General features: G+C 42.1%; 6 protein-coding genes across 6 annotated transcripts; 2 read left to right on the top strand and 4 right to left on the bottom strand.

Moving 5' to 3' along the window:
- Positions 1-1,258: 1,258 nt before the first annotated feature.
- Positions 1,259-3,126, bottom strand: tnni1c (troponin I, skeletal, slow c). The gene is made up of 6 exons (XM_070907473.1): positions 3,103-3,126; positions 2,266-2,307; positions 2,008-2,139; positions 1,749-1,838; positions 1,448-1,630; positions 1,259-1,363 (listed from the first exon to the last, which is right to left on the bottom strand). The coding sequence occupies exons 1-6, from the start codon at positions 3,124-3,126 to the stop codon at positions 1,277-1,279; spliced, it is 558 nt and encodes a 185-aa protein (XP_070763574.1). The 3' UTR covers positions 1,259-1,276.
- Positions 3,127-6,973: 3,847 nt separating this feature from the next.
- On the top strand, positions 6,974-29,704 carry c2cd5 (C2 calcium dependent domain containing 5). Its single transcript, XM_070907472.1, has 30 exons — positions 6,974-7,002; positions 7,494-7,602; positions 7,735-7,821; positions 8,012-8,183; positions 8,284-8,379; positions 8,753-8,908; positions 9,021-9,258; positions 12,036-12,196; positions 13,044-13,045; positions 13,719-13,932; positions 14,351-14,439; positions 16,441-16,549; positions 20,022-20,136; positions 20,300-20,398; positions 20,515-20,626; positions 20,768-20,847; positions 21,151-21,337; positions 21,417-21,581; positions 22,632-22,772; positions 22,858-22,921; positions 23,079-23,140; positions 23,442-23,540; positions 23,688-23,777; positions 23,888-23,966; positions 24,500-24,592; positions 25,259-25,291; positions 25,618-25,719; positions 27,247-27,440; positions 27,530-27,676; positions 27,836-29,704. Exons 2-30 carry the CDS (start codon positions 7,513-7,515, stop codon positions 27,959-27,961), a joined length of 3,402 nt encoding a protein of 1,133 aa, XP_070763573.1. The 5' UTR covers positions 6,974-7,002; positions 7,494-7,512; the 3' UTR covers positions 27,962-29,704.
- Positions 29,705-30,284: 580 nt separating this feature from the next.
- lmf2a (lipase maturation factor 2a) lies at positions 30,285-36,205 on the top strand. Its single transcript, XM_070907835.1, has 14 exons — positions 30,285-30,406; positions 31,425-31,678; positions 31,782-31,810; positions 32,055-32,248; positions 32,365-32,543; positions 32,957-33,095; positions 33,396-33,524; positions 33,677-33,782; positions 33,903-33,999; positions 34,179-34,361; positions 34,576-34,744; positions 35,151-35,262; positions 35,485-35,593; positions 35,786-36,205. Exons 1-14 carry the CDS (start codon positions 30,313-30,315, stop codon positions 36,197-36,199), a joined length of 2,208 nt encoding a protein of 735 aa, XP_070763936.1. The 5' UTR covers positions 30,285-30,312; the 3' UTR covers positions 36,200-36,205.
- A 1,051-nt stretch (positions 36,206-37,256) lies between these two features.
- miox (myo-inositol oxygenase) lies at positions 37,257-40,621 on the bottom strand. Its single transcript, XM_070907818.1, has 10 exons — positions 40,604-40,621; positions 40,426-40,506; positions 39,580-39,660; positions 38,806-38,968; positions 38,640-38,707; positions 38,325-38,434; positions 37,904-37,971; positions 37,704-37,753; positions 37,447-37,559; positions 37,257-37,365 (listed from the first exon to the last, which is right to left on the bottom strand). The coding sequence occupies exons 1-10, from the start codon at positions 40,619-40,621 to the stop codon at positions 37,257-37,259; spliced, it is 861 nt and encodes a 286-aa protein (XP_070763919.1).
- Positions 40,622-45,073: 4,452 nt separating this feature from the next.
- On the bottom strand, positions 45,074-50,641 carry adm2b (adrenomedullin 2b). Its single transcript, XM_070906996.1, has 2 exons — positions 50,544-50,641; positions 45,074-45,482 (listed from the first exon to the last, which is right to left on the bottom strand). Exons 1-2 carry the CDS (start codon positions 50,639-50,641, stop codon positions 45,074-45,076), a joined length of 507 nt encoding a protein of 168 aa, XP_070763097.1.
- Positions 50,642-55,176: 4,535 nt separating this feature from the next.
- LOC139286075 (MOB kinase activator 2) lies at positions 55,177-58,947 on the bottom strand. Its single transcript, XM_070906741.1, has 5 exons — positions 58,601-58,947; positions 56,878-57,017; positions 56,636-56,732; positions 56,094-56,218; positions 55,177-56,007 (listed from the first exon to the last, which is right to left on the bottom strand). The coding sequence occupies exons 1-5, from the start codon at positions 58,681-58,683 to the stop codon at positions 55,769-55,771; spliced, it is 684 nt and encodes a 227-aa protein (XP_070762842.1). The 5' UTR covers positions 58,684-58,947; the 3' UTR covers positions 55,177-55,768.
- Between the last annotated feature and the right edge of the window lie 2,001 nt (positions 58,948-60,948).

Below are 60,948 nucleotides of genomic sequence, written 5' to 3'. Positions count from 1 at the left end.
CCACTGGAAAAACAGACACCCACATTGTAGGTTCACATGACACTTAGTCATGTGGGCTCTTGGCTAATTCTCATCCTCAACCTGAATGGTAGTGAAAGCTCAAATAATGTATTACTAAATCTCTCCGAAAATATGGTCAAATTGCTGTCAAAGATTATATTCTGTCATGGGTTCCTGCAGTTTGGGTAGTTCTGAAACTAGAGGCTGCAGCTCTTGCAAGGGTGTAAATCCAGACTGCTCAGAGAAGGATGGAGTTTCTGATCAGAGGCTTTTCAGAGACTCTAAAGCCTTTAGCTCATATTCTCTTTAGAGAAACACAAGTCTGAGGAGAGATACTGTACAATGTGGTGCATGAGGACCATTTTAAGCTTTTACAATGGTGATGAAAAGACTGTGAGAATAACAGTCTGACTGTACACTGGCATTCAAGCAGGCACATGCTGTATTTGCACAGATGCTGGTGAGCACTCATAAATTCCTTGGAGGCTGCCGACTCCATCCCGTCACCCTCCATCATTCGGCCTTCGTCTTACAGACACTCTCTGATGTCGGTCCAAGGACAGCTACTAGTGTGTGTGACGGCGTTTACTGTTTATTATTGTAGAGGAATTCATTCCAGCCAAGAGGAAAGGCTAAGTATATCCTGGCTCTGACAGAAAATATCTCCGGTGCTTTGTCACTGTAATTCAATGGCATAGCTTAGAGACGCTGTACATAAAAAACAGCACCAATACCGTTTTCATTACTGTGTCAAATGACAAGGTCAAGTCCGTTGCAATTACAAATGAAACTCAATATTCTAGGAATCCAGTATTCTTTGCAATATTTTACTCAATTTAAATCCCAGCAATCCCACCGAGTAGAGGCTACATTTAGTTACTGTATTTTACGTATATGTGCAAGTGAAACAAAAGCAGAGGCAATGTGTACAAATATATTGTATTATTTTACATAACAGCATTATCAGGCAGTAATATACTGTGTATTCACAATGCTATTTTACACATGGTCTACATGAGAACAGAATAAAAACTACAGTGACTTGAAAGTCATGTGTATTATTACACTTTGACCCTATTATTATTACACTACAGCTTCTAGTCCAGTACAGGAGCTCCTGTAGTGAGACAAATTTACAGTGCGTCACTGCACTCTTTATACTTCACTGCTGAGCGTCATCAAGCATGAGCCACCCAGGCAATTTAATATTTTCTAAAAGATTTTTGTTTTTGTTTTGTTTTTTAATTATGACTTGATCATTTGTTACTCTCTAACATCAAGCATCAAACATCTTCTTTCTGCCCTCCATACCAGACATGGCCTCCACGTTCTTACGCCAGTCACCCACCTCCATGGTCAGCTCCTAAGGTATCAGAACACACATTACAGACCATTACGTTTTTGTCAGAGATTTTAGATTCCTATATATCTGCTTAAGTAGTCGCACCTTCTCTTGTTTGATGTCCTCTTTCTTCACAGACTTGAGGTTCGACCTCAGGTCCATGGATTCCTTGTTTTTGGATCCAAAGAGAGCTTTCATCATCTCATCTGCTGACACTCTCACCTTCCTCAGAGCTGGCTTCTTGAACTTCCCTCCGAGGTCCTGCACTTTTAGATTCAATTCATTGATCTAGAGACAGTGAAAAGCTTAGCTGGTGACTTTTTGTTAATAAAGGACTCTTTTTCTTGATGTACTTCTGTTGCAATGTTTTTCATGTAAATCCGGTGTGTCGTGGTGCATGACATACGTCTCTGTTGTTCTTGATGACTTTGGCCTGACAGTCGTACCGCTCCTCATCCACCGTTTCAATCTTTTCATGCATCTGCTTACAGAGTTTCTACAAAACACAAATATCCACACTGAAGATATAGAATATATAGAATATATAATATCCACAAGAACAGGACCCTTGATTATTGTTTCTACATAATCAATCTTGTTGATTAGTCTTAGGGCCATAACCTACTTTATCTGACTATAGCTGACTGTTTTGTTGTGACTCTCACCTGCAGTTCCTCCATGTTTAAACCCATGAGCTGCAGCGGTGGAAGCTTTTCTCCCAGGTAGTGAACCTTCTCTTCCTCTCTTGCAGCCTTCTCCGCCTCCAGCTCTTCCATCGCACGAGCCAGCAAGAGGATCTGGATGGGTCGAAGTTAACATAGAAAGAAATGCATAATCAGCAATCAATATCATAATATTCATAGATTTGTGTACAATTTGTTAGGAAAAGTGAGTTTTTTTTACTTGTTTTTACAAGTGTTTACCTTCAATGAGAGCTTGCGGGAGGCTGAAATCTTGCTTTTGGGCTGAAAATAATACAAAATGTGACATTATTTACAATAATCATGCAATTTAAATATACCTTTTGTCAGATAAATTGCAAATTCTTTACCTAGAATAGCTAAAATAGGTTCCTAGTTTGGTGCAATTACTGGTACCTCTCACTCACTAATGTGACTTTGACTTACTATGTGCATTAGCATCTCACTAGCAGCAGCTTGTAATGCCCAGTATATCAAAAATGTCTCCTTACCCTGAAAATGCATACATACATTTTCCCATTTGACATTGCACGCTGCAAACCTTAGGTTCACTTCACATTTACAGTATTTGACCCCAAAACCTTTAAGATCAAAATTAAAGCAACAGATTCACATTGTTGTTGATGTCAAAAGACATCACTAACACTTGATTTTGATGTTATTCAATGAGCAAGAGAGCAGTTCAGTCCATGCTCCACACACCTTTTAATTCTGAAATCGTTCATGAGAAGGTCAAAATGTTATTATTAGTATCATTTTTTCTTTGTGTTTGTTATTGGTCTTTGTAAAAAAGGAAATTGTAATTTATGTGTCAGAGCCAATATGATATTGTACTGTAGTGTATAGTTAACATGATAACATAAATTCAACTTGTGTTTTTAGACTTTGCATCCTATCTTATCATGATATGACCCATTTGCTTTGTAATGTTGTTTTCTTCCAGTTAAGCTGAGTGAAAAGATTCAGTCATTCAAACATGCAAACGCATAACTACTTGACATGTTAGCACAATAAGACTACTTTCATAAACACATTGTCAGTTGAAATAAGTGTTACTACCTTTGCCTCTGCCTTCGGGGCCATGGCCGATGATGTGTACTGAGAAAGAAAGAGAGAAAGACAAGGAGTTTAAGCTACATTAAACATTAAACTCTAATTGTTTTTCCCAATTATTTAGGTTAGACAGCACGGGAAGACATGCAGGCTATAACTTACATCACTGGGGTGGCCATGTGGGATTTGTTGGACCAGAGAAATCAGAGATACACAATCAGACAAGAAACACTGTTATTATTCTGAGACAAAAATGCTTCACAGGCCAATAAACACAGTGGAAAAGATTGCCTTTAAACTGTGATGACAGAACTTACTCATCATACATCGTTGAGTCTTTGAGAAAGGAACTATTAGGATGCTGTTAGATTTGAAAAAGAAATAAAATGTCCAGTAATAACCAGAAAAAGACTCCTCCAGTATCAGAACATCAATGTACAAGAGTGAGAAATCAGAATGGCATTTAACAACAGTTGGCTTGTATATACCAAACGTGTGCACCAAAGATCCTCTAGCAAGAAGATGAATCACTCCACTAAATCTTCTGGATTAAAACAAGTGAAAGATGACCTCTCTATCTTTGAGTAGCAGGTTTCTGTTGACATCCAGCTGCATCTCCATTTTCCTACTCATTCCTCAAAATACAAAGTCAACATTTCCGTATAAGCCACTTGCCACACAAGCAGGGTCTTATGTTGATGTCAGAAGTAGACTCATCAGCAGTGATTACCCTGTCAGGATGACATCTGTAGTACCTTGAAATAAGGACGTAGTGAGATGTCTTCTCTTTTTCCAACTACTCTAATAGCTGGTTTTGTGACGCCTCCCACTTCTCAGTCTGAAATTATTGGTCGGTCACAGGGATTAACGGGAAAGCTCGGCTTATTAACTCAACAAGTCTTTACTGACTGATATGATTATCACCTCTGTTGGAAAGGATAATGTCCAATTAACAGACAAAATCGATCCCAGTCTGACACCAACATAAAGCATTTGTCTTCTGATCATTCATCTGAAAGGAATAACCTAAAATAACATAAAATACTTGTAATATAACTCAATATTCCTCACAGTATAACTGTGTATGCAACACATTTGTGAACTTGGTCATGTTTGCATGCTGCAGGGTAACAAATGTGAGTCCCTATATCCCTAAATTTTAATATAATGACACTTTTGTGCATACTTCATGTCTGCAGGAAGGGACAAGAACAACAGACATGACTGTAATTTCTGCTTGTGTTGCTCCACAGCAAATGTCACCTTGATATATTCAATAACCTTTCCGAGTGCTATGTCTGTCATCCACACAATGTGATGCACCCACTCTGTCACTATTAAACACATGGTCGGATTAACCTGTTAGGGGCCGCAGGGTCCAAAAACAGTTACCATGAGCACCACAGAGCACACAGTGGACACTAAAGACAACTATCATTCGGAAAATGCACCATGGGAGCACAAGATAAGCTAACATAAAGTAATTAAGGTCAAAAACTATATTCATCCGTGGTACTTTGGCACAGCAGTGCTTTGAGCTAAATGCCAACTTTGGCATGCTAACATGCTGATGTTTAGCAGGTATTATGTTTACCATGTTCACTTAGTTTAACATGCTAAGTTGTTGAGACATTTCACTAAGCTGATGGGAATGTCATGTATTAGAAAAATAGAAATGTTGACCTCATGGTGGCGCTAGAGGAAAAAGTCAATGTCTGTACATCATTTTGTGCCAATCCATTCATTAGATGTTGAGATATGTTATAGGATAAGTGAAAACTTTAAGCTGCTGGTGTCCCATCTGCTCAATGTGTAGGAACATGTTGAATAATGATGAAATGTCAATAGAAATGACCTTCCCAAGTGTCAAAGTTTGTATCATCCATAAATAAAACATGAACTTAAATATAAGTATTAAAATGTGTGTGTATCTGACATACAATAAGTTGAAATTCAGGCCAAGAATGGCAAGAAACAACAAGTGATTGTCGTGAAGAGCACTGCTTCAGTTTTGTCTAAATGTATCAGTTCTGGGACACGTGCACCTGCTTTGTGTAATATGACCACTGCACAGACTTAAACAACAACATCAAAGCTTCAACCTGCTGTATTCACCCATTCTTCACACCTGTATATTGTTTTTCAGGGTCACAGGCAGGCTGGAGTTCCAGCAGAGGTGACAGTGCTAACCAGCAAACTAATATTTCTCTTATTTTTGAACAGGATGTTTACAGGTTTATGTGGGCTTACCAGGACAAGCATGTCGTGATTGTCTGCTCTGTCAACACTTTTGAGATGGACGAGTTTAAGAAGCAGATTTTTGTACCCGTCTCTCTTCTGTTTGAATTGAAAACAGAATATATTTCCATGGGACTAAATCACTTTTGGGTCATGATTAGAATTTATATAATATGCAGAAAGTAAATATCAGTTGGATTTTCATTGTATATTTTTCTTCTTTATGGCACATAGCTGTTTTCATCCTTCAAAGGTTGGAAAAGGTTGACCTTGATGGTGTCAACCTCCTGTGACATGCTCCCTTTCTGTGAGAGTGATGATGTGTTTTGTGGGCCTGCAGGAACAAAAGCATGTTGTGTTCTATATATAGGTAGTCTGTCCCCAGCTGCCCGAGACGGTATGCAAAACACCTTTTGCACTACATCAATTTTGGGTTCAACAAGTCCTTTGTACTCTCCCTATCCCTCTGTAATTATTTCATGTATTGTAATGAACAAGGGGCTAGTAATATTAAACAGCTGTTTAAGGAAAAATGTGACCTTTAAATGGGTCCAGGTGAGAAGAGTTCATTATCTTAACACATATAGATAGTTATACATGTAACCTAATCTGGAGCGACGAGGCCCTCTTTATAGCTCCAGGGATGGCACAGACATTTGTCTTCATAGATACATACAGACCAAGAATACCAACCTATGGTCTGACTTCCCCCGATGGACAGAGGTGACAAGCTGTTGGCTCTGTGATTTAATTTAGACAAATCCACCTGGCACAAGGCTCAGTAACTAATGACAATAGGCCTCTGCCAGTACCTTTTCAGAAAGCACCGAAACAATATAGAAAGCAACATTGTGGTATTTTTTGATAATAAGAAAAATGGAGAAAATAACACACTTATCCATTTCTGTATCAGTGTATATAAACAAAAAAAGAAAAAAAAATCAAAAATTAAAATCAAACAAAAGTTAAACAATTATATGACTGACCAATAACACTATGCATTATATAACATAGATACATTTCATTTATAACATGCATGAATGTAGATATCACCTGGAAGATGAAGAGGGAACAGGTTGTTAACGTTGCGCATGCCCAAGACAAACCCTAACGCTGCCTTTAAGTGGTAATACGGTTTTTAACCGAATACGTAAGTAAGTAAAATAAGTAAAATACAGCGAAACGGACAAAAATGTACTTTCAGTGATTGTTATGCATATGTATTTTTTTCCAGTGAGAGTAGTTGTTAAGAACTATATTTTGTACTTTTTTTTCTAACCGGAGGAACATTTTGTGTAGAGTTTCAAATGGAAGTACGATCTTACGAGGTGTCCTCGAAGGTAGCACACGTTAACCCCCGAAAACTCATTCATCATGGGCAGAATCTTTATCAAGCTAGCCGTTGGCTAACCAGCGATATGTGTAATATGGTTTAATTAGTCGGTCGTAACGTTACCCGTACAGCTGTATCTATTTAGCTAGCTATAATATCAGCGGGGGAATATTTCCAACTTGAACGACACTTTGTTGCTTGGTTTACTGGGAACTAACGTCTCGTGTTATGGGAGAGACACGGAGGTCAGACGAGTGGTGGGCTGTCAACAGTAATGCCCGAGTAAAACGAGCTTCTTGCCGCTTTGACAGCCGTCTGTTGATGTTGTAGCACTGGTGAGGATGATACTGTTTGCACTGGGAGTAGCAAGATAATATCGTAGTTACATAGGTGGTGGCTTTGCTGTATGATTGTAAAAACATGGCCGATCAGGTAGACCTAAGGAGATTCTGACTGCAATGCAGTCAACCTAAGTGGATTTCCCTGCTAGCCCTGCTTTGCTAACATAATCTAGCTAACTAATAGTTGCTGTCGTGTTTATAAACGCTAGTTCAAAACATAACTTTGAACCGAGTCGATAAGCTATTTAGAGTTAAGCTAGAAGCGTTAAATTCTAGTTTAGCTGAGGGAAGCTAGCTTATTATGCTAGTGAGCGTGAATATAGGGAAGGGGCTCTCTACACTGTCAACAACATATGCCCATGTAATTAAGTAGCCCACGCTTCAGTCTGCACTGTTGTTAGTGACAGCAGCGTTGATTACAGCAGGTGTAAGTTGAAAAGCCATTGATTCATTTTATTATTGTTACTGATATTATTTGTTCACAGATCGACTTACAATTGAATCATGCCTGGGAAACTGAAGGCCAAAATTGTGGCAGGGCGCCACTTGCCTGTGATGGACAGAGCCAGTGACCTTACTGATGCTTTTGTAGAGGTGAGTGGAGGTGCTTGAAGACGAGACAAGACTACACATACTTTACATTTGGTTTCAGTATGGTTGGTACATCTTGATTAGTCAAAGTAGAACATAAGGTGTGAGATGTGTCTTGTGCCTTTTATTTTCCAGGTGAAGTTTGGAAATACAACTTTCAAAACCGATGTCTGTCCCAAATCCCTCAATCCACAGTGGAACTCAGAATGGTTCAAATTTGAGGTAAAATGCCTGTGAGCTTCCCTGTAAACACGGCAGGCAGTGGAAGTATTGTTTTAATGCATCTCACAATGTTGGTGAATTGCATTAATTAATTTATTAATTAACTAATTTCAGCATTCCTAACCTCTCTTACACTCTTATCTCTGCTCCCTTTTTGTCCCTTTTCCCCTCTCCTTCTCTTGCTGTCTAGGTTGATGATGAGGACTTGCAGGATGAGCCATTGCAGGTCACCGTGTTGGACCACGACACTTACAGTGCTAACGACGCCATAGGGAAAGTTTACATTGACATTGACCCGCTGCTGTGCACTGAGGCTGCCTCTGTCATCTCTGGCTGGTTTCCCATCTATGATACCATCCACGGTACAAGAATAAACTAATCTGACCATCATAATCGCTCTGTTTTTCCCCCTCATGTACTACTCCTTACAATAATACATTTCTCTCTATTATTTGTTATTAGGTATCCGAGGGGAAATCAATGTCCTCGTCAAAGTTGAGCTTTTCAATGATTTGAACCGCTTCAGACAGTCCTCCTGTGGGGTCAAGTTCTTCTGCAGTATGTCTGACTTGTATTTTGGTTCACAATTCTTTGTTTACAGTTCAAAAATACATCATAAGACACAATGTGGTTACATAAAATACAGACTGACAGTACATAGGGCAGATATCCAAAAAGCAGAGCATGAAAAATGTTTAATTTGAGGAAATTATAATGTTGCACAAAGCCGATGCTCTTAATAAGTTCATCAACAGAAAAGGTGTCATTTCCAGGATTAACAAAATTACTACCTTTGTCAGTGCCAACAGTGTATCTGTAATGTGTGCTAAAAATGGAATAACAGCTGAGGTGTGAAGTTTAGAAGGATTTTCTTGCCTTTAATCTAAAATCGTTTGACTCTATGTGGTGTTTGTCTAATTGTGTATGGTAGCCACATCCATTCCACGGTGCTACCGGGCAGCGATGGTGCACGGGTTTGTTGAGGAACTTGTGGTGAATGAAGATCCAGAGTATCAGTGGATCGACCGTATTAGAACCCCTAGGGCCTCCAATGAGGCCCGTCAGAGGCTCATCTCTCTTATGTCGGGTAAGAAAATTCGGTGATGTGACTTTTTTCATGTTGGTGTGGAGGAAGAGGAATTTGGTCCTCCCTGTTCTCCCCCTCTCGTTAATGTGGCTGTGTGTTACCCCTTATTCAGGAGAGCTGCAGAGGAAAATAGGGCTTAAGGTACTGGAGATGGGCGGTAATGCAGTGGTGGGCTACTTGCAGTGTTTTGACCTGGAGGGAGAGTCTGGCCTGGTGGTCCGGGCCATAGGTACTGCCTGCACACTGGACAAACTCAGCTCTGGAAGCGCCCCCAACACCAACACACATATGCACCCTAACACAGCCCCTGCTTCCAATGCCTGCAATTCCCCTTCCAAGGATGGAAAGGAGTGAGTATGAACCAATAACACAAGCATGGACCCTGCCTCTCTTTTATGTGCAAGTTTCACTGCAAATAAGGGTTGGGCGATATGACGTATATATACTGTGTAATGGTAGAAATGTGTCCACTGGTAGAGATTTGGCAATACTGTTTCCATCGTGGGATCTGTCTCTGCTACATATTTGGGGCTGGATTCTCACGTGATCTCGCGATAATTCAGCTGCCTCGCAAGGTAACGCAATTTGGACATGGATGTAGCCTATAATAAGATGGATTTGAGCAGTGGGACTGCTTACCACATTCCACAGAGCTTGAAGCACTATATTGTTCTTACATTACAATTTAATTTACAGAAAGAAAATATACAGATATATATATATATATATATATATATATATATACCATTACAGTGATATAAAATTACATATACCGTGATGTGATGGAAGATTTTGGCCATATCGCCCACCCCTACTGCAAATGTAGTTTGTGAGAAAGGGGAAAGATGATTGTGTGTGTGCATGAGAGGGAGAGCGTGTGGACAAAATGTACTGTGTGTTATATCTGTGTATAGTTGAGCAGTTACTCTTGTGTGTGTCTCAGTATTTTTGATTCCCTTTTGTAGTTTGTGTGTCTATTGTGTCACGTGTATTGCATCATGAAACTAACAGCACACAACATATCCTGAGACACACACATGTACAGTACACACAGCCATCCTCAACCCCCCTCCTCCCTCGTCTGCTCTTTTAGACCGCTCTTGCATGGCTTTCTGCCTCTGCATGTTCTATCTAGCGCTGTGTCTAGAACACATGTGTTTTGCTGTGCCCCTTCACTTTGTTCTGTTGTCCTCACCCTGGCTATTGAGTGTTTAGCTTGTGATTAACTACAGTTGAGTGCATGTGTGCCTCTTATTTGCATTATCTGTGAGTCAGTGTGTGTGTGTGTGTGTGAGATTGTGTGTATCAGGGAAGTAAACACTGTTTGGTGATGCCTTGTTCATGTGATTACGGGGATATTTACCAGAGTGACTAAAATGATGCACCATAGATATTATTCTATACATTATATAATGTTCAATACATATTTTTCTCTTAATTGTCAAAAACAATTAATTAAAAATAGGTTTTAAAAATGAAATAAAAAGTTCACTTTTATCATAGCTTTTCTTATTTGTTGACATTGTTCAGCATTATTAGGTATAAAGAGATCTCCAACAATTCCAATACAATAATACACTTTCAACCCCCAATTGTTATAGTATCAAAACAGGTTTCTGATCTTTAGTGGGACGTACCTGGCTTGGTTAAGGTTAAATTAAAAAATATTGCTCGTTTTGTCTAACCAAAAGTCCAAAACCTAAAGATTAGACATTTTACAGTGATATGCAACAAAGAAAAACAGCAGATTTGAGAAGTTGAAACCATGAAATAATGATTGTTGATCTATTATCAAAATTCTTACCCTTTAATTTGGTGGATAACCAAATGTTTATTGTTTCAGCCGTACTGACTTTTAATTTGGATACATTTGTAAAATGTCTCTATAGGCTAGCTTGTCCCTGTGCCTGTTTTGGCCTTTTTTCACCTTTTTTTCTGTTGTATTTGCAACCCTGCTGTGTATGTTTGTGTGAGATCTGTAGCTGAGAGCTATGCATGAGATTCCAGCTGCTTTCACATGGCTTTAAATGGAATAACAGGGGCAAAGAGAGGAGTAAAAACACATTTATTTTCCTTTTTTGTCTCCTTTTTCACTCTATTGCAATGTTGTGGTGTTGGTTCTTGTGTGCGTCTCTTTCTTCCTCTCTGGCTACATTCGGATTGGGACGTTTCTCACTGCTTGTGTCCAATTTGGTCCTCTGTCTTCCTCTCTGCGTGCTGATTGGCCCAGGTCTCCCCTTGCCCACGGATGCCGCTCCACCCACAACAGCCCAGTGCATTCGGCCTGCAGCTCCCAGAGACTGTCCCAGAACTTCTCTGTCTCTGTCCCCACACTCATCTTCACTGGTACGCAGAGGCAGGGAAGGGAATAGATACAGGAGAAATAGTTTGAAGTTTGAAAATACAAAGAGTAGTGGATGGTGATGTTCATATGGAAGGAAAAAAGTGAATATATTTTTGCTGGAGTCTGGTAGGTTTACTGCCACTTAGTGGCAATAAAGCCATGTTGTAGACAGAGGCATCAAGAGAAAGAAGGAAGGCAGACCCTTATACCTTTTGTCAGAGAAAGACCAAAAGTTACTAAAAACTGAATACTAACGAAAGATACTAACCTCAAATCCCTCCACCTGTCATGTCTTAGAGGGTGGGCAAGTGTTTACGGTGTGGCTTTAGCCCTGAGGAAGGGCCTGTGATCTCTCTACAGTCACCTGACCTTTGCTTCACTCTACTGGGACACATGCTTCAGCTCGTCATCCTCTGTTGAATCCGACCTTCTTGTGTTTTGCCATGTTGCTTTCTTTAGTTTAATGTGTGTGTGTGTGTGTGTGTGTGTGTGTGTGTGTGTGTGTGTGTGTGTGTGTGTGTGTGTGTTTCTTTGTGTTGTCTAATTTTTGATTTCCACGCTTGCTTTTTTGTTCTCCAGCCATCCGTAGCACCTCAAACACACCTCACCCAAAGCAAGAACATCACACATTAGTCATCTTCCCACTTAACGGCAACACTGACCCACACCCATGTATGCACACACACCAATCAAACACACGCACACACATGCTCAGAGGGTGAGGTGGTGACTGACGTGGGTGTGTGTGTGTGTGCGTGTGTGTGTGTCATGTTCTCCTGGCAGGCCGGTATTTGGTGAGGACCTGCTCTCGTCCTCCGGCCCGCCAACCCCTTTCAGAGCCCTCCCCACCTCCTCCTCCTCTCCTCCCCCCTTCTCTCCCTCCAAGCCATGCAGCCGCCAGTCCTCATCATCAGACACAGACCTCAGTTTGACGCCCAAGACGGGTAAGAACACTTGACCCCTTCCCCTTCCCCATTCTCATCCCTCCATCTCCTTCACCTCATTGTGGTGCTACTCTGGTGGTGTTTTTTGAATTTTTGTTTATTTATTTTTTCATGGTTGAGTTTATCATTATTTTATTGTAAACAGTGTTGTAAATATTTATTTAGCCAGGTCCCATCCTCCCCCTTGTCCTCAGTGGTCTGGTGTGTCTTCTTTTTTCACACTACTGAAAAAAGATATTTTAGAAAGCCCTCAGTTTGTATAAAACATTTGCTTAATTGTGTGAAGACACACCAGATCTCTGTGTTGTTTTTTTCCCCCTGTTGTTGTGGTCTTTAATAGAAGCACTGTGTCTCACGAGGGGCTGTTGGTGATCTAAGGTCACTTCTTCATTAGCAGCCATTATGGTTAATCATTGAGGAAAAGGTAAGTTTAGTCAAACTCTGCCCCAAGGACAACTTCAGCACATTTTACCACAGTTCAGCTATAAACACCTTTTTATAGCTTGAAGAACTTTCTTTCCAGAGACGCCCCCCTGACCCCTCAGGAGGGGCCAGTAGTCCTCGAAGCCCACCTCCCTCCTTCTTGCTCCCACTTCTCTACTTTTCTTTTTCATATTTCCTCTTCTCTCTCATCCACTTCTCTCACTCTCTCCCTTTTTTCATGAGCCTCTTTTTTACTCCTGTATTCTCTCGTTCCTTCTCTCACTCATTTGTGTTAACTTTCCTATCATTATCCTTTTGCATACTTTGCTTGTTTCCACCAGTTGGAGAAACAACCAATCAGAACTTTGTAGGCGTTATCTTCCTGTATAGCTTATTAGCTACACCAGCGTGGATGAGATTGAAGCAGTTGTTGCAGAAAAAACGACTCTTAACTCTAAAATCTCTTCATTGGTCCCGAAAAACATTAAAGAGGTACTGCACAATTAAACATGTTTTTTGAGCTGTAAACTAAATTATATGACAGTACTGTGATGAAACACATAAATGCTGGTGTTAATATTGACATTGACGTATCAAATTTATGAAAATCATAATTTCATGGGTTGAAAATGGGAAAAACACGGCATCTACTTTTTTTAAATCAGCCCTGAACCTTTCAAGGCCAATGCTGACATAGAATCGACCAGTTGGGACTCAACGATGTCATGGAATTTATATAAAAAAAGAACGTTTACGCCCTCTACTCAGTGTCAGCCAGTCTGCCACATGTCCCCTGACCCACACACTTTGTAGCCTCGAGGCCTCGTCACCTACTGTTGTCGTTCCTTCACTCCTCTGTTGCCTTTTTATATATGCTGGGAGAGAGGGTTCTAGCAGAATTTGAGGGTGAAGTTACCCTTTAAGTTAACTGCTCATGAAAATAACATGGCAATTCAATCTTATTATGAGGCTTTTCTTTCTCTACGTCACATCCTTCCCCCTCCTTGGTCTCCTCATCGCTCTGTCTGTCCTTTCTCAATGTGTGTGTTTTTCTCTGTGCACCCTCCATCTGTTTTTCTGCTGGATAGTGGAGCCCCAGCCAGTGAGACGCAGGCCTGGGATCTTCCTCTGCCCCAGCTCCCCCACCCTCTCCACAGACACTCTGTCCCTTCCTGGTTCTGGCTCAGTGGGCTGTGGTCACGGCTCTGGCCCCAGAGCCACCACCCCGCCCCCTCTCTCCTACATCCAATCAGACTCTACCTTGCTGAGAAAGAGCGTGTCCTTCAATGAGGACCTGCTGCTGGCAGTCTCTGGTATAGTAGGACTGCTGTGTGTCATCAAGTAACAGAACCTTTCAACAGTGTAGTGTTGGCACCTCTCTTGTATTGGGTCAACAGCAGGACTGTTCACACCCAGATCGTCTTGACTGGAAACATTAACTCAACATGCATGGTGTTACTGCCCACAGCTCATTGTGAAACAACACTACTGACTGACAGTCCGAGTCAGGGTTCTCCTTCCTCAGCATGTGGTTTGACTTATGCCTGAATAAGAGGAAATAAGTATGCTAGTCTTCAGGATAAGGATGAAACAGGTTTATTGACTGTTCTCAGTCTAAGGTGTTGTGTGCTTTTCCAACTGTTGCTTTCACTTGATTCGTCATAATAACATTAGTCCTGCAGTGAAATAATCAATTCAATCAACTGAAGACAGACTCTCCTCTCTGATCAGGAATGGGCAGTGGGGGCAGCGCCGGGAAGGAGGCAGGGCCTCTGAAGACCCTGCTCAGACAACAGACGCAGACGGCTCTCGAGCAGAGGGTACGACGCCACTCAACGCTCACACGTGCTTATACATGTATTTACGACTCACTCTGTGTGCAGAAATTTGAGACTGAAATGCACTGCAAAATGCAAGTCAAACTTCATAATACATGGCGTTTTGTGTCAGGCTGGGCCTTGATTAACTAGCCACATTACTGAAATGAAACGGAAGAAAAAAGATACACAATTTATTTTTGCCTCAAGCAGCAACGAAAGTCGAAGCGGTGAGCTAGGCTGGGCAGTTTTGACACGCAGTTTGCATTGCGGATCAGCTTCAGATAGGGTCAGATAGTTACTCAGTCTCACTACTTTTCACACAGCTGCATTCTTGTTCACTAATTTACACTGGTGAGGTGTTAAGTGCTTAATGGGGAGTGGGTCTGTGTAAGAGCAAGTAATATTCCCTTTCTCTGTCCTCTTGACCACTTGTGCTACTCAGGGAGCGTCTTCCTCTGGGTTATTGTTAAACGCCAGGGTATGTCCCATCAGTGTGACACACTCTCTCTGTCTCTCTTTCTCTCGCTCTCTCTGTCTCTCTCCACCTTTCCCCTAACACCCTGACCAGCTGATGGCCACCACCAAGTCTGAATCAACTCCTAACCCGTCCCTCCTCTGCTGTTTGTAGATCTCAGAGGGGGCAGGCTGGGTTGAGCAACATGGCAGTGGGTCCTTTGTGTGACCATGTTTGTGTGTTTGCTTGGCACCCACCGAACTCTGAAAGATTCACAGACATGTTAAGCGGAGGGCTGGAGGCTAGGAGTTGTGTTCCCTTCCAGTTTGAAGGGTTGTGTGACTGTGCGTGTGTGTGCCTTCTGGATACCCCCTCCGCTCTCCTTTCTGACTTCTTTTCCTGAGTCTGATTTGGTTTTCCTTTGTCAACAACGGGAATGAGCACGCTCACCTCATCACCTCATTCTTGCCTCCTTGCTCCGAGTGGGAGGAGCTTGTCAGTCAAATTAGTAGCTGTCTTCCTTCCTGGAGTACTGGAAAGTAATAAATTGGTCCCACCTGATTTCTTCTCATCACATATACCTGCATGGTTGGAAATCACAACATCCTTCAGGTTTTCTGTAAAGGTGGTCATCACTTGAACCTAGAATGAAAACCAAGATGCTAACAGGCAGTCCAAGTATTTCCAGCTCCTCTTGTGAGTGACTGCATGGATTTGCATCACATTATTTGTGAGCTGTCATATTAGTGGATAGCGAGAAGCATGTTAAACAGAGTCCTGATCTTCAGCCAGGACATTGTGTCTGTCTGTGTGTGTGTTTTTCACTTTCAACTCCAAACCTAATTAATGCATTTATATAGATTTGAAAGGATTGAATGAATCACTAAATACTAAACATCTAGGCCTTATTGAAAATATATTTTCTCAATCACTTCCAGATCTATTTGAAATGCTCTCGAGTTTGTGTCTACAAGTGTAGGCTGGAATGGAGCGAGTGGGGTAAACCTTGCATGGGGCGGGGCGGGGCACCATCACACTCAATCCTTGCTGCATGTTGGTGCTTTTCCTAACACTGTTATCACCTAAGTCTACACACATCAGTTAAAGATACAGTACATAGTCTTTGGGACTCTAGAAAAACAGGTGTATTTAAGCAATCCATTTTTGCAACACATCCAGAGAGACAACTAACTCTAAAGTTTTATCCAGTTTTGAACCTGGATAAATGGTAATAGATATTGCTTCTCGTACCTGTAGCCGCTGTTAAAAGATTTGATTTCTCTGTTTCTACATATAATTAGTTTTTATAGGGTTTCAGTTGGGATGATATGTAACCCAAATGTTCAAAAAACAGAGCATGGGGTATTCGAAAAAGGCAACAAAAAGTAGTCAAACACTCGATCTTAAATCTTAAGTGAAAAATACCATAAGATCTAATACAATGTTATAATCATGGAGCAGGTACTAACTCTGATTAGCAGAAATACATTGCAAGAGTCCAGATTGTGTCCCCTACTGTAAGTGACGTCGCTGTTTTCTATCTGCAGGAGTTCCCTTTCTTCACCTTGACGTCTTTCCCACCTGGTTTTCTGGTTCATGTCGGTGGAGTGGTCAGCGCTCGCTCTGTGAAACTGCTGGACCGTATACACAACCCCGGTGAGTTCAGCATACACAAACACACAATGTCCTAATGTAGCTCATCCACTGTCCCGTGAAACGGTATGAGTGAGCTCCTCCATTGACCTACAGTATTGTGTGAGTGTCCGGTCTTGTTGCAACTGGCTGTTACTTAATGCTGCCCATTATCTTCTTATGTTGAACAGTTTTCCTGCGTATGGTCCCATTCCCAATCTGTTTGATTGAATTATGATTGAATTCAGTTATGAACAAATCCTGAAAAGCAAGTGAAAGCTGTTCCTTGTCACACTTTTAGCCTGTAGCTTTGTAGCATTTTGATGTAAATAAAGTTAGGATAGATTATCATCACCTATGTCAAAACATTTTATGGATAGGGGCAACTTTCACCTCGTGGTTTGACTGACTGGCTTTTTGTAATGTATAGTCTGTGCCGGTCATGTGTGTGTGTATGTGTGTGTGTGTGTGTGTGTGTGTGTCTGTCTGTGTGCTCTGGTTGCTGCGTTGTTGTGTGCTGTTGTGCTGCCCCCTGGAGGTGAGGTGCAATAGTGGTGCATGGCTCCAGTCTGTTGCCTGCTGCTTTTGTTGTGTGGTGTTATTGGCTGCAGGTGGCGCTGTGGTGAGGTATTGTGGTGTCTAAATATATGCTCTGCTGCCTTCAAATACGCTTATTATCTCTGTGTGTGAAATCCTTTATGTGTTTGTGTATTATATAGACCTTTATAAATGAGATTTATATTTATGACAATCAGACATATGCTCATTAGGCTAGTACCTGCCTGTTGAAGGTATCTGAGTTCACTTGCAGGCCTCAGTAATTTTGCTCTTTGCTCGGTGTAATGGTCTTCAACCACTCTGAATCAAGGATGTCTAAGAATTTTGGGAGACGGGAGTTCTGATGAATGTTGGCTGGGTTAGGATAAGCATGGTTCTTTTCAGAGGTGGACAGAGGAACCAAAATAGCTCCCCAAAAATTATTTTACTAACAATTCCCTAAAAGGTCTAGGCCTGCAATGATTAAACCTACAGTTTTCCTCTCTAAACTAGTGTAAACGCCACAGTTTTCACATAGTTCTCATTGATCCAATTTGCACCATTCTGAAAAGAGCCCTGTTCACTGTTGCTATGCATTAACTACATCAACTACATAGCTCTATGAAAGGTACCCTGTGGAGTTTTTGACCACAAGTAGCACCATGGAGCAATGTTTTTACCAATGGGTCCCTGTTTTGTTGGTGGGTGATGCGATACAAACCTAGTTTACAAGAAAACTCCACAGGGCACCTTGAAATTTAGAGAGTATACTGGAGTTAGACTCATGCTACTGCATGCTCCTTTTTTGTATTATATAGCTCCGTTTAACCTTAAGATTTTGGCTAGGCCTGTAGCTTTTACTCGTCTCTATTCTCCTCTTTTCCTCGTCAGTTGTCTCCTTTCCAGATTGTTTTAGTAGGCCTGAATATAGTTTGTCTTTGCATAGTGACTGTGAAGTGCTGTCTGTCTTTGCATAGTGACTGTGGAGTGCTGCTGTTGTGCTGTGCTTGTTTGTTAGACTGTCTCTTCTTTTCTCTTTCTCTCTTTTCTGTACTAACGGTGTGTTCTGGCCCAGCCTTGGGTAACACTCGCTCATACAAACTGCTAGACTGGAATAGTGTCACTGCAGGTATTTCCCCCCTTTTACTGCTCTCACCCAAAGGAGCGATGGCAGCTCAGTGAAGTTAAACTTGTGACCTATTAGCATGCACCCAACACTGACATTTAACCAACCGTGAACCAGCTAGCCTAAACATCCACAAATTCAACATTGTATCGCTGAAAATCTGAGTTCAGTGATCTGCCATTCTCCTCTCTCTAATCTGTGTGAGTGTGTGCCGAGCTGAGTTGAGCATGCGCTGTGTCCCCACCCACACCCCCATCTAGCCTGGCCTGGCCCCCCCCACCCAGCTCATCCTGCTGCACAGAAGAGCTGCAGCTCTTCCCTAACGTTGTCCCAGCGCTGTTCTAATGCTTCCTGAATCGGCATCGTGGTCAAACCTATCTAGACCAGAGGAGGTTTAGGAGGTTTACTCTGTGACAAAGAGCCACTGACTGGGCATGTGCATCCCTAACTCACTGGGCCGTATTCATACTGAGAGAGAGAGAGACGGAGGGATGGATGGATGCATGGGAGGCAGGTTGATTGGATGGGTGGCAGTTGAAGAAAATCTTAAAAAATGTATTTGGGATGTATGATGGGGATGGAAGGAAAGATGTGAGCTTGGGGAATGGAGGAAGTATATCATCTCAGTATTCTCTAACTTAAAAACTAGATTAGATTTGATGGACTCTGGTGAATGAATATGGCCCTTCTCTGCCCATGAGCGTGCACATGGTCATGAGCGTGCACGTTGGTGAGCCTGTGCCTGTGTGACATGCTGCTTCTGGTTCAAAGGAACCCTCCTTGTGGGCCTGATGCCTGACCATCAATCATTATTTCTTCATCTCCTCAGTTGATTTCCCAGTCTTTTCCCCTTCATCCACCCCCCTCCCTTGTCTCACCTAGTAGCTGAGTTTCTCTCTCTTTCTGGGGCTCCGTCAGCATGTGGCCCTCTCAGGGAGTCATGGGGTGTGGCTCAATACTCTTATGTAGCTCCCTTTATGTGTTCTTTGTTCAGTGATCCAGAAGTACCAAATGAATGAGATTAAACTCACAACTTGAATCAGGCTCTTCTGAACAATGTTAATAAAACAGAGGTGGTATTGGAGCAAAGCCTCATGAGACTATTGAAACACACCCATGGTTTAGCCTAAGTATGATGAAGGCTCAATCCCTTTTGAATTTAAAACCTTTTGTCACCAGGGTCGGAAACACTTTTTTATCGCACAGTGTCTTCTATGTAATTACTCTTTTACCAGCCAGCAAGATTTTCTTTCTATAGTCAGACAACCACAAACGAAACCTACCTGATGGCTGGTGACTGTATTTCTCACCTGTGTTCTTTCTGTTAGTGCGGCTGACTGAAAGGAGACATGGAGAAGAGAGAGACGTTATGTTTTTAGATAATGTGCACTTAAAGAATGCCAGGGAGAACACACACACGACTAACTTAACCACTGACTTTGCCTTCATCATCATCCTCAAAGTCTCATTAAATCATTCTCATTGTCACTTTGTTTCACAAACTGATAGTTGGTTTGGGCTTGCTTTGATACACCATTTAACCCATAAATCATCAGAAAATACAAATTGTTCTGTTTCCTGTCTGTTTTATTTTCTGGTAAGTCAAAGCAGTCAGATTAGACACCAGATTAGATACAGACTTGTCAGATTTCCTGTTTGTACTTGTCAGGGCAGTCTTTAAAAAAAATCTAACTATATTGACAACTGTTGGTTAGGTTTAGTGTTAACTCATCATTAACTAGACTTCAGTGTTCAGTGAGGTTTTGATAGATAATTCAGCCAATCAGATTTTTTTGTGAAAGCTGTTTGATTCTGAATGTTTCTGTTTTGCAGATGAGCCAGAGACTCGAGATGCCTGGTGGGAGGAGATTCGCCAGGAGATCAAATCTCATGCCAAAGCTCTTGGTTGCCATGCTGTTGTGGGGTACAGTGAGAGCACTAGCATCTGGTATGTAGTAGAACATACGTACATATAAAATACAACCTATCTACTACCCTTTTTATCCTTTTTTGCCTGATTTAGTTATTGTTGAATCAGTATGTTACAAACCAGTTTGCCATTTGTTCTAAAACACACGAGGTTTCATGTCCCGTTCTCATCCTCCACACAGTGAGGAGGTGTGTATCCTGTCAGCATCAGGCACAGCGGCCATCCTGAATCCTCGGTATATGCGTGAAGGCTGCCTAGATATTGGAATCACCGACCACAGGTTGTTATGATTCAGAGACTGAGCAAACTGATTGTAAATCCTCGTATGTGTGCAGTTTGTGTCAGCTTGGATTGAGTTATGGAGGCTGATACCAGATGGTGTGTGTTGTTCGCCAGGTTTGAGGAGCCATCTCCCCCGAGCTGTGGCTTCTGTCACATCCCGTACGATGAGCTCAACATGCCCTTTCCCGCCCAGCTCACCTACTGTTACCACTGCAGACGGCAAAAGGTCTCAAATATACTTTTATTGCTTGGCTAAATCGAAGACTCCTGCATGTTAAATATATCTTTGGTTCTCCTGTTAATGAATGTAGTTTGGTGAAAAGAAAGCATAGCCAGTAATTAATTATAATAATTATGTTTTTTCAAGGTTCCTGACGTGCTGTTCACAACAATAGACCTGCCACAAGAAGCAGCTGTCACGGGGAAGGGCTGCCTGATCCAGGCCAGGTAAAACACCTGCTGCGCAAAATGATTGCTAACACACACCAAATTAAGTCAAATCAAACTTTGTTTCACATTGCAATGATGAAATTCAGCACTAAAGAAAAAGTGCCAACAGAGATATTGCAAATAACAGTAACATGATTTATACAATAATTCAAGTCAGATTTATTGCAGTGGAATGTAGCGCATCACACCCGTGTTATCTGAGAGTACTTTCTCAGTGGTAGCATGTAGGCTGAAGAACACATGCCCTAAAATGGAGCCTCTCATCAAAGTGAGTTAATGCCAGTGTTAATTGTCTTCTAGACTGTGTCGTCTAAAAAAGAAGGCCCAGGGTGAAGTGAACGCGACTTCCATCTCCAACCTGCTGCCTTTCATGGAATACGAGCTGCACACTCAGCTGATGAACAAACTGAAGCTGCGGAGCATGAACGCTCTGTTTGGCTTACACATACAGATCAGTGTCGGAGAGAACATGCTCCTGGGTCTGGCTGTAGGTTGACATTTTAGGCTTAATCAGCCATATGTGAGTTTGCTGCAACACAGTCCTTAAAATGTGTGTGTGTGATCAGTCTGCTACAGGAGTGTACCTGACAGCCCTGCCGGCACCAGGGGGCATCCAGATTGCGGGGAAGACTCCTGGTGACCTGAGCAATGAGCACCACATCCTCACCATCCAGAAAAGGATCAATGACACCATAGCCAAGAACAAAGAGCTCTATCAAATAAACCCTCCGGTGAGACACACAAACATGGACAGTAAATCAATCTATGGAAGACAAGCTTTGTGATTAGGTCTGCAAATTCGGTTTCCGCAGTGTTTCATGTCAACACTACAGTTCCCAGGGTGTCATGTGGGAAAATGTGACTCTTGTTAGACTTTGACATAGTTACTGTGAGTAATACTGCAAATGAACTGCAAAGGAAGCTTTAGGAAGCATGTTTTTAGGGCTTAGATGTCAGAATAATGTCAGTTACAGTTTATGGCCAATAAATACGTACTACTAAATACAGGATTTGTGCCTCTGTGTCACATAAAGTGTTATTTATGTGTTATAGTGATTCTTTTACACAAACAGATGCATTTTGTGGTCCATTATTTTGGGTATTCTCTCTGTTCCAGTGTTAAAATCATGTACGTAATCATACATTACAAATATATATAGTCTGTTCTTTGTTAATCATGATAAACTTACCCCTCTTGTCTTTCTCTGGTCATTAAAGAAATTATTTGCCCTGGACCCTGAGGTGTTCTGCGGCATGAACATGGTACTGAGCACGGCAACTTTTAGCTGTGAGACACAGCAAAGCATGACAAATTTTTCACTATATTAATCACAATACTACACCACTTTTACTATAACTGCATAACAGCTCTTAACTGGGGGCGTTTGGGAGCAGGTAGATGTGTAACCCACTCCAGAGTCACCTCTCGAGGACAAACTACTGTAGACTCATTGTACCTGTGTTAATGTATTTGTATTATGACCATCTACCCTGCCCATTCACATTCTCACCTGTGTATGTTTTTAAGGTGTGTGTGTGTGTGTGTGTGTGTGTTTTTGCGACACTCCTTACTCTTCCAGATCCATATTCAAATTAACACCAGCCATGTATGTGTAATGGTGCAGCTGATTGGATACTTGAGTGAGTGTGAGCATGTGGTGTGTTATTAACATAGTCTTTCTACTAGCTGTACAGTCTGGACAGATGTGACGTGCAGATGTGGGCTGCTGTTGTGTTCACGTTGACATCCTGCTCAGGCCTTATGTCCCTTTTTCTTGCAGGAGCTGACGGAGGAAGTGGTGGGTTCTCCGATTCCTGAGCCGAGGCAACGATCCAGACTTTTCCGCTCCACCTCAGAAAGCTCAGACGAACTGTCAGAACTGGACCTCTCCCATGGCAAGAAGGATGCCTTCGTCCTGGAGGTGTGTATCTATAAAAAAAACCCAACAACATTTATATGCGACTATTTCCACGGACAAGTGTAACCAATTGCAGTGATTTCCTTAGATTGATGACACTGATGCTGTGGAGGACATCCACGCCCTCCTCACTGATGCCCCCACCCCCGCAGGTATGCTCTACCCACTCCCTCCATAGTAGTTACAGTACATCATTACAGTATTGCACACACTCAGTCGGTTTTCTCCTGATTGGGTCAAGGCTCTTACAAATGTCAGTATTTCTCTGCTTCGTCATCCCTGTTTCCATTTCCTGTTTTCTATCTTCAGGTTTCTACAGCTGCAACACTGAGATCATGCCTGGGATTTACAACTGGACTTCAGGAGTTCAGGTCACTCTTCATAATACAGTGTTACTTCCTTCACAGATCACAGCAAACTATCTGTTATCTTCACCAAACTGTAATTTGAAAGAATTATTATATTTTGGGGGCCTTTTTAATGCATGCACATTGTGCCATTGTGCATATTTGGTATTTTTTCAACCAGTAGAAACATCTACATTTCCAGCAAAACTGCACTTTCAACATAGTTATTGCAAATCTGCCAATAAAACAACTTTCTGTGCTGTAATTTAGAAAATTAGACCTCTTTTTTTTGTTTATTCTACGCGTTTCTGTTACTGTCTTCCAGATGTTTACGTCGGTGAGGGTCTTTAGGTTGAGTAATGCCAATCTTACCAACCAAGGCTTAAACAAGATCTTCACAGACCTATGTGAGAATCTGCTAAAGGTAAGAAACTCTTATTGATCAGTTAGTAATTACGCCATAAGTGGTGCCGTGCTTATCCTTTGGACTGTGTATGTTACACACTATTACTCTGTTTATGGTTGTGTTTTGAATGAGGAGTTACAAGTCAAATTATTGTGTTTGTTGCAGAGTTTTTACTTCAAGTTGCGCTCTATGATCCCCTGCTGTCTCTGTAATCTCAACTTCACTGTGGCAGTGCCAGAAGAAGAACTCATACAGGTGAGACATTTCAGGCCATCTCTGATTTGTGAAATTACATGCTGAACAGATAGTAAATTTAACATTTTTTCCTATATCTATTACTGTACCTCTGTCTGTCTGCCTCCCAGGTCGCAGTGACAGCGGTTGCCATGACGTTTGACAAAGACCAGACTCAAGAGAAGCCACCAGACAAGCCCATCACCAAAGGTCTGTCTGGTTAAAGGATATTATTTATGGTTTAGGGGAGGTTTTTTTACTCACTCAAAGCCAAACATTTCTGGATCGGTGGAATCAAATTTCTCTCTTGCTTGGTGACGTTTTAATACGTTGTTCTCGTTAGCCTGGTGTTGACAGCTTTAGTTAAGAAACATTTCCATTGCATCATAGCATGAAATTACATTTTATAATCTATAAATAGCCAATTCATATTCATCCACTGTAGGTGCATGTGAACAGGAATTGGAAGTTGGATATAATGTGTTTTCTTTTTTTCCAGTTGAATTAGAGATGTGTAAATTACAAAACATAGTTTAATTAGAGCCAAGCCATCTACTGTATCTTTGGACAAAGCTGTATTTCTGAGTAGAGCTGCTATTTTCAGTAACATAAAAGGCTTTGAAGAGTGTGTCTCAGTTGTAGTGAAGCAGGCAAACAGAAACTTTTTAAAAACATGCTACTCTAAACAGTGTGACCCATTTAAGAAACATCCCCTCTGTTGTTTTGTGTGTGCATCTTTTCAGGATGCGGTGAGACTGAAGAGCAGCTGCAGTTTCCCTTGGAGTTGTGTGCAGACTCATCATCCGCCAGCACTCAGGCATCATCCAAAATCTCAGGTGGACTTTTTTTTTCCTTTCAATTTCTCCCTGACCTCCTTTGGCTCCTCTGCCCTGCTTCACTAACAGGCATTGCCCATCTCCTCCACTAACACTTTAGGTACAGTCTCTTTACTCACCCCAGCAGCAAAACTCTGCCAGAATCAGCTGGTTATGGTTCGTTCAGCAGGTAAATACACAGTCATGTGTCATAGCCCAGTGTGGTCTGTTTTGATGTCAACTTAGATGACAGTGTGATGTTGTCTAGATGAGACGTCAAAGCAGCGTGGCTTACTTTCCATTCACTTGAAATGAACGTATTAACAAGAGCACCCTAGCAAGTCCTGACTATAGATGGTGCATTTTGATGTACCAAACCATTAGCTTCGGAGGTGAAAGTAGGGTTGGGTATCGTTTCAATTTTATCGATTCCGATTCTGCTTATCGAATATGTAAAAGTTAGGAACCGATAAGCAGCATCGAAATGCATGTGTCTTATCGAATCCACGGTTCTTGGAAAATTGGAATCGGTTCCAACTCGGAACTGGTTATTGATACCCAACCCTAGGTGAAAGCTAAGTAACATGTGCTGTGTTAGCGTTGTGGCAAGAGCAAGGGATCGACCCTGCACTCTTCGCTGTCCGTCAAGTGCAAAGGTAGACTTTGATGTTTGTGTGTTTGTGGCAGGTGTCCCAGAGAGTACCAACATCTCATCCAGAGGTAAGCCCCCTTCTTCTCAGCCACCTCCCCCTGCCCCATGTCCCTGCTACCAAAACTACTACACTGCCCTGTTTTGACTTTTCATCCTTTTGTCTTGGACAGAGTTATCCTGCACTGCTCCCAAACCTCATCCACTTTTTGTTCTTTTCTTTTGTTTGTTTTTTTGTGTCCTGTTTTGTTGTGGTTGTGGTTGTTTTTTTCTCTTGTTGTTGTTGTTGTTGCGTTTGTGTATGTTCGGGTGTGGGCTGTGTATGTGTGTATGTATGTGTGTGTGTGTGTGTGTGTGTGTGTGTGTCTGTGTCTGTGTGTGTGTGTGTTCTCTCCAGCTGCCTCCGTTGATTACGGTTCCTTTGCAGACAGATGCAGCACCTGGCTAGAGCTGCTTAGGCTGAAAGCTCACACCATAAGACGAGGATCAGTTAAGACAAGTAGGAGGACACAGTCTCTAGCACACTCTGGTGATCATACCCACAAATACAGAACATTGTTTCACAAGCAATCCCACACACACACGCACACATACACACACACACACACACACACATACATGCTCGCATACGCTCACACACCCCTCCATGCATGCTGCTGGGGGGTGGAGCATCGTAAATGAAGCACCAGCTTTTTAGCTAGAGTGTGAAAGTTGAAGCCCCGCCCCTCAGAGGGACCCACAATCAGCAGCTTGGCTGCAACATATGAATAGGGAGGCGTTTTTCTGCATTCAGCGTGCTTTTACTTTGCTTGTTTAGATCTGTAAGGGTTGGATGGGTTGGAGCAATTTGATGAAAATGCATTTGCATTAGTAAATCCACTTAAGCTGAGAAGACATCACAACGCATACAATGCAGATCACGGTGGGGAGGCGGGGTCTGGTATGATTTTCAGTTCTTGCATGGTAAATGAACTATAATCTAATGTATGGCTTGGAGGGTTCCTTGTTGGATGAATGTAAGCCACATCAGTAGGGCTGCATCGAACGATTATTTTTATTATCGATTAATCTGCCGATTATTTTCTCCATTAATTGTTTGGTCTATAAATCATTAGAAAACAGTGAAATATGCTCATCACAATATGTGATGACCTCATCAAATGTCTTGGTTTGTCCGACCAATAGCCAAAACCCAAAAGTATTCAATTTATTGTCATGTAAGACCAAGAAAAGTGGCAGATTTTCACATTTGAGAACCTGGAACAACCTTTTTTTAATTTTTTGCTTGCAACTTAAACAAAAGCTGCCAATTACTTTTCTGTCAGTCGACTAATCAATAAATCGACTAATCGTTGCAGCTCTACACATCAGGTAAATTTGTAAGATGATGGAGCATCTTTCACACTCTGGCTCTTGTACATGTGCCCAGCTCAGCTCATAGCTGTCTCTGTCCGTCTCCATTTCTCAAACCTCTTTCACAAATGCAAACAGATATAAATATTCCCTCATGTACTTCACTGTACTGCAATTACACACGTAAACATACACACAGCTGTGCCCAGGTCTGTCTTTCTGTCTGCAGACACTGTGTTAACTCTCTCTGTTTGCTACAACTGCATGATGTGCATGGCAGCACACGCTTTCCAAGTGATTGTCTTGTCACCACACATCCACACCACTGCATGTCAAGTTACACACGTGTCTGACACACATACACACACACACACACACACACACACACACACACACACACACACACACACACACACACACAGTCAACTCACTTACTAACATAGAAGTGTACATGTGTCACTCCTGCTGTGCAAACGCTAACAAGATTGCATTTTTGCACACACATTCCACATTCATATTTCTTTCTGCTTTAAAGTTCATATCTGCTTTTCATTTTTCCACCATTTTTGAGTGTTATCTGGTATCTCCATTCCCTTTTGTCTTTTCTTCCCCCTCCTCTTTGTTTTCTTTTCTCCCTCTTTTGGATCTCTACCTGCTCTCTCTGAACCTGCAGTCTCATCTTTGGAGCGCTCCAGTCCGCTGCCTGAAGGACGTTCCCGCTCACTGCGCTCCAACCGCTCGTTTGGGGGCAGTTCAGTCACCGTGGTGAAGATGACGCCGCTCTCCTTCCTCCCTGGGACACGCATCATTAAATACCTCGGCATCATCAACATGTTTTTTATCAGAGAGACAACATCTTTGCGGGAGGTACAACTGCAAGGACGCGCTGCATGTGCATAGGCCCGAAAGTGTAGACATACCTGTACACATGAAATGTGTGTGTTTGTCCTCGGCAGGAAGGTGGTGTCAGTGGCTTCCTCCATTCATTCATAGCTGAGGTGTTTGCGATGGTTCGAGCCCATGTAGCAGCCCTGGGTGGCAATGCAGTAGTGTCCTACAGCATGAAAGAGTGTATGTTAATGGAAAATCCAAACAAGAACCAGGTACTCACACATACACACACTCAAGCACCTGAAGTATTTACCTGTTACAGTCCATTTTTACATACATAAGAGCACAATGACCTACCCTTGACATCCTCAGACCTCACAGTTAGTCTTTTTATGGCTTAATCTTAATCTTCGTCTTTTTTCCTCCTCTAGGCTCAGTGTCTCATCAATGTGAGTGGTGATGCCGTCATCTGTGTCAGGGAAACGGACCAGGAGCCTGTTCCCTCGACAACGAATATCGGGCAGACCTGCACTAGCGGAACAGATGGCGCTACATGACAGTGAAACACAGAGCCTCACTTTGTCTGTGGGACACACAATCTGAGTGAGCACACTCTCTGAGTCTAGCCGTCCAAAAATAAGTCGTTTATGTCTGCCTTAAAACTCTGTAAAAGATCCAAAGGTTTGGACACAGATAATAAAGAACAACTACTCACACACACTTAAAAACATGCAGCCTGTATAATAAAGGAGTGCAGGATGTGTTTTTCTATGTTTAAAGCATTTGTGCAGGAGATACTGATGTAGCTTTTAGCTAATCAGAGAGTGTTTCAAAACGTTTTGGTTAAAACAACAGCCAAAGGACCCCGTTGCGTCAAACTTTTGCCTATGTATTACAACCGTCCATATTGGGGTCACCCAAAGCTACAGTATGTTGGCCATCTCTTTGTGTGTTGGCAGGCAGCTATGACTAATTTGTCCATCTACAGCTCACAGTAGGGGTCGTTAAATGGCCATGCCAAAAGGGACACAGTTGTACACCAAAAATAATGTAAATGCAGTCAGAGTGTCACTCAGTGTTAGGCTCTGTTTCGTGTAACTTGCAGATTGAAGTCCCATCTGTTCATTTCGGAGTGGCCACATAATGACTGTCAGGCAAGTATTTAAATTTCAACAAGGCTGATTCTCTTCCTCAAAATAGAAAAATCACCCTAGAATGGAAGCAACCCAGACAAACCTGTGATGCCATTTTGTTATAATTATACTGCTATATAATTGATGTCCAGTTTTAATGTCTAAATTAGATTTTGTATTGATTTTGTACATGGATAATCCTAATTACTGTCTCTGTATTGCTCACGGGCAGTATCCTAAAAGATAATCAAATTTTCTTCATCAAGTGTGTCAAATAATGATGTCACAGATTACAGTTTTTATGGGAGGGACTCAAGCTACATGCATCTATACAAAAATAGGCCAGGATTACTTTTGTAGGGCAAGAAGTTTCCTTTCTGAACAGCCATTAACGTGTATTCCAATGACTATTTTATAAACTAAAATTATTAGAATTTGTATTGCTTCATCTTAAAATGATAGAAGTGGTATAATGTGTATGCCTTTTTAATTACTTACATCTGGAGTGAGTGGGCAAATGGTGAGGGGTATGATGTCAGATGGATATAAATGAAACAGACATGCAGTCTTACTTACATAATGTGGCCCTTTGGGGTCGAGCACCAAGGTCATTTCATAAGATAAAGTCTTTGAGATCATTTTGACTGAATTAAACCTTTAGCTGTGTGTATTGAAGCAGCTCTTGCTTCACTTGCAGCTCTAACATCAGATCCTCTTCTTGATGTGTCTTGCTGTCAGTGTCAAATGTCAATTACTTTTCACTGTTTCTTTGGCACTCATATTCTGAATAATAGTCCTACTGATCTGTCCATCTTCGACGTTCATGTCCAATGCTGGAAAAAGCATATTCTGGTGTAGGTGCAGCCTGAAAATAAACCGTGTAAATGTTCTCTAAAAATCAGATTTTAGTATTTTTGTAAGTTAAAGTGTATGAAACCTACTGCTCATTTTGCCTGTGCAATGAATTCCTGATGTTCTAATTCACTGTGTCAGAGAATTATTGGTACTCTGTTTGTGTGATCAGTTTCCTATGTTTGTGTCTAAAACTTGAATGTACATACTTAGATGCTTTTGCTTTCTGACTAGCAGCATGCAGACCCACTTTTTATTGCCATGAATCTGTCTGCTCGCCTGGTAAGTCTTGCACATTAAACTCAGTCAAACCAAGATGCATCTGTTTGATCATCATCTTTGATACAAAGCTGTCACCACACTACTTTCTTAATAGACCGAAATAAAGTAGGAATTGATATAATGTCGGCCCATTAAATAATTTTACCAATGCGCTCTCAATTAACTCCATATGTTTGACAGTTGGGCTGCAACTAACAGTGCTTTTCGATGATTAATGAATTTGTTTTACAAAATATAATTAATCTGATATGACATGCAATTCAGCGAAAAACCTGACTTCCCGTCTTTTCTACACCGGAAGTGGGCATGTGTTGCATTTTGTAGATTGACGTGTGCTTGTGATCATCACATTGCGCCTACATTTGAGTAAATATCTGACCAGTTTTATAACGTTGTCAACTACAACCAACATTTATACACTGCGCACGTTTCACCCGATGCTACGTGAATGCAGCATGACGTTCAAACGGACTGCAGCGCCATCTTGAGGCCGTCCGGTTGAACGTATCATCAGCCGCTCATCGCTACGTGTCTCCCCCCAAACGGGGCTACGATAAATCCCGCGTCCTGCTTCCCGTCCTGTCAGAGGAACAGGCAGCGGCGACAGAAGCGGCTTTCCCGTCCGGCAGCTCGGCTCAGACATGGGGGAAATCATCCTGCCACGGCGCATGTTCCTCTGGTGCATGGCGGTCATCTATCTGGCTGCTTTTGTGTCCCTCTATGTGCAGATACCAGGTGAGACTCTCCACTCTGCTGCCTGTGTGGAAGCTAGCTCACTTAACTCAGTGACTGTGAGTTAGCTTGTTAGCTGGGAACTTTCTTCCTGCCCTTTTCATGCTGTCGTGGAAGTTTCTGTGCGGTGCAGTCATAAAGGTTTACCTGCTCCTGGCTAACTTTACGAGCTAACGGCTGCTGTGTGTGTGAGAGGGACCCAGCCTGTTGTAAATACGCACACATGATAGTAATGTGTTGTACTACAGTACCCACAAACCCTCTGTTTCTATCATTAGAGGACGCATTATTTTAGTAGGTCCAGAGGACGTCGCCCACGCCCATGTGTTGAAGGAAATGTATTCAGTCACAATGCCAACAGAATTTTCCAGTTCGTTTTCCACAAACCATTCTCGGTTCATTTAAAGCCTCTCAAGAGATGTTTTTGCAGATTTGTAAACTTAGAATCTACAATGAAATTATTTTGAAAATGAATGAAATACTCAGATTTTCGGGTTATTCAATTAAATCACAATAAAGAAACTAGATCACATCAAACTATGAAACATCTACTAACAACTATGTCTTGCCACTGTGCTGTACAATCCTTGCAATACATTTAAAATGTATGCCTGGTATTTTTCTTTCGATGAGTCTGCTCAACGTCAGGCATTCCTAGCTGGTCTGTGCAAGGTGATCGTAGATCTGATAGATCCACTGGCAGATACAAACAAATAAGAGAAACTTAACAAATGCAGATGCTTCCATACTGTGCGCAAGGAACAATTGGTTGTTTGATGTGTATAAAAATGATGCGAATCATATGCCTTCACAGTCACCAGACCTCAACACAGTTGGACGCTTTGACAGATTTAGAGACAGCGCTCAACACCAACGCATCAAAACACCAAATGAGGGAATATGATTTGTAAGAATTGTGCTCATGCCATCCAGTGACGTGCATTAAAGCTGCTCTGGCACCTTACTAAGACACTTTGTGTTGATTGGCGTTGTTGCTTCCCATGTTTATGTCTAATTCTAGGTCTTTATGGTAATGAGGGGCTGTTGCCTGCTCGTTGGCAGCTGCGATACAGCGGTAAGCCTCTAGGAGAGCAGCTGCTATCCTCGCCCACTCTTCTGTGGCTGGGACCTCAGCTTGGCTTGGACACGCAAACCGCGATGGAGCTGCTGTGTCTCATAGGGGCAGCGCTGAGCCTCGTCGCCACGCTGGTGGAGGCTCTCCGACACGGCGTGGTGTTTTTCTGCCTCTGGGCCTTGTACCTGTCCCTGTACCAGGTGAGTTTACGCTGTCCACTGTACCCAGTTTTCTTTCACATGCTGCTGTAGTTGCTGTCATGGTGTCCCTTCTCTCACTGGCCATCTTTGTTTCTCGTTTCAGGTAGGCCAGGTTTTTCTCTACTTCCAGTGGTGAGTGATGATTTGTGGATCTTTTTATATTTTATTTTTTCTAGTTAACACAATAGTGCTGTAAATAGCAGCTGGTTAAAGGATCCCAAGATGGTTTTGGCAGTTTGCTGATAGGTTTATGTCATCCTCAGCCCACTGTCTTTAACATTGCAGTGTTGTTTGTCTCTGCTGCTGTGCAACAACACTTTAGACATCACTAAACTGTTTCGTTTTCCTGTTGCTCTTTCTTGTTATTACCGTCCAGGGACAACTTGCTTCTGGAGACAGGGTTCCTCTGTATCCTCGTCGCTCCACTGACATTAATCAAAGGGTCACGAGGGGGTGGAGAGCATGATCGTGTGACCTTCTGGCTGATCCGCTGGTTGCTCTTCAGGCTCATGTTCGCCTCTGGTGTAGTGAAACTCACGTCACGTTGTCCCACATGGTGGGGCCTCACAGGTGTGTACGGGTGGAGGGGTGAGGTGTGTTTTTGTGTTTTTTATGTTCACTCTTTACGCAGTCAGTGTACAGTCTTTCATATGATTACATTTCTTTTTCCACGGTGTTTTGAACAGCTCTGACATATCACTATGAGACTCAGTGTATCCCCACCATGCCGGCCTGGTTTGCCCACCAGTTCCCGGTGTGGTGGCAGAAGCTGAGTGTGGTGGGGACCTTCGCTATAGAGATCGCTGCACCCCTGCTCTTCTTCAGCCCACTGCGCAGACTCCGGCTTGGGGCTTTTTACTTGCAGGTGGGTAGAAATTCAGGTGCTTTGTCACATACCACATAGGCTGAGTCCTTACCGCAGCAGCCCGGGGCCGATTCTGGCCTGGGCCGTTTACTGGAGCTCTCCCGCATTTCCTGTCAGTCTTCTTGTCTCTATCTATAAAGGCAAAGAAATGCCCCAAAGAACCTTAAAAAAAAGACTTTGAATTTTAGCAATCAGCTGTAGGTTAATTAACGTTTCTTAATGCAGGGTTAACTTCAGGGTTGTACAGTCCTTAATTCTAAGAAATTGTGTTTTTGAAGCCAAATTGGCTCTAAAATCTACAATTAGCAAGGGTTTGCATGTAAAGCATTGTGCCCTCAAATAGCTGCCTGGTTTTATGCAGCAGAAGACATTGGTTAATTTGGTTAATTCATTTTTTTTTCTTTCTTGTGTAGGTGCTTCTTCAAGTGCTCATCATTTTGACTGGCAACTACAATTATTTCAACCTGCTAACTTTGGCCCTATGTACGTCTCTTCTGGACGACCAGCATGTACACTTCTGGCTACGCAAGGCCAACAAGATCACTAACAATGGTATTACAAACATAACAGTTGTATACATAATCAGGCTGCAAACATTTGTTTAGAAAAATCCATATCACTATTCCCATGTCTTAAAGTTGATTATTCATTTTGCACAGCTATAGTCTCAGTGTTGTTTCACAGACAATATTTTTGTCCTTTGCTGTCATCAGCGTACGTCAGCATATTAAACACGCTGTGATTGGGAAAAGTTCGCAGAGTTTAAACCTACAGAGGGACACACATTGAAAGCTTGAAATTGGACCTGAGTTGTTCGTCCATTCACACTCTCCCTCTCTCTGGTCTGGTCAGACTCTAAGCTGTGTTCGTGGCTGTGTTACCTGCTGGAGCTGGCAGTCTGGTCTCTCATGATCTTTGGAACGATTATATGCTTTGACCTGAAGCTGGATACAACGACGAACGCCATCTCCTCCAGGACAGGTGTGTGTGTTGTGTGTGTTGTGTGTTGTGTGTTGTGTGTTGTGTGTTGTGTGTGTGTGTGTGTGTGTGTGTGTGTGTGTGTGTGTGTCTATACATGTTATGTGAATAGAAACAATTGCATTTTGCTGTTTTTTGTTAAAATTTCTTTGCAGCATTCACATACCACCAATTTAACCACTTTCTGAAGACTGTCACTATCCCCTGTGTCTGGATTGGTGTCCTCTCTCTCACCTGGGAGATAGTCACAGCCATGTTCAGGTAGGACTTTCTGTCTGTGTTTGTGTGTGTGTTTTTGATTATATGGCTTTGTTGCAAATGTGTTAGTGTGCAGCGGAAGTAAAAAAAAAACAAACAAACATATGTATTGTGTTTTTCTAGGTGTGCGTGTGTCTCTGGCTTCTTGAAGAGGTTTTGTGGAACTGTCCAGTGGACTGTGTTTGCTGCTGCCACAGCCGCTATGTTCACTATCAGTCTGGTGGGTGCTCTTGGAAATACAGTAATGCCTCATGATTGATCAGCAATATTTCTTCAAACCTGGTTGCTATCACGCTGTATGTTGGTGCATGTCAAAATATCCGCGTTTACCATCCCCGACCAAATTTTCCCCTTTTGTCAATTTCACAAATACTTTCTGACTATGTTCTTCTGTTACAGGTGCCGTTCACCTACATAGAGTTTGACTCTAATGCCAGGCTGTGGCCAGGAGTGCATCGGGCTTATGACCTGGTGGATCGCTACCAGCTGGTCAACTCGTATGGGCTGTTCAGAAGGATGACCGGAGTCAGTGGGCGGCCGGAGGTTGTCATCGAGGGAAGCAACGATGGAGTCACGTGGACGGTGAGAGAGAAAAAGGTTATCATGGACGATGGTTTAAACAGGATCTGTTTATGATGACAGGACTGCGCCTAATGCAAATTTTATTTAAACATGCTGTATACGCTTGCACAACCAGTATTATAACCATTTCAGGTTTATAAGTGTGCACACTGACTGTCCTGCTACACTATAGTAAGTTATTCATATCAGTATGTTTCTTTTTTTCTTCTTCTAGGAGATTGAGTTCATGTATAAGCCAGGTAACCTAAGTGCACCTCCTCCTGTGGTGATGCCTCACCAGCCCAGGTTGGACTGGCAGATGTGGTTTGCTGCCCTCGGGACTCATACACAGGCTCCATGGTTCACCAGCCTCATATACAGACTGCTGCAGGGCAAAAGAGATGGTACGCACCCTCAGAGTGCTGCAATTTATGTTGTTGTTGTATCTCCTGTCACTCTTTTAACTCCCTAAAGGACAATTGAATGAAATGGGGCAGAAAACTCCCTCTGCACTGCTTTTTACGGGTTAAAACCTTCAAGGATGCTGCACTTCTCGCCACACACACAAACAGTGATGTCACAGCAGGTGTTTTGCCATTTTCAGCTTATTGACGAGGCCTCCTAATTGGGTTGTGATAAGAAGTGAATGGCTGTGTTCGAAGGTCAACCTTGTAGCAATCTTGGACCAGCGCTGCAGGTTTCAAGCCACAGAACACTGTTCAGAAAATGCTTTCTACCCTAAATGATTCAGTGTTGAATTGATATTGAAAACCACTGTTTTAAGAACAAGCTTTGTTTTATGTTCTGCAGTGATAGAGTTGATCCAGACAGATGTATCTCAGTATCCGTTCCACCAGCAGCCTCCTGCCTACCTCCGAGCCCACCGCTACAGATACTGGTTTACTAAACCAAAGGCTGACGGGTCAGTGCTCTCTCTTCTACTCCCTCTCCCTCTGTCTCATTGCATTTATATGCACTGAAGATTTCTGATTATTCTTGGCTTTGAGGTAGTTGAGCGACTTCCCTGCTTGACTGGATCAAATTAGAAAAAACACATAAATATTTTATGTCAGTTGCTTTTTAAAAGTAACCTCACACACACAAAGAGCAGGATATTTACTGTTTGGCTGGTCTTTGTTGGCAGTTCCTACCCACAGCGCTGGTGGAGGAGGGTCTACGATGAGGAATTCTATCCCACAGTGCACCTGGGCAACACCTTCCTGGAGAACATGCTCAACCAGTATGGACTCAAGGTAAGTTTATCCTAAGATTTAGATGGAAATTGCACTTTTGCCATAAAGCTTCATTAGAAACTGAGGAAAAAGAGACAGAGCTTCCCAAACTTTGGAGGCTTGAGGCCCACTAAAAACTCAGAGGCCCCCACTCTGGGAAGCACTGTGTTAGAGTCCATTATTGATTAATATTCATCTTCTGTTTGTGTGTAGGACAAATCGCCTCCACATCGTGTGTCAAACACCACTGTTGCCCGGGCGGTGAGGTGGGTGCGCTCTCAGGTCAGAGGTGTTCCTGCCCCCATACTGATCTGGACCCTGATTGTTGCCAGCGCCGCCTTCTGCCTGCTCCAGGGATTGCGAAACAGGAACAAACCCATGACTGTGAGAGATCACGCAGAAAATATACCCTACTGCTCTTCAGACAATTGTGGGAAGTCAGATGAACAGAAAGCTGCGGAGGAGGAGGAGGAGGAGGAGGAGGAGGAGGAAGAAGATGAAGAGGACGATGAATATGAGGCGGAGGAGGGAGAAGGAGGGGAAAAAGACGATCAAGAGGAGAAGGAGGATGAGGAGGAGGAAGAGAGGAAAGAAAAAGATGAGATCCCCCGAAAGAGAAAGTTTTGAAAGAGATGCAGGTAGTCTTGTAGTAGACTGTTATCACCACCTGCCTTCATAAAATGTCACCAAAATGACCAAAGAAGTTGTTCTGTGTATATTTATATTTCCTGATCAGCCAATTATGGAGAAATAAGTTTATTTGCCTTCACCTTACTGCAGTACATTGTTCATAAATCAGTTGTCTTCTTCAGAAAGATCTTTCCCGATGTTTGTAGTTAAACCTCCCTGGTTGGTTCTAACTTATACTGAACACTCAAAGTGAAATCTAGTCAGCAGATCAAATAATGGTGAAAATAGAGAGAAATATAGAATATAAAGTATAAGGCGGGTTCTGTTTTGCCCATCAAGAGAGTAAATGTGTTCATGTTACTGTGTGTGTGTGTGTGTGTGTGTGTGTGTGTGTGTGTGTGTGTGTGTGTGTGTGTGTGTGTGTGTGTGTGTGTGTGTGTGTGTGTGTGTGTGTGTGTGTGTGTGTGTGTGTGTGTGTGTGTGTGTGTGTGTGTGTGTGTGTGTGTGTGTGTGTGTGTGTGTGTGTGTGTGTGTGTGTGTGTGTGTGTGTGTGTGTGTGTGTGTGTGTGTGTGTGTGTGTGTGTGTGTGTGTGTGTGTGTGTGTGTGTGTGTGTGTGTTCTCTCAATGTATTTTATTTCTGTCACTGTGGTGTCTTGCCTCTACAGAGCTAAAACGACTCTGCTTCTTTTTCCACTGAAGTGTCTTTTGTATTAGAAATGAAACACAATCACACACATTGATGTAGTGCTTTTTAAATGTTTTATTACATTAAAATACAATAAAACAGAAATGCTTTTCTGTACATTTCTATTTGAAAATGTGTAACAATCATTAGATAGATACTTGAATTGTCATTATACATAAGTAGTAGTTTGAAACTAAATCTAGTCAGTGATCAGCAAGTGTGTACAGGAGGTACTAAATCCAGCTTTAGTGTTATTATAAGCAACAATGCGTCAAATTATTCTGAGTTTCTCAACATATGTAATCATCCTCTGTATCAGCTGATTTCTGACAACATACAGTTGCTGTTGAATTCTTTTGTTGTCTGTTTCACCACTTCAGTATTCCAGGACAGTACTTGTCGATCAGAGACTGGTAGTACGGCTTCAGTTTGTCGACGTCGGGCAGATCGGTGGTCTTTGTGTACAGGTCAAATTTGCTGTGGAAAGGATGAAAGATGCAGCTTCAGGTCAAAGCAGCGAGTGGGATAATGCTACGAAGATGTTAAGAAAACACTCACTTGAACTCTTGGACCCAGGGCAGCATGCGCAGGTCTTTGTCATTGCACAGATCCATGTAGTCTCCATGGGAGTGCCAGGGGTAGAATGAGTGGAATCGAATCATGTACAACCCCTCAAGACAAGTAGAAAAAGTAGATCCATAACCGCCTATAAGCAGGTGAGTTCTCATAACAACTTTCACTCCCATTAGTGTGTCTCAGCTGTCCCAAAGATGTCCCAAAACGTTAACAGTCATTTCATGTAATCATTTACTCACCTCCTCGGGGATGGAGCAGTTGTTGAACTTCATAACTCTGTAGAGATACTCTGAAGACAACAATGCAGGAGTTCAGGTACAGTATCATAGATAAACAGGCAGTACACATTTTTTCCCCTTATTTGAAAAGTTGTTTGGATGTTGCGTGTGATGTGTCACAGCAGAGTTTGCGTGTGGCTGAATGTGATGATGTCTCTTACCATCGTGACCCCAGGACATGAGGACACTGTCGAGGCCACAGTTTGGTTCATAGATCCCGTATTCAGTACTAAAGAGAGGAAACATTCATCACAATTATATAACAGGACAAACTCCCATTACATCAAACAACTAGCCTATACAGTAGGTGTTGTTGATAATTGTAGTACAGACTGAATGTTTTTAAAGTAAAGGCAAAAAGTGTTTTTATAATTTTGAAGTGTTGCAAAATATTTTCTGTTGAAATACATTTCCTCAAGGTTAGGGAGAGGGTTGGTGGTTTTTGCTTTCTCTTATCTGTAACTCAAGTGAAAGTAACAAAGTAAACAACACACATGCTGTGTTTCTGTGTTGGGATTACAACACTGAGTGCAACCAGACCTTCATTCACAGACTTTGATAATGTAACATGAAAATACCAACTTGTAGCTGGGATTTCTGTCATCTGGGTTATCCAGGAAGGTACTGTCTCTGAACACAATGGAGTTTTGAAACTTGCAGCCCACTGGGAAGGTGTCGCCTACTACAGCCCACTGCAGAGCGCAACACATTGACTGCTTTTAGAATTAATTTGATCTCTCCATATATAGTTCAAGCATGCCTCACATTAGAGGATTGAAGAGTGGTCATAAGAGAGAAAAGCGTGACATTAAGGCACTCATATTCCTCAGTGAGGTTGCTCAGGCACCCTGATGGAACTGTAATACTAGCTTCCCCTGTGTTGAACCTGTCTCCTACCTGGGGTTCATCCCAAAGCGCCATGGTCTTCCCAACATCATGGATCAGACCCACCAACTGGAACCAGTCTGCGGAGGGACAGTGAATACAGATATTTACCAGACTTCTTTCTGTATGTGCTTCTACACAGTCTCTGTGTGTCTTTCTGTCCCTCTTCCTGTACTACCTTTGTCTGGGTGTGCTTGGCGGATTCCTTCAGCAGTCTGGAAGGCATGGAAGGAGTTGGGGAAGTCCACATCAGGATCGGACTCATCCACCAGCTGGTCTAGAGAGATGACGGCGTCCATCATCCCCATCTGAGTGTGGCTGCAGCCGGTCCAATCAGAGTGCTGCAGGAGGGTAAGAGTCACAGCATTATAACTTTTTAAAATACGCCTTTCTGTTGAATTTTCAGGGATGGAGGGATCAGGTTTGTCTGCAATTAACTTGACAATGAGTTCATGTGTTATAGAAAACTTTTGCTTTATTTAAATGAGCCCCATCTGCTGTATGTTTTTGTGCAAGTAACTAAATGTGTCCTGTGGACAGCAGTAGCAGGAGCACTATTCACACATCATATTCTACATGTTACATTAAACTGAAAGGGCATCCCCTCTTTTAATATTAACAGCATTCTCCAATATCCCACACCGTTCTGAAAGCAGCCCCAGAGTAGGTGACCATGGCTGGGTCTCATATATAAAACAGGAAAGTGTCCTTGTGTAACCTGTGGGAGAAGTGAAAACTAGGTTAGTTAAACAACATGTTGTCCAGACGGAGCATCTGTAGGCTGTTCTTTCACTTCAGAGGACTGGATGACATTTGTTTGCTCAGTCTGACGGGATCACTCAGTCATCAAGAGCAAAACAGAAATTCACAAAATACAAAGACAGTACCCCCCTACCCCTCAAAATTTCAGTAAAGAGGCTTTTGGTGATGTTTTTCCTCCTGATTTACTCACCTTTTGTTTTACAAAGTCCAGTGTCTGGTTGGTGTGCATCAGCTTGTATGTGTTGAACACGCGGTCAATTAGACTTCCACTCTGAAACAACAGATTTACAGCATCTCAGGTTCAGAAAATGCTATCGTGTAACATGAAATCTTCTATGGCACAAAAGTATTTTGGCAATGACTGCCACTCAATCTATTACTACACCAACTATTATATAAGAATGAAGGAAAATATGCACCACTGTCATTTTCACTGAACACATGATCAGGGAAAATGAGTGATTACAAGGTCCTGTGTCAGCCTAAAGAACTGGTGTTTAGCAACTTCTGCATTACTTTGAGACTCAGCATTTTTTTTATGGATTGTAATGTATAACAAAACTCTTCTTCAGAGAGGGTTAATCAGTGCACAGAGAGAAGGTCAGTTAAAGCCCCCCTCCAGGCATTAACAGGAGAATCGGGGCAGAGCTACAGAGCAAAACTCACTCACAGTATTCTTACAGAACATCACTGGTCTACAGGGCAAATAAGGAACAATGTTCAGCTGATTGAAACAGCGCTCCATCCCTGCCCTGGCCCTCATTATGACTGACACAGATCACTTCCTGAGATGCATTGTTTCTGCACTCAAATGTAAGTCAGATACCCCTCTCCTCAGCAGAAAGTATACAACTAAGTTGCCCAGAGATCATTTCCTTTTAACCTGAATTCACAGAGTGATGCTTAACAAATGCATGGATGTCCTCTACTTGACAGTCACCAATATGAATAAAGCTGTATCCTTTTAATAACACTTTACAATATGGCGAACAGTATCGCTGCATGACTATAACACTCCCATAATTGTGTTTCTCACCTCAAAGTTTCTATAGTCTTCCTTCTCTTTGGTTTCATTCTCTTCCAAATTTGGCCGATATGCCAGAGATGGGTCTGGACCCTGCATTTCAAATAACATTTTCAGTTGTTTCAAAGAAACGTACAATTAGTTAAAATATATAAATAAGTAAAAATAACAACAGTGAAGCCACGCATACGATGCTGATGACCCTCATGGCTGGCAGTCTGTGTTGTGGTGTGCTGGTCCTCTGGAGCTGACTGGCTGCTTCCCTGCCTGTATATATTCTGCCAGTTTAAACGGTAATGCTTTTGACCTGCACTGTAGGCCTACACAAAGAGCAGTCCAGTCACACTTTAACCAAACCTCACCTAATGGGGTACCCTGTGTTGAACCTTGGCCTTGTGTACAAGTGTGTGTGTGTGAGGAGTTTTTCAATAGTCAGCAAGTTACCTGTTTGGATGATACTGATGTAGAATGACTCTGTATTTTAGTTGTTTATTTTGAACCATATCATATATAATTGTTACTGCAAAAAGCAAATCACACACAAATAAAGCAAAAACAAATAAGCTTTCATGGATACGTCTTTATTTCTGGGTATTGACCTCATTATATAACACATGTAACAGGATCTGACTGGTGATTTCTCAGTATCAAATGTCCTGGCTCACCGTGTCCGTTGGATCTTAAACACACACACACACACACACACACACACACACACACACACACACACAGATTGGTTGCAATTTATGAGGAGGCAAAGTTGACCAAAGTGTTCAAACAAGCCTCTGTTGACCCACACAAAGTATTGATTCCTTTAAGTCGTAGCCACCAGGCGCCCTGTTTGGCATCAGCGTCAGCAGGCCACCAGGTGTCCCTCTCACACACTTTGGACTGAATGTGTGAACAAGAGGAGATTCTTCATAACATCTACAGTAAAAGATGCACATTAACTTTTAATGTGATTTCGTGGATTGGTGCAGGATTTGAGAGAATTTTACTTTTGGCCACGAGCCTTCTCTAAGAGATGTCAATGCCTGGTACACACACACACACACACACACACACACACACACGCATGCGTACACACAGCAACAAATATCTGAATATGTCAAGTGTTTTGTGTAATTGTGCTGTTTTTTTTGTCCTTGTGAACAGTCAGAAGATTCATATTAAACACATGAGCTATCTTACCAAGTTGTGGAACACTACTTTTGTGTAGTCGGGTCAGAAAAGCTCCCAAAGTTTCTAATAGTTTGACTTTTGTTAAACTCAGGGGTGTGTCTAGGGGTGGTGGAGGCTCTGTCCAATCCTGAAATCTGATTGGCCACCTTAGAAGCCGCCCCTGAATCCCAAATTATTGGCTGATTGTGGTCAAGTTAGATCCACAACAAGCCACCACATTTTTAACTTAAAGGGGAATGATTTTGTTCAGAGTCAGTTTACAGGTCAACTGAATGTGAAAAAAGTTGTATAAAGTCTTCTGTGGCTCCAGAGGGAGCTGCATGAAATCTGATAAACAGTTTGAAGACTACAAATTTGAAAATGAAAAACATGAGATGTGGAGTTCAGCTGCCCTTCATTAGAATAATGTAAAATCTAAACTTGCCTTGCACAGCTTTGACTCCTTGCTTGGTTTTGTGTTTGTCTGTCAGGCAGTGGAGAAACTGTCTCACATTTACTACATGAGCCACTCTGAAACAATTACTTCAATTTCAAACAAACCATTGTATCTGTTTTTTCTGTAAGGCCTGCTGTATGGGTGTTTCAAGTCACGAGTCACCAAACTCTCCCAACTCCACAAACTTATTATAAATCGCTTTCAGCCTGGTGAGTGCCGCCTGACCACAATACATATACCAGTCCTGCTTTCGGATCATCATCTTCAAATGAATCCATTATAATTCTTAAGTCAAACAAGTGTTTTTTTTCTCGTGGAGAAAGGCAGACTGTCTGTTCGTGACAGGTCTGGATCACTCATAAATTTCGTGAATATTAGAAAATTCTGGTGAATGCCACAAATTCTCTTAAATCACCCGTACGTGCGACTTAAGAACAAATCTGATTGTACGAGTGGTCGTACAAGGTTGAACTGTTTCTTACTAACTGTTTGCCTACTTGTTGTATAGAAAGAAAAACAAGGAAGGGAGCACTGTTCCTTTAAGACACCCTGAGAAAGGCACTGTGTTTAGGCTGAAGGAAAAAGCGCCTTGTACGTTTTGAACTGTGGGTATTGTCATTAAATGGTCGAAAAATTAAGATTTACACACACACACACACACACAAGGGATGTCATAATTCTGGGCCACTGGTTTGGACTTTTCACTTCCCTTATCCTTTACTCTTGTGTGTGTGTGTGTGTGTGTGTGTGTGTGTGTGTGTGTGTGTGTGTGTGTGTGTGTGTGTGTGAGCGCCCAGATTGATAATCATTATCGCTAATTTTCCAATCATAAACTATGCGGGCATTAACATTAAAAAGGTCACACTCGCTCCTAGACAGATGAAATACTCGTGTAGGTTTGACTGGACTTTTATTACACAACGCTGCTATTATAAAAACAAAGTATTAGAAGAAAGCAACACAGACGGTTTACAAAAGGACACTTGTACCTTGAAGCGGCGCTCACATGAAAGTAAAGTAGGACATTTACAGCAAAATGGTCTCATTCATTTTTAAGTTAAATAACACGTTTAAAATTCAAGTCATACTGAATGTAAAGAACCATAAAGTGCTTTCATGCATTTCTATTAACATCTGACCTGTAAGAACAAACTACTGACACTGGAGTTATGCTGAACTGACACACACAGAAAAGCAGAGGACTAAAAAGCTTCAAATTAGACTTTAATAGCCAACATTTGCTGTGATTTGGACAGGTGAAAGGCACAACATCATAAGGCCTTGCAAATAATTACACCAATTAAGGCTCAAACACAGACTTTATAGTGACAAAAGTCGTAGATTTTCAGTTTGCAGGTATAAAGCACTCTACAGCGTAGTTGTCCTCTCTCTGGTTTACTTGTTGAGAGAGTAAAAACAAGCGATCTATTAAGAAGCGCGCAGACAGTCCATGGATTAGGGTTAGTGGTTATTTTGGCTAATTGTGCGCACTGTGGGGTTTTGGGTGAAGGGTTAGCTAGGTTTGACTGGAGGTTATTCTTGGTTTCTGTCTGCACTGGAGTAAAGCTACTTGTTTGCAGAGGGAGATGAAGGTGCTTTTGAGGGCCAGGGTGGATTAGCTCTGAGCTCAGGTAAGTTTAGATCAGCAGGATCACCACTGATGACGATAGTAGACATTAGGCAGGTAGGCCAGTTTGACAGAGGGTTCTCTGAATCACAGTTTTCCTCGTTTACATACAGTACATAGTGTCTAAATGATTGTTATTGTATGAATGCCAGAACACCTAGGACTCTAGTTTCACTGCAGTAAACTGACAGTAATGGGTGATGTGGTCTTAAAGGAATCTCACATTTGCACTGGCCCACACCGCCGTGAAACTAGCTGTAATGTTAAAGAACACAGAAATTCTGCTTTATTACAACTTGACCATCGTATCCATAGGTTGATATAACACTGTAATCACCAGAATAATTGCTTGCATCAGGTAATGTGGTAACATCACGACATCAGAGTCTAATGGGGCAAGAAACTCAAATGATCAAACGAGCCAAAAGATTAGCCAGATCTAAACCACTGTATTTGGAGCACACCTGAAATGTTGACGTGATATTAAGTTGAACCAGGCAGTTGGCCTGTAAACTGTGGGGAGACGGGCTAGCTGGGCTAGCTGTATCTGTCTGTCATGTGATCCCTGCCTTGCAAGTTTCCCTGTGATGGATATTAGTTATTATTTTTGGGTGATAATTCTACTATTTCCCTTTGTTCGCCATTTGGCTAACCTGGGGGTGTCCTTTAAAATGTGTCTGACTGGTTGTGTTTTTTGCACCATCTGACTTTTTAGAAATGTCACCACATTCCCAAGATCTCAGCAATTTGTCTGAGTACAATATTATTATTATACAATATTATTGAGAATTGTAGTCAAAACTACAAAAATAAGACCCAAGTTGTAATAAACCATAATCATCCTTTTACTGCCAAGCAGCTGAGATCAGATGATACACCAAGGACCAACCCTGTCTTCTAGAAATTACCTGTACATACTTATATACGTATAACTGAAAATAAAAATATAACTGACAACATATTTCATTTGTCTTCTGCCAAAGTAGCCGGTTTTGCAAGCAGATATCTGTTTAGGCACTGGCAGCACTTGGTTAAGGTTATGGAAAGATCATAGACTGGTTTAAAACAAACAGTCTGCAGTGACTTGAGACACAACATGTTTATTGACATGTAATAACGAAACCAGAATCTTTTCCTAACCTTATCATGAACAAGAGTCTGCATGCGAACCCAAACTCTGGTGTCAAAGTCTGCAAGACCTGCCATCCACCCTGAGCACCTCCCTTTGACCCCTTTGGAAACAATTGGGAAATCAATTAAGTGTTATATAAACGTAATTTCTAGGAGACAGGGTTGCATGGACTGATACCAAAGGCTTAGTTTCGGCCCTAATCGTGTCACTGATACCACAGAGGACCTGGGTAACTTGCCAACGTTTGTCGATGAAGGCGTCCCGGTTGATTCGACGTGCGGTCTTAACCGTAGCTGTGAGGACTGCGAGGGTTAATAGGGGAGGAGTCTTCCCTCCCGCTCTGTCCAATCAGCTGATAGAGACGGTGACTGAGGTTCTGAACCTGACAGGTGCCAAGGACACACCCCACCCTCATCAGATGTCCATGGCCCCTGCCACCGCTACTGTTGGCATGACGACGACCCCGTGACCCACGTTGCAAGGCCGGCGCTTCCCGTAGCACACTGTCACTTTGGTCAAGCAGCGGGTCATACAACCTCGGCGGGGGCTCTTTGTGCAGCAGGGCCCTCCAGATGATATGTCTGTTTCCCTGGGTGATGTGGTTGTCAGCGGCAACAGAGAGATCGGACGCTGTAGGCATGATGGCGGTGCAAGAAGACTTAAGGTATTTAGAGGTTCTGGGTAAACTCAACCTGAGATACAGAGAAACAGAGAAGGAGAGAAGAAATGTTTAGATGCAATGCAAAAGCAGTACACACACATATGATACTGGGCAGTCATGCGCATGTCGCTTGGGTTTCTGAGTGAAACTGAATCGCTGCGACGAGATGAAATGCCTCACAGGAAGTCAGGCTTGTACTGCAGGACTGTACTCAACCTGTGGTCTCGTCTTTTTTTTTTTTCAGGGAACGAAAGAGAGAAAGAGCAGATTGAAAAAGAAAGTGAGAAGGAAAGATAGAAGGAGAGATAGACAGAGGGTGGTGAACAGGTGGGAGTCTACAGCTGATTTAGCCACTATCTCTGTATATTATAGTGTGTGTGTGTGTGTGTGTGTGCATTTCAATTATGATCTTATTGCCTATGTGTGATCTTTTAGTCTGTGCTTATTTGGGGATTATCATATCTACAGAAAGCTGGTGGTGCCGCCCAATATGGTATATTTTAAACACTTCAAAACAACTGAAACAAGACATGTTTCGTGAATTCAGCAAAGTGAGTTCACTGGGAAACTACAAACATAAGTTTGCCATATCAAAGCTGAAATAGTTTTGTTCTCTCTGCATTGTTTTGTAAACCCTATTTGAAAATTTGCTCACACCTGACATTAGGAGGACAAAATCCACAGCCTTCATTCGGTGCAAAAATGACTACTACTACTGTTTTAGTTCACTCTCATCGCTCTCATAGTGTTGTTTTTGTCGTAAAACTCACTTACTCATCTTCACGTGGACCTGCAAAACACAGTTAAAGAGTGAAGAGCTGTTTCTTTTACTTGTCTCTTAGTCAATAATTGAACTTTTAGACCAACAGTCTAAAATGCCCGCTAGCGATCCCTAAAGGCTGTTCTGCTTCCTTCACCTTTCTGGACCAAAGTGGTTTAGACCGACAACGACCGACACTGCCATCTGCACCCTGAGCAACACAGCTTAAAAATAATATTTCCAGTTAATCAACAACAGTATCTGAGCTGACAAATCTTACAACGGGGGAGGGAGAAACAGAGGAAGAGAACAAGACAGTGACAGCCACAGAGCACAATGTCGATGGTGGTAAGAGGCTCCTACACCACCACTCCTCCTGAGTGTGTTTAAGTACTTTTCTTTCTCACCTCCCTGCCGTTGAGCTTTACTGTTTTTTCCTCACGTCGTCACAATACCTTTTTTGTTTTTCATTCATCCCCACTCTCTCTCTCACTCAGACGTTCAAGAGTTCAGCCGCTAGAGAGAGAGCGAGCTGGTCTGTTTGGCCATGTGACCGGCCAGAAATTTTGCAATACTTAGTATAGATCATGTAAAGTAGCAGTGGACAAAGAGCACTTGGAGCTCTACAGCTTTCACCCAGTGTAGATTGTTAAACAAGCTCAAAACTAGTTTAGCAAAAACCACGGACAACTCATTTTGAATTGGTAAACTGATCCATCGCATGAATACTTACTGAAGGCAGTACTGAAAATGTTATATAATAAATATGATCATGTATCAGTAATCAGTATTATCATGAAGTAAGTATTAAATTGCTATCTATCTATCTATCTATCTATCTATCTATCTATCTATCTATCTATCTATCTATCTACGTGAAGGCTCTTTGCTAATCAACGCTAGTATAATAATTTGCTGTGTTTTACTGATGCTGATTTTGCCAGTACTCGGCTACCTTACCAAACACATGATGTACAATTGTCCTGCCAAAGACAAAATCACTTTGTACGTACGCACACACACCTCCCCATTCACAAGTGTTGGCTATTCATGAGGTGAACAACAAAGAATAAAGGGAGAGGGACGGACGGATAATGTTTGTGTTTGTTTGGTGTGAAAAATGGGCCAGAATACCATATGATCTTTATCCTGTAACTAATCCTGACTGGTATTCTGATCACTCCTCTGGCCAGACACCTTGGGCTCTCACTGCCAACACACACACACACACACACACACACACACGCACGCACACACACACACACACACACACACACACTCATTCGCTCACCCGCTCCTTGACCAAATGTGTGTTATACCAGTGACTGGAAGCTTGTGAGATTGCCCAACTCTATTAGCTTTGAATTGTTTTTAATGGATGCTGAATTCGGGCAGTTCTAGACAAAAGTCACACGCACATGCACACACACACACACACACACACACACACAGGCACAATGTTGGTTGGTGGCACATTAGTGGGCACACACGTGCAAACGACATGTGACTGCCTGGCAACAAACAAGATTAACCAACACAAAAACATGCACACATATATGCAGACACGACGATGCTCAGGTGCATTTTTCCACTGTCTCTATCTCTCTCCTACACAAGAAAACACACTCACTCTCACACGCACATACATGGTTAAAAGGCCGCCTGTGGTGAGGTTTAAAACACAGTTGTCTCTGGAGGCAAAGGCACTTGGGGCCGAGGTGCCTGCCAGTACAAGGAAATGTAGGCCACTGAACTGCTTGCCAGTATAACAAACAATACAGGTAGAAATATCTGCACCAACATACAGCAATGACCTAATAAAAGTGTATGTGTGTCTCAAAGGCATGGCCTGTGCTAAATGCTAATGTCAGCTTGCTAACATGCTCACAATGACAATTCTGACATGCTGATGTTTAGCAAGTGTAATGTTTACCATGTTCACCGTCCTAGTTCTCTAACATTCGCTAATTAGCACTAAACACAAAGTACAGCTGAGGCTGATGTCATTAGTTTTGCAGGTATTTGTTCACAAAACAAAGTATTGGACAAATACGAATTTTGACCAGATGAAAAGTCAGGGGATCACCGAAGTTATTTCAGTTTATCCTTTAGAGATCTTTAATGTCTGTAGCAGATTTCACATCATGCAATAGCTGTTGGAACAGGATTCATGGTCTGGGAACCATTAGCATACTGTGCCAATCCATCCAATAATTGATATTATTGGATGGATTATTATTTCCATCTGAACCAAAGTGGTGTAACGCTGACAGGCCAGCTGACAGGCCAACGCTGCCATTGGTAGATCCACGCTGCTAGCACGGCTAAAAGGTCTGTTTTGAGGTTTGAGGTTGGACGTTTGTCACGAAACTGCATGACAGCAGTATGAGTTGAAGTGAACACTCACACCTTTGTGTCTGTACTTTTCTGTCTACACTTTTTATTGGGACCTCTCTCTCTGTCACACTTTCTCTTTCTTGAGTGTGTGTGTGTGTGTGTGTGTGTGTGTGTGTGTGTGTATCTGTGTGTGTGTGTGTGTGTGTGGTAGTCCAGTTTGTGAACCTGTGGAGAGTCTGAGAGCAAAAGGAGCTTCTCCAACATTCCTCCCAAGTTAGAGCGCAGCATGGGGTTCTTCAGAGGAACTGAACACACGCACACACACACGCACACACGCACTTTCCTGTTGTAACTCCTCAAAACTGCTTTGCGCAAAGCAAACGTTTTGTCCCTATCAGATCCCCACTGTTTCACTAACCCTTACTGTTAATAGGTCTATTCATTATTTTCTCGTCCTCTTTTTCTCTGTCTTTTCTGAATTACAACAGGATCCTTTAATTTTTCTTTCTCTCCTCTTTTATTTCTTTTGAGGCATTTTGTCGAGTGCCAGCGGCAGTATTATGTTACATCCATCAGTGCTGAATCACACTGAGATCCTCTCTCCTCTTTCTCGTTAGCCAGGGATTTTTTGTTGACACCTACTGCGCCACAACCTACTAAAACCTTTATGCAGCTCTGCAAGTTCTCAAACTTGAGAAAAATGAATACGTTAATAGCTTGTTATTGTATTGTATATTAAAGAAACTCTTGATGCTTCTTTACTTTCCACTATGCAGATATCCAACTGATATGAAATATAGAGAAATCCCCGTTACATAAGATTCAAAGTGATGATGCATGAGTCTGCATGTGACTTTTAATTTGCTGCTGTGCCGGCAGCACTCGGTCACAAGATGTTCTTAGGTCCACAACTATCACAACCTACAAACTGCTGTCTGTGGACTGTGTTGTTGTAGTCTACCTTTCTCAGACTGTGGCTTGTGTGCTGCTTGATGCCTCGGCATGTACATATATCGTTGTCCAAAATCCCACTAAATCACCCTCACCTCTGTCTCACCTCCTGCCAGGCAGACGAATTACCTCCTTCTGCTACTGGACCTTTTTCTCACATTAATTACTGTCAGGAGGCAAGACACAGACGTTTAATGTTCTCCTCCTGCTGCCCCTCACCACTGTTAGGGCTGCAACTAATGAGTTTAGTTTTATAGTTTTTTTTGATTAATCGATTGTTAATTTGGGCTAAAAATAGTTCCCATAGGCCAAGGTGACACCGTCAAACATCTGTAATTTACAATCATATAAAATAGAGAAAAGCAGCGAATCATCACATTGGAGAAGCTGGAAAAATAAACTGTTTTGTGTTTTTGCCTCATAAGTGACTTGAGCAATTACTTGATTATCAAAACTGTTTGTAATTTATTTTGTGTCAATCGACTAATTGATTAATCAACTTATTGTTGCAGTATTAAACGCATATCATCACAAAAATAGAGTTTTTTAAGGAGTTCAGATTGTAAAACTAGACAAGTATGTGATTTTGGGCTAAATGGTTTATAAATCAATTTTACTTGGTTTTCTATAATTTAAACCTTTAACAATGCTTCCCAGTTTATTTGCTTACAAAAAAAAAGAAGAATATTGGAGCAAAAATATAATCTAGGGCCTGTTGTATGGATATGAATGTGGTGCCACAGAGGGACAATAAAGTAATACTAATAGTAGTTATTCACTATTTGGTGAAATAGATTCAGTCCCTATAGTTAAAATATCAATATACTGACATTTTGTTGGGAGTATTTTTCCTTCCTATAATTTGACCCATTGTATGGTAAAATATTGTGTACATTCATGTAGAAATGACTCCCTGAATCACACTTCAACAAAAATCATAAGCAAAGTTTTGTTCCAAAAGTCCGTATTCTCATTTTCCACCTTAAACCTAGAACAGCATTCAGGCTTCGGTGTGTAAATGTTGAGTGAGGCAGTGGTAGCTACCTGTGGCTGTGAGTGAGGCTCTGCAGCGTCAAAGACTGGATCTCCAGAGGCAGGAGGCCGAGCAGCAGGCACAGCCACGCCGGCAGCAGCGCACACATGGCGGCGCAGTGGAGACGCACTGCCCGGGGGGGTGGCGGATCTCAGAAGACCAAAATATATATATATATGTATAAACGCGTAGAAATCCAGTGACAGCTCTTTCGGAGTTGTCGAATAAGTTATTTCTAAGAAGTAACTTGTCCCGTATAGATGAGTGACACTGACAGCAGTATCAGTCTCGTCTGCTGCATCCTTGCTGCACACTGACCTTCTCGCTGTTAATAAGAAAAGTCCGCGGATAAAAGATGTGAAAACTCAGACGCTTATTGGGGCTCACATCGGGAGCAACTGCAGTCCTGAGCTCTCTCATTTATAAAGCCTGATTGAGGGAGGAGGAAGAGGAGGAGGAGGAGGAGGAGGAGGAGGAGGAAGAAGGCTTATTGTCTGTCCTACTCAACAACCTTACCTCTAATGAACCTCACTTCCTAATTAAACTCAACAACTCCAGTCCTCTCATATACTCTTGGTCATAGAGGTAAAGTACATTTGCCGTATTTGTTGTTTGGGGTGTTTTTTTTAAAATGTGAGGTCATGGTGACTTTAGAAGTTTCCTTGTAGAGTTTATTATTAGATTCAGTTACTATGACCTTCAGTCTGTGGCCAGAGTGAGTTTGACCCACTTAGAAATGACCTGCTGAACACATCATTAACACAGTGAGGTCATATTAGAACCAGTAGCATAACTTTATTTATGTACCATGTAGAGACAAGCTGAGAAAACCAGTTGGACGTGCTGATGTGGGGCTTTCACACAGTCTGTAGACCAAAAAAACGTTTATTTGAAAGAAATACAAAAATAATTATTAATATTATCAGTGATTTACATGTAAATATGTGTATTTTGTATTTTTGTTGTATTCATGTGTTTAAATAGTAAAATATATATATATTTTTTACAATCTAGAACTGTTCTATAATAGTTTTTTGAATGATTATGACTGTACATTTTATAGGTTCCTGCATCATTTCTCTTGTATTTGGGGTTTCTGGCAGCTTTACTTATTTACGTTAAATTGACAAAATGAAATGTCAGACTTATAGCTGAGTTTGTGCTTAAAAAAGGATACCATGCATGTGGGGTAAGGAAAGTTTAAAAAGTGCTGAACAAAGACACAAATAAATGCAGAGAAAGTTGGCAAAAATGAACCAAAATCCACCTGGACTCCAATAATAAAGCCACTATATGAGTAGAGCTATGGATGTTTAAAATGGAGGCCTGCAGGTGTTAGTGAGACCTTGAAGTATGATTTTGGAAGATTGATTGGAAACTGATAAATACAGTTTATCCATCAATGATTAGCTCACAGTAAAACTTTTGCTGATAAGAGATGAAAGAAGGGCCTTACCATCAGGCTCCTGCTTCTAACATTAAAGTCTATTGTCCAACAGAGAAATCACATGTTGTGTCTGAACTGTATATACAGTAAAAGCTTTGTCAGTCTAGATTTATGCCCACTTGCCCTTTTTAAAAGCTGTGCCTCTGGTGCAGCGCTGGTTCTTCTGACATTTGTTAACGTTAACTGCAAAAAACTGACATTTCCCTTTACGACCCAGCACAAGATTCAATCTCAATGAACACACAAAATAAGGGATCGCCACGGGGCACTCTGGTGACGCATGTAGATCCATGCACTAAAGATAATCTTGTACAGTATTTAACCAGCTTGCTCCACTTACTCAGGTAGGTTAAGTTCTCTTTTGCAAGAGAGACCTGAATGCAGCAGCAGAATATGATTTGATGTGGTGGTCCAGTGGTGTGTATCTGCTCTCTATACAGCTGGTTTTTGAGATGTGGATTACGGAGATGTCACTTTTTAGGGATGTCTCTCGTGTTTGCGTTTTTCTTATACTTTAAAGTACTGGAATAGTTCTGCCTCTTCAGGCCTCTAAATTTTCTAAATCATCTCAGAAAGTAAAAATCAGTCTTTGCTTGAAATGCTCACAGCCCAAAGAAATATATAACCTATGTCAAGCTGTTGGGAGTTGACTTTGCTTCGTCACATGGACCACTGGATCCTATGGCATACTTTTTGATTTCAGACATTAAAGTGTGTGTGCACAGAGAAATGAATATAGTTGTGTAAACGGGTTCAGGTCAGCCAGCCCGACTACTATCGTCATGGTGTTCCTTGATTTGAAGATACAGAGAGGTAGTCTGATTCCACGTTGGTCGCAGTGATCCTGTTCTCCTCATTTTCCTTGTATAACGACGACTATTCTCTTATTGTGAAGGAGGACACAGATGAGAAGCTCAGAGTCTGAACCTGATTAAAAGAATGCTCTGTAAGTGGAGGTGGCTTCAGGCTTTAATTAAAGGGCTGTGTGTGTGTGTGTGTGTGCTTGTCTGTGACTCAGCAGTTTGCAGTATTAGGCCTACCTTCTAAGCTCAGTTTCCGACACAGTGAGCCTCACCTCAGTCCAACATGTGCATTAACACATCTCCTATCTAGCCAAAAGACATCCGTGTGTGTGTGTGTGTGTGTGTGTGTGCGCGTGTGCGTGTGCGTGTGCGTGTGCGTGTCCACACTATCCAGACTCATCCCCTCTCCCTCTGATCTCCTATCAGGCAAAGATGCTTTGGCTCTCACTGGAGAGGCTGAGTTTCAGTCTTAGTCTTGACTTTGACGAGCCTGCCAGACACCTCGGGCTGAAATCAGAGAGGAAGTCAGACGTCTGGCCACATTCACAATCTGTGAGTATAATCTGAGCAACTTCCAGCTTTACTTGTCAACACACATATTTCACCTTTCCGTTGAGGGCATGATTGGGGGTTGATTGAGGTTGAGGTTTTTTTTTGGATGTGGAACTGATGTTGCACAAGTTAAAGGGGCTGTCACTGTGTTAAAAGCAGGGGAGCTCGTCACTGTCAGGTTCAGTGAGTGCAGCAGAAAGGTTGAGAGGCGGCGCTGAGGTGCAGAGATTGAAAGAGATATGCTTTGATTGGAACATACTTCGCAGGGAAGTTGCATTTTTTCTGTGGTGTTAGTTCCCAAAAGTTGTTTAACTAAAATTGAAACTGACATCATATTAGATAGCATGTTGTTAGCAATATCATTTTCATAATGTTTACTCACCAGTTTCTTCAGGCATCTTTCCATTACAATGTGGTGGTATTTTGATGCCTCTGTGTGGTGAAATGTGGGACTACGTGCTCACAATGAAAGAAAAACTAAGACGCAATACGGTAATCATTGATTGAGGGGACTAAAACTTGTCCTGGCATACTGTGATATTTAAACAAAAACATATCTCAAGATGATGAACTGTTGATGCTGCAGTGTTCTGCACAGTTCTCATTTGCACTCACTCAACTATCAACAACTATCTATCAAAAAGCAGACAAAAGCAGTTTATATCTCTTTTAGGCTACATCAGTGAAACAGCCTTGCTCTCAAATGACCCCCTTTGGAGATGCACACAGTGTTTCCATGAAGACACCTTGCGCTCTGTTTTTTTTTTTTAGCCTATATTTGTTTACATATTGGTAAATTGGCACCATTAAAAGTACAGGGAATTAGCTATTTGCAGTTCTTGTTTGCAATGTACCGATGGATGCACAGACAACTTTCAAAACATAGCAGATTTATGTTCACAATGGGCATCGAATATAATGGTAACCCCAGAAAGTGTAACACTGAATCTAAAAATACGAGTATTATGTGCATGTGTTTAGATTTCACTGAGTTATGCCTCCAAAAAGGAATACGACTTTTGCAGCAGCTTCTCAAGGGCACTCTGATGTGGTTTTCTAAAATGGGAACTTGAACAGTTTCTCTAATTCCTACACCATCCTGCAACCCAGCAGAGTTTACCGTTATGATGGATGCAGACATAAAACCAGGCATTGAGCCTTTAACTCTGTGAAGATGTACGGTGCAGGCTGTAAGTATTTTGAACAGTGGAGCATTTTCTGTTCTTTTGGCTTCACTCCAAGACACTAACTTTGAAAGATGACAAAGGTTTACAGTAAGTGCTGACTTTCCAGCTTTGAGGGTCCTGGAGGATGTTCATATCTGTAATAGGTGAATAGTGTGAGACTCGTAGCCCTTTGATACATAGTCCTGTAATTTTTTAGTACAGTTACCACAGTTGAACCCAATCTGGATGTAAACTCCCTCACATGACAGCTAAAACTCAGCACTTTACCCTCAAGTGTCATTGTTTTATTTCAAATCCAATCTGCTGCAGCCAACAAAACAAACATTTACAGACTGCAGTGTTCTGCAGACAGTGAGGGTTAAAATATGATATATGCTGGGTTCCTCGGCGGGCAGCAGGTGGTGCTGCTCTCAAACCAAAGACCTGGAGACATGTTGATATTACAGCACCAACCGTTACTTCAGGATCAGGACAAAAACACATGAGATAGCTGCAGGAGACGGAGTTCTGAGAGTGCCCAAATGTAGAGAAGTGAGGCGGTTGAAATAAATTAAATAAAATGTCACCTTAAAGTTTCTTATTTGAGCGCTTCTAAGTAATGGAGGAAGCATGGAATCGTATCTAGTTTTAAAATCTACCATATACAGAAAAAATGTCCTTCATAAATGTTTATTACAGAGTACAGAATCATACATAAAGACGTTTGCCGTGCAGACGCAGTCATGACAATGTAATCACATTTGCATCAACACACCACCCTTAGGGGTTTTTCTGCAAATGTTCAAAATGTAACGACGGCACATTTTGTTTATATTAACTGTGAACTGTCTGGGTCGGTTGTCTTATAGGAAAAGACACCAGAGGACAATTCAATGTTTTTTTTATTACTGTGAGGAAGACATACATGACCTTGAAGATCTTGACCTTATCAAAATATAATAATGTACCATTATGTTAAAATACACAAACATGCAATATTACAGTTTCACACAGTATCACAATAACTGATGACAGCTACATACAGCAGTAGCTGGTCTGGTCTTATTTACAGACTCATACATTCTTCCACATACTGTTCATAAACAGTATGTTCTTTTCTATCTCTTCTAAAATCCATACTGTGAAGTGCGTTTAAGTGTGGCCCAGAGTATAGTAGAGATACTATATAATGTTATAACCTGATATAACAAGTAAATAAGCGTGTGATGAAAATGTGAGCGTTCAATATGTGTGTTTTCTCTTTAGGTTCAGCCTTGCTGTCCCAGAGCTGTGATGAGGTCCTGCAGCGGCTCAGTGTCCTCCGGCTCCAGCAGGGCGTGCTGCCGACAGAAGAGTGTGAGGTGTGTGAAGAGTGTGTTGAGGTGTGGGTGCAGGCCCAGCACAAGGGTCTCTCTGTAGTGAGACCAGTAAATGTGAGCCAGAGTCCTGAAAAACAGCAAAAACACCTTCTGGACCAGGAAGACGAAGCCTGTCGGAAACACTGAACCTGAAAAGAGGGAAGAGATAATGGCTTTGGGATTGTGGGATGTGATGCAATAACAAATAAATAACATAAATAAAAATGCCTTTTACCTGATTTTGTGGGGAACACATCTTCATCAGTCAGTAGCTCCTGAATGTATGACATGGCATAGTCAAAGTAAAGTGGAGCAGAGCACTTCAGCTTCCTGCCGTGGTCATCGGTCCAAACATAAACCCTGACAACACCAACACACACGGTCATTAAGACACAGAATGCTGTGTGTTCAGCATTAAAGGGGAAATAACAGAAACCATGTTTAATATTTTGGAAAGTATGAATATTATGATATCACTTTAGGGTCACTTGATTGAGCGCTGACTGTCAGACGCAGCTGAAAGATCCGTTTGAAGCTAGGACGTGTTTCCATGCTCAAAAATGAACTTTCACTATCATGACTCAAGTGAAGTGATATTTCAAAAAGATCCACTTCTGTTTTATAATTGTTTATCAGACCAGGTTTTGGGTGGATATCTCAGAACATCTGCAAATAAAACTGTGTTTGAAGTGAAAGTGTTTGCATGACAAGATACCAGTAGGACAAGGTGAGAAATTCTGCCTTAAATTACGTGCAGTTTAATGCTCAGTAACTTACGTGTTGCCTGGTCCACAAGCAGTTGGGCAGGTGCTGGGAGTGCAGAACTCAGACAGTGCACTAGAGAACAGGTTTATATGCTTGAAAAACGCCACAGCTGAAAGAAACCAGTAAGAAGAAAATTACACATATAGTATATATTCCTATGTCTGTTTTTTTGCAGTGTGAGGGGGAGGATTGGGAGCAGGAGAAAAGTGGTATGAACAGTCAGAAATCTGTTGTGTTTAATGGGGTCTACTCACTGTTGCTGGCAAGCCACTCGGCCTTGTCGACGCCAGGCGGCAGCGTTGTGAGGGCAAACATGTCTGTGTGTGTGACCCGCTGGCACACATACTGCTCCTGCAGATATGGACGCTCCTCCAGAATATTGTTATTAATTCCCCTTGAGAAGACAGCGCAGAGTTAATGAAGCAGAGGCAGAAGGAGAAAGACAGAGAGACAGAAAATATCGCTGTGTAAAACAGTCGATAGGTCAGTGGATAATTTACTGCTGCTGCAGCCAGCAGATAACACGTTTTACGCTCTCTGATGCTCCCTCATCTCCCTTGTCCTCTGTGGTCGGCACACACACATGCAAACACATACAAACACTACTACTGCAGACCTGAATGTCCAATAAACCAGCAGTTAATGTAATGAAGCCAGTCAATTCGGAGCCAAAGTAATTACTGTTAATGAAGCTTGCTGCTGCAGTAACTGAACTGCTGAGCGCTGAGGCCTGCTGGCCTTAAGAAACCTCTCTTTCCTACATCAGTTCATGTACCTACAGGTATTATAATCAGTAACACTGAACTTGTGATAACTATAGCGTGAGTGCAGGAAATGAATGGTGTTGTTTGCGAATGCCAGCGAGTACTGGAAAGTCAAACTTGGCAGCATGATTTGACTTTATGCAAACAGGGAGGCCACTTTGGCGTAGGTGGTGTGCTGTGATGATGATGACTGCTCTACATTGTCTCTTTGACAGCTGGATTTTTTTTTTAAGATGCCGCTTTGGATTAAAGGGAACATTTCAAAGTGTAGTGGAATCAGCTGCCACGCTCAGTTTTTAGATGTCTACACACACACACACACACAGCAGCTGAGAGTTTGCTCTGTGTGACCTTGCCTACTGCGATAAGGGAAACACAGTGCTCTCTATGGAGGTTTCACTTCCCCTGGTTTGACTTGTTTAATGGTCTAAACAGCAGGTCTTTGTCCAAAGTAAAGGTCAGGAGAGGTAGGGAGGGAGGAATAGTGACAGAGAAGAATGTAAACATTAGCTGTACAAAGGTACAGTAGTGCAAATCCTGACCATGACAAACTTCTCTAATGTCCACAGGAACTTCTTTTGTTAACATCCTGTTCTGTTCCAGCTCCATGGTATTAATTCAATCACCGCCTCTTGGCTACCAGTTGTCAGCACACAAACACAATGAACCTGGGGCTACTTGTAATGTTGTGTTTGTGTGTAAACACACTCCTCTGTGACCCTGCTCTCCTGCTCTTGGCCATCTGTTTACCTCCACCTCTGCTGTGAGGGCGAAATAAACAGTTCTCTTCTGCACAGCCAGCTGGCTCTAAAAGATTCTTCCGAGAGCAAATATTTGCGTAGGAACTGCACTAAAACTCATGTTCACATACAGACGTTTCCTCAGCTTGGTTCAAACTACTTCAAAACATGTGTTCCCGCTGTTTGAGGAATCCACCTTCACTGATGCCATCGGACAAATATGTGACACACGCGCGCACACTCACACACACACACTCACACACACACACACACACACACACACACACACACACACACACACACACACACACACACTCCTCAGTAAACCATGTGCTGCCAGCTTTCTAGTCATGTTTCAGAAAGATGGAACAACAAATGCAAAACACTGCAACTTAGCTCCAGACAGGAAACTGAAACATGAGTATGAGTTTGAGGCTGATGACGAGAGTGAAGAAAGGCGAAAGGCAACTTACAGTTTTTCACTGCTGATGTCAGACAGCTGAAGAGTCTTGCCGTCTGCCTCCGTAGCTGAGGGGTAACTCTGACAACCCCCCATGGCGTGAAGCTAAGAGCAGAGCTGTTGGTCGTGCCAGCCCCACTTTTCCATCCCAAACATACTAACCCACACACTTGTACACACGGGTGGCAGCATATGGTGGCCACTGCTCCAACCCAAACATCTCTCAGCTCACAAATGAGTCCATACAGATGACAAACACATGTGGCCCCTTCCTGAGAAAGTTTTCCAAAACACACACACACAAAAAAAGTTTTTGTGAGGATTGTCTCCTGTGCAGAGAAAAGTGAAGCTCCCCAGCTGTCCAGCCTCTCCTTTCGCTCCAGTATTCCAGTGTCAGTGTGTATATGTCTCCTTTGTCTGGAGTCCCACGCCCCTCAGGCTCCTCCTCTCTCTGCTCCAAGCAGACAGGCAGGTTTCTCCACAACCCATTAAAGTACAAAACACAACTCCGCCTTCTTCCCTCTTTCCACCCACTGCATACACACTCTCTTCTCCACATGTATGCCCCCTCCCTACAGAGAGAGCAGGCAGGTGCAGATGACAAAGTAAAGGTGCTTTTTGCTCTGTGGAAGTGGAAAAGAGATGGGAAAAGAGGGGGGAAGGCAGGGGAGAAGAGTAGAAAGAGGGCCTGGAGCCAGCGGGCAGGTGTGTTAAGTATCTGTGCTCCACTCATAAAACTATTGAGGAATGTGATGACATACATGATGTGTCTGAGCCAAGGAATGAAAACACACACCCACCCACAGCGAAAAGGGCAGTGATGTATAGATAGGACTCCGAGCTGAAAAGTGAATAAGTGTATGAACACAAGAGAAGGGTCTTCAGCTCCTCCCCCAACTGTTACATGAACTCATCTCAGCTCCACCCGCAGCACAGTAAGATCTATGTGACAGGCAGGTTTATGTTTGCACTGTGGGAGATGGTGTGAGGGTGTAGCATTAATTGTTAGCGTGGCTGACATGTGCAGGAGACATACAGTCAGGACCGGGAAGCAATATAATCCGCTGGCTCACCTGCCCCTAAGGTAAACATATTTGTGTTTCCAAAGACCAAGTCCTGCTCTCTCTCTCTGTTTGTGCTGTGTGTGTGTGCGTGCGTGTGTGTGTGTGTTACAGCAGGCTGTAAATATGAGACAAACACAGGCTCATGATTCTTCTTGGTCTGACATATTTATTAGGTTCATATCTGAATGTACAAGCTAAATTGACAACAGGTAACAGACACATTACTCTCTAAATGAAAAGAAAAAAAAAAACCCAAAACACCAGCATCAGTCCACTTTACAAAAAAGGCATTCTACAACATGGCTGTCTTTCACACCACTTCCCCCACATACACTAATGTAATAAGCTATGATGCGAGAATGATTTAAAGATTGAAATGGCCTCAGTGTAAGTAACAGACAATGGGATGAAGTAACAATTTAACACCCATTGTCTCGATGAAAAGTTTTGGGCACACTGTACAATACAGCACATAACCCAATGAGGTGAATGAGGCTAATGTGCAAACTTAATGGCACTTAAAGATGACTGTATTGTACCTCATGCCATTATGCATAACATCACATCATACCCGTAGCTACACTACACACACACACACCATGCTCTCAATGTGAAGGACACACACACACAAAAAACACAAAAGGTAAGGGTCAGACGCAGTGCTTAGGTTTGGTGAAAGACGGGATGACATATTCTGACCCTGTACAGACCCTGACAAAAAGCAGCCCTGTTTTTCCTCCTCTAACCTTGACTTCAACCAATGCTTCAAACCACTTCAAACTGCTCAAAGCGCTGAGCAAATAAAATCAAAATATCTGTGTTCTAAGATGAATCTTCAAAGTCTTCCTTTGACGTGTGGCATCCTCTCCTACTGCTGATAACTCCATCAAAAAACATGGAAAAAAATAAATAACATGGGGGATCAAACAAAGACTGCCCTAGATAAATCTAGACCTGTGAGACCATTGCAAGAAGAGGAGGCTACTTCACAGATATGAAACCCAGTTAAACACTGGTTGGGAAGACACACTTTGGCAGAAAGCATTGAAGAAAAAAGTATTCTCTAAAGTATCTACATGATTCACTCATTCAAGTCAAACATTCCCACCTCGTTGAGTGGGGAATAATATGGCGGCAACCTGGCGCCACCAAATACAAACCAAAAGTGCTTATCGAAAAAAAGTGCTTTCAAAATAAATACAACAATCTATGTAAATCGTTCCGTAGGCATATACGCAATTAAAGTCAACTCCTGCCCTGAGAAAGAGAGAGACGAGGAGAAAGATAAAGTAAAGCA

Source organism: Enoplosus armatus, chromosome 6 (genome assembly GCF_043641665.1).
Source record: "Enoplosus armatus isolate fEnoArm2 chromosome 6, fEnoArm2.hap1, whole genome shotgun sequence".
Classification (NCBI taxonomy): domain Eukaryota; kingdom Metazoa; phylum Chordata; class Actinopteri; order Centrarchiformes; family Enoplosidae; genus Enoplosus; species Enoplosus armatus.
The sequence above is the reverse complement of the archived record's forward strand: the minus strand, read 5'-3'. Positions and strand labels throughout refer to the sequence as shown.

Bases quoted from the DNA above. Each gene is read 5' to 3' on its own strand.
- tnni1c (XM_070907473.1), bottom strand. From the start codon at position 3,126: ATGGCCCCGAAGGCAGAGGCAAAG. The intron at 2,140-2,265 runs GTAAACACTTGT...CGACCCATCCAG, and splicing joins CCCGCAAGCTCTCATTGAAG to ATCCTCTTGCTGGCTCGTGC. The intron at 1,631-1,748 runs GTATGTCATGCA...CACTGTCTCTAG, and splicing joins TCATCAAGAACAACAGAGAC to ATCAATGAATTGAATCTAAA.
- c2cd5 (XM_070907472.1), top strand. From the start codon at position 7,513: ATGCCTGGGAAACTGAAGGCCAAAATTGTGGCAGGGCGCCACTTGCCT. The intron at 7,603-7,734 runs GTGAGTGGAGGT...TTTATTTTCCAG, and splicing joins TTACTGATGCTTTTGTAGAG to GTGAAGTTTGGAAATACAAC. The intron at 27,677-27,835 runs GTACTCACACAT...TTCCTCCTCTAG, and splicing joins AAAATCCAAACAAGAACCAG to GCTCAGTGTCTCATCAATGT.
- lmf2a (XM_070907835.1), top strand. From the start codon at position 30,313: ATGGGGGAAATCATCCTGCCACGGCGCATGTTCCTCTGGTGCATGGCG. The intron at 31,679-31,781 runs GTGAGTTTACGC...TTCTCGTTTCAG, and splicing joins TGTACCTGTCCCTGTACCAG to GTAGGCCAGGTTTTTCTCTA. The intron at 35,263-35,484 runs GTCAGTGCTCTC...CTTTGTTGGCAG, and splicing joins ACTAAACCAAAGGCTGACGG to TTCCTACCCACAGCGCTGGT.
- miox (XM_070907818.1), bottom strand. The intron at 39,661-40,425 runs GTGAGAAACACA...CTGTTGTTTCAG, and splicing joins AAGACTATAGAAACTTTGAG to AGTGGAAGTCTAATTGACCG. The intron at 38,435-38,639 runs GTAGGAGACAGG...TGCGCTCTGCAG, and splicing joins CGCTTTGGGATGAACCCCAG to TGGGCTGTAGTAGGCGACAC.
- adm2b (XM_070906996.1), bottom strand. From the start codon at position 50,641: ATGTGTGCGCTGCTGCCGGCGTGGCTGTGCCTGCTGCTCGGCCTCCTG. The intron at 45,483-50,543 runs GTAGCTACCACT...TCTGTATCTCAG, and splicing joins AGCCTCACTCACAGCCACAG to GTTGAGTTTACCCAGAACCT.
- LOC139286075 (XM_070906741.1), bottom strand. From the start codon at position 58,683: ATGGGGGGTTGTCAGAGTTACCCCTCAGCTACGGAGGCAGACGGCAAG. The intron at 56,733-56,877 runs GTGAGTAGACCC...GGTTTCTTTCAG, and splicing joins CGAGTGGCTTGCCAGCAACA to CTGTGGCGTTTTTCAAGCAT. The intron at 56,008-56,093 runs GTAAAAGGCATT...CCCTCTTTTCAG, and splicing joins TGTGTTCCCCACAAAATCAG to GTTCAGTGTTTCCGACAGGC.